The following is a 72089-nucleotide window of genomic DNA, read 5'->3' on the forward strand; positions in this document are numbered from 1 at the left end:
AAACATGAAATGTTGACAGCGCAAAGCGTCCAGGTTAGTCTGTCCTGGTGTGTGTGTTTATGAGAGGTGTTGTCAGATATTGTAAATGTAGATACAGTTTTAAGTGTGTCAAGTGTGTCTCACCATTGGAATGTTGGTTGCTCGAATGTAGGGATTTGATGTGTGAAACCTGGAACAGACAGCAGGATTCTTGCAACAAGAACTTTATTATTATGATACAGTTCTGCTGCTTGCTATGCCTTGGTATAAACCATTATAGACTGTAGGTTTAAACTGGAACTGTATCATTAGAGGGCAGAGCAACTGTGACAGACAGTGGTGATTCGAGTAAGATCCAATTGAGGTGAGATCTACTTGACAGCATAATGGTGAGGATGAGGAGTCTCTGCCATGCCTTTCGGCCTGTTCTCTATAATCACTTTCCGTGAGGGATCATATAACAAAAAATCTAGTTAATGGTTTAGTTTAGTACATTTAGAGTAGACTACATGTTTACATTGTGTTTATTTTGCACTTAATTGGATAAGAAATGTCACATGAATAAATCATAAAAGAAGTAAAAGAAAAGCAAACAGCAGCAGGGGTCACACACTCCTTAATCCGAAACACACAAGAAATACAAATTATATGCAAACACAATAGTAACATAGGCCATAAATGATTGTAATCACCACCAGGATAATGCAAATGAGACTAATAATATTCTGTGGGGATCTCAGTCACTATATACCTATGTCATTATTTAACAGTATACAATGGCACCACCTGCTGTTCAATATTTAAATAACTATCAACATGCTAGTGACAGTCAGTGGTTGGAAAAAGTATAATTTGAAGAGCATTATCGTTTTGGATTTATTTGGCGGGGATGTTTTATCCCTACTTCTGGTCCGACTGAATTAAATACATGGATTTCCTTTTAGGAAATGTAGACAAAAAATATCACAATTTAACAATACAATTGTACGTTAGGCGTTAGGCCTATATTTTTACAAATCGAACCCTGGTTGCAACTGCAGAATAAAACTTAAGATGGCTCCTGGGCCACTCAGCAAAATACAAAAAGTCCAAGGGCCAAAGATTACAGTCCTATTTTGGACGTTTAGACAATGATTTTCTAACACACTAGATGAGTAGTCTAAAAATTAAGGAAACACACAGAAAATAGACACATTTCCATCTATAAGATATAATATAACAATTCATGATGAAATGATGAGGTTTCTTCTTTTGGAACAAACAAAATAGTAAAACAATATTGTATAAAACAATACAAAAGTATTTTCCTAGTGGCTTTGGAGAGAAGCTGAAAAATGACATCAGAAATTATTTGTCCACACTAAAAGTAGACAAAATATATTTTGACCGTGACAGGTTGAATAGTGCTGCTATATTGATTTGGATAAGAACTACCGTAAGCAGTTGTCATGAGTTCTAAAATTCTGCCCAAACCCGACCCGACATTTAGGGTAGGGTAGGGCCTAAAATGTATGCTAATTAGTCGGGCCGGGTAGGGCCTCGGGCTCAATGAAAAAAGAAAATATGTTTTTTTCTATTATTATTTTATTTACTAAATTCTTTCCAAACCCGACCATACCCGACCCAATGTTTTCGGCCCGGATAGGGCCTAAAATGTATGCTAACTAGTCGGGCCGGGTAGGGTCTCGGGCCGGCCCAGTTAGGGCCGGGCCTTAATTTCCAGGCCCGTTGAGAATTCTGAAGTTCATAATGTCTAGCTCATACATTTGACCACTCACTCATATTTGAACTGCAGTATGATCCTTTCACTGACTTCATAGAAGGGCTTCATATGACGTCAGTGAAGGGATGCAGTTTGCACATGTATCTCTTCCTGTATCCTATCCGATGACATTTATTTATTTATTGCATTTTTTTTTTTTTTTTTTTTTTTTACATTAATGTAGTATCCCCCCCCCCCCCCCCCCCAGGCCACAGGTTGGGAACCACTGCATTGGATGACTTAAAGATCCTCAGCCAGGCCCGTGGAATTGTAGAGCTGGATGAGGTCCAGATCCAGGTACAACCGACACATGGAGCACACAACACCCAGACAGGAGGACCCTACCAAAGCCCACAGTACCTTGGCACTGAAATACAGGGGGGCTAGACTGCAGGGAGGGACAGACATTAGGCCTCGAATTATTGAATGCTTTAACCAGTGAAAAATAGCAGATATACAAGCTCACAGCGCGGCACCGAGTGCCGCGCTGCGAGCTTGTAGATCTGCTATTTTTGAAAAAGTCGTGAAAATGTGTGCAAATCTTTGAATATATGTATTTTCAAAGCAAACGTTTGTAACTAAAATTTTGCTTCTGGGTGGTCCCTGGAACTAAATATTTTGAGATAGGGGTCCGTGGCCAAATACATATCATTTTCCTTTTCTTTGACGATGGCTAGCCAGATTGCTGACATAGAAACATAGGTTTTTCAAAAAAAAAAAAACCTTAGAAGGATTCAAAAGACACTTATAGAATCGGGTCAAAATTCTAATTTTCACGATTTTTCAAAAATAGCAGATCTACAAGCTCGCTGTGAGCTTGTATATCTGCTATGTTTCACTGGTTAAAGCATTCAACAATTCTAGGCCTAAATGGGTTAAGAGAGAGAGAGTCAGATAGATAGATGTAGCAGATTAAATTGTGGTTTTATTGACGTGTATAATACGACAGCATGGTTGCACATGTATTTGGTGAGGTTTGGTGGTATTAAAGGTTATTTCAAGTCAGCAAGATATTTCCTGATATCATCTATGAGAAGAAATCAGTTTAAACTCATAAGCTATCTGCAAGATAACTGTGCACGTAAACAGCTTGCAGTGTTAGCAAACAGATTTACCAAAACTAGGAATGCTGTGGATATATATTGGTTTTCATTAGATTTGTCTTATACAATGCATACCAGATTACAATGCATACCATCTTTTATGATAATTATCTGCATGAAGAATTAGAGGAATGGAGTGAAAGCATGCAATCAAGGCTACTTTCAGAAATAAGGATTAATACCCTTTCCTTTCACAGAATATAGTGGAGTGAAAGTCTATGTATCTAAAAATACAATTACTCAAGTAAAGTACAGATACTCGAAAAATGTGCTTAAGTAGGGTACAGTACTTAAGTAAATGTACTTAGCTACTGTCCACCACTGGTTTTAATACGGTTAATAATTAGTAGAGGACGAATAGAGAATAGGCTAAGCAATCTCAGAGATTTTGGTAAGAATAAACAGTGCAAGGCTCATTTTCATCTCATGCTAGCATGATATGATATACAGTTCACGGCCACATCCTTCTTGGCAAGTCTAGTATCTATAACATGAAAACACACATGGATAGACCCCTACCGGCCATGTGCAGACTGAGAATAGCCATTGAAGTAAAGGAGCCGTCCATACAAATACAGAAGTCCAAAGAAGGAGGAGATGCCTGGAATTGAAGCAAACAACAGCATATTGATCAACTGTTATAAGAGTGATTCTGTGTGTACCATGCACATATTTTGTGTTGTGGTTGTTTTCTCTGCGGTCCTGTTATCACTTATCAGTCAATCAGATTCATATTCCACCTGTATCGGAATGAAGAAATCTTTCTCTTTACTGCTGTGAACATACTTAAAGGAGCACTTCACCCATTTTCAACCTTATCTTTGTATAATTGGTATGCACTAATGCTTATAATAAGATGGTACAATTTTCCTCTACTCACTCTGTATCTCATTGGTGGGCTATGACTATGACTGGGCTATGACTGAGAGAGAGTTCAGAAACCTGCCTGCCAGTGAATCATCAATGGGGATTCCAGGCTAATGGAAACAACAGCCTTTCTTTGTTGGCATGCTGAAATATAAGCTATTGTTCTTGCATTAATCCAAAATATATTTGAAATCTTGTTGCCCAGACTAGTCTTGTACACAGAAATGGTACCAATCTTATAGTGAATATTACTGAAGATCAGTTATATGAAGATAGGTTGAAAATGGGTGTAAGGTTGAGTATAGCCAGCAATATAGTCAGTAAATGGTCAGTGTTAAGTGTAAGGACTCAGTGAGACCTTACCTTGGTGGAAGAACAGACCAGACATCCACAGGACAGTGATGAAGATGGGGAAGTATTCAGAACAGTTAGCTCTGAACACAGACATAAAAGCATTAGTAAGGTGGACAAACACCTACTAAAAATAATAATAGGCAAATACAAATGTGTTTCTGTTAGGCTAGTGTTGTACAGTGAACTAACATTGAATAGTAGACTCAAGGTTAATGAGCCACGGTTAAGAACATTTCTTAATATTAATGCGGGAAATCCCTCTAATTGTTATGAATTTTCAGGAACATGTGTGACACTGGTGAAAAATGTTTCATGTATGAGGAAAATGTCCAATGAATCAATGTGATATGCAATGCCTAAACAAAAAAGCTATTCTTTCACACTCTAATATAAAAGAAAAGTTCAACATTGGACAGTTACATTACACAGTTAACATTGATTGTGTACATTGACTAGATGGCAGACTAGAATACTAACTGGGCTCTGAAGACCCTCTCAAATTCAGGACATCCTGAAGTGGAAGGTGGCGATACAGAATACTTTCTCCTGGCATAAATGACCTGCAAGGAAAAATAGGCTAAAAAAGCACACATCATACACGCAAGTTAGTTTACTTTGCCTAGTGCAGATGCGTATGATTAAGTAGCTACTACATAGTACACATACCAAATGTAGAGTCACACTCACACTTCAGCCAGTAAGACCATTCCAGAGAAAAACACTGGAGCACACAGATCTTCTTTTAAATCAAATCAGCAAGCATGACAAATGATCCAGCATCTTCAGAGTCAAAGCCAATCATTTACACATGATCCAGTGTCTTTCTCTGGATTAGTTAAGTGTGCCTGCCATGCAATGGCAAAACACTTATTGTAATCCGCCATACTTATATATATATATGTTCGGACAAAATTTCGGCACGTAATAAGTGCCGCACGATTTACGCCACCACCGCAATATATACATCAAAACGTGCGGCTCGGCCGGGAATGGGGTGCTATTACTTTTCTAAGAGAAAAGTTGTATCGTTTAATTGATATTAATTTATTAGTGAATTAATTTTACCCATTGACTTATAATGGGAATCGCAAAAACTCACATTCAATATTTTTTTTCTCGCAAACCATAGGGGCTACAGTTTCAAAACTTGGAGAGGAGATTTATAATGATATCAAGGATTAAATAAAAAATAATTTCGTCAGTTGGCCTCATGGTGGCGCTATAACAGTCCACTTTACCTTTCGGCCTGTAACTCTTGAACCGTGGGTCGGAAAATTAAAATTCATTTTTCCCTGGATTCCTTGGGTCATGACGCATCTCCTCATATAGGCCACGCCCATTTGCGTCAGGATAGATTTTCCGCCATTTTGAATTTTCTTCAAAACACACTTTTTGCTCCTTTTCCTACATATTTTCTCCAAATGTCACAAAAATCGATACACACGATCTATGGACTCATGCGATAAACATATTTAAACGATATTTTGATAGTCCATACCGTTCTTCCGTAACAGGGTTCCAAAGTTAGCGGGAGGAGCCCGTTTTGTAAGAAGTAGCCATAAATCACAAACGAAACATCCAGTCAACACCAAATTTTAACCACAAGTGGGGGGCGCTATACTGAACATATACCCAAAAGCATTTCCACTTCGACCCATAGGGGGCACCACAAACGCGCAAAACGTAACCGTTTCATGCCAAAACGTGTTTTTCAGGGGGAACGACCCTCTCAAAACGAAACACTAACACCAACCGCTACACAAGGTTGCACAGACTTAGCGAGCTGCAGGCACACTTAAAATTTCTTAGAAATTTTCTTTTCTAGTTCTAAATACTGTACTGTATATCAATGCATGACATTGAGGGATTTCTTTGACCACATTTACTGTAGTTATGCATGTTGTCTCTGTATCATCCAATACATTCCAAATAAAACAACAAACCAATTCAGTAACTTGCTTGAATAGTCATTAGTAAACAGTCTTACCTTGCTCCAAAACTCCCAAGACAGACACAGCTGCCAAACACACAGTGTGGTCAAGGTGCATCTCTCAAGGTGTTGTCTGTGCAACATCCAACACTCTTCTGGCAGTGCAGCGAGCTCTGTAACACAACACATACTTCCTGATACCTTCCTTTGGAATACATAATTTGTTTCCACTACGTGGAATCAGGCCCTGATGTAATGTCTTTACTTGACAGCAAGTTACTTTATGCCATGTCATTGTTCGACATGATGTACATCATGCTGGTTGTGGGCGAAAAATAACATTACAACAGTGAATGAGAAAGGCAAGGGGCAACAGTGAATATAGACAGCATTCCTGGCCACGGCCCCTACTTGCGATCTGAAGCCTTATTTGGGCTTTATTATGGATGATATTTCCTGTTTACATTCATCTGATCTGATTCTCGTCTTAACTGATCAGATGTACTTTGTAGCTGATAAATGACAGAGTTGTGACAATTACACACATCTACAGTACAAATATTGAGAAATGTATATTTCTACTTGGAATTGACTGCCATGGACGGTAATGGAAAGTAGCCGCAAAGTTCACCAGTTTCTCCACGCACGGCAACAACCAAAACCAGTTGGTTTTATACTAATATACAAACCTTGGGCGAGGTTGCTCAGGAAGGAATTCGCACAGGACGGAATTAATTTGCAAGTGTGATTCAAGTTGCGGTTGGTTGTTTAAGTTGGACAAAATGTGAAAAAAATATTTTCCCAAATATGGATATGACTGACGTTTGACATCATAGATGTCTTACTTATGTTATAGACCACATATATAGACACACTATGTCCATATATGGGCATTCCAAGCTATGGGCTTAATATTTATGACATCAGGGATCTCCATTTATGGGCATACAAGGGACAAGGATAGAATTCATTTGCAAGTGTGACTCGTGTCGCGGCAGCCACACTGGGTAGACTGACACAATATGTATATATATTGGCATTCCCAGATATGGGCTTAAAGGAGTAGTTCTGTCTGTTTTTCTATTGATTACTCATTAATAGAATCTGGAACTACAACTCCTGAACGACGAGTAATGGAAACTGGCATTTCCGTTCATTAAAATATATTTAAAATGTCATTTCTGATAAGCAGAGCTAAATATGCGAGAAACTGAAAACAACTTGACACTCTAGTCTAGACAGAGACAAATGGAGACAAAAACAGTTTCTACGGAACTATATTTACATAATACTCTTGTTTTACAGAGAACCATATCAAAAGTATAAAATACTTACAAAAATCCAATGCAATATATAAAAATAAGATCTATCTCCTCCACAACATTAGGAAAGGCATACATACAAAAAAATATATTTATATAAATTTACACAGATCCCCTATAACACATACTTAAAAAAAAAAAAAAGAAAAAGGCCCCAGTCTTCGAGTTTGGCTGTATGCTCGAAGCTATGGCAACAGAATGGTTATGGCAAACAGAATGGCAAAAATGGATTGCAAAACAAAAATATTTAAACCAACCCCAAACTGTCTTAGCAATAGCAGTTATGCATCATTACAAATTTGTAAAAACAAATGCATACATTATTGTTTGAACAAATTAAGGTACAGTAGACATAGTTTCTCTCTTCACCAGAGAATAATCTGGTTATAATCTTCACCTTTAAACGAGGAAACATAACGGGAGCAAACCGAACAGGAGCAGAGTACTGTGAACTACACATCCTGTGATTTCAAATTGGGACTTGATTACTGCTTGTGGTCTCAACAATAGCAGTTATGCATTATTCAAAGTTAGCCAAAACAAATGCATACATTATTGTTTGAACAAATTAAAGTACAGTAGACGATTTCTCTTTTCACCAGGGAAAAATCTGGTCATAATCTTCTACCTTTAAACAAGGAAACCTAACAGGAGCAGAGTACGGGCAGAAGCCGATTACTGCATTGCAATGTTCCCTGTGTGGCAAATACAATTAATGAAAACCTTAAAGAGTAGTTCACCACTTTTCAACCCATCTTCATATAATAGGTCCTCACTAATGTTCATGATAAAATATCAACATTTTTTTCTACTCAGTCCAAGTGTCCTAGGAGAGCTGTGGGAAGTTCAGAAATCCATCGTCTTGTGACATCATTTTCCCCAAAAAATTATAATCAATATTTTTGAAAAAAATATTTAGATTTGTATTATCGCGAGAACAATGGCTTCCACTTTAAAATTGCAACTTTTCAGGAATAGAAAGCCTGCAGTTTCTATAAGCTGGATTGGCAATCGATGATGTCACAAGATGATGGGTTTCTGAGCTGCCCACAGCCCTCCTGAGAAAAAAAAAAGAAAAAAGCTATTTTTGAGTGAGGACCAATTATATGAACATAGGTTGAAAAGTGGTGGAGTGCCCCTTTAACCATCTTGAACTCTTAAGGCTTATTATACCTTGATTGATGATTTGAGACCATGATTTGTAAAAGAAAATATGCCCAAAATAACACCACCCTGGCTTAACTGCTGGATGGACCCACACAACCCTAACCGTTAACAAAATAAAATAATAATTTAAAAACTGACATTATGCTGCCAGTGTTTTAAACTGTTTTACAGTGTCTATCATTAACATATGAACAGTAAACAGTGGCCATGTTTGAGGACAAGTTCCCCCCCTTTGTGTGTCTCTCTCTCACTGGCTTGTCGAGATGACCGTTTGTTTGGAGAGTGCTTACAATACCTTCATTGTGCTCCTACTGTATCACCACCCATTAGTAAAAGCAGCGGAATGCAGAGCCCTGCCACCTCGGTCAAATAACGCTGCTCAAGTTAGTCTTTAACGTCAGGCTGGGGAAGGTAACCATTTTACATGAACATCCCCCGTCTGTAGATGCTCCTGTCAAGTAGTAGTGTGTTACCCCCTTAATAAGATTGCGATAAAAAAAAACTGCCTGGGGAAATTGAGATATGCGACTTTGTAGTAATGTTTTAGTGGATTAACTGGGAGAAGGGTTCTTGGTGTCTACATGCCTGTTCTCTTCCACACCTATCTCTAGGGCAGGGTATCATCTTCTGACAGTTTTCTATTCTTATCAATGATTCAAATTTGATACCAGTTCCTGATCACTAAATGGTTGTGAAATGGTTATAAAAAAAAAAAAAAAAAAAAAAAACAGAAATGCCAGAAATCGGTGTGTTACTGTCACTGATAGGGGTGTAGGTTTGTGGTATCCAGCCCTGGGCAGGGTTGCAGAGCAGGAAACAGTGGTTTCGAACTGAGACACAGATTCAGTAGTAGTCTTAGTCTAGCTTCTGTCTCATCACACAGGCTTGTATATATACACTTCTATATAAAGCTCCAACAGTGACTGGACTGTCTTTGATTGGTGCCAGTGTGTCATCTCATCATGGCCCTCATTATTCCTTCATTGCATTGCAATGGATTGGCAATTGGTTTGGAGTATCTCATAATAAACTTTCATTTACACATTAGATGCTTCTCTAATGTTTCTACGTATGGTCACTTCTCTGTATTTTATAAACAATATTAACAGAGCTTAAACAGTGTCTGAATCCAAGGGTGTTCTGGGCTAAGACAAAGCCTAAATCCAAGTTTTCAATACCACTGCTTTTATAAACCATTTAGCGAGAGTGGAACATTTCCAACATCTCCAAATCTGAGATGCACCCTTCCACTCAAGCATGCATTCCCAACCCAATAGGGTTTAAACAGAGCAGGTAACAGTTACACCCAGCTGAGACCGTTCAGTGGTGGCTGGCTAGCAGCTCGTCCAGATCGTCCATCCATTCCTGAGTGCTCTGGCCCTTTAGTAAAGAGTCCAGGTCACTGTCTCCAGGGAAGCTAGTCAGAGCACCAGCCCCCGGTGGCGGGTTGTAGTTGAACGATAACTGCTGCTGCGGCTGCTGCTGCTGATTGGCAGTCCGATTGAGCTGGTAACCTTGGTTACACTGCAGCCCCTGGCGACTGTTGCCCTGTAGCTGTCCGAATGTCCCAAGGTCCGGTAGAACCGCCTGATTCTGGGCAGCTTGCTGCGGCTGGGCCTGTTGCTGCTGGTTAGGCAATGGCTGGCCGAGGGACTGTGGGTTGGGTGGCGCTCTCTGCTGGGCAGTAGCCATGTTGGCTTGCATCATCTGCTGGTTCATGGCAGCCATGGGACGGACATTGGGGTTGGCACCGAAGGGGGCACCACCTGGTGGAAGCTTGGGCATGCGGGTCTGTGACTGTTGCTGCATGTGGAAGGCATTGGGGTTGGCGAAGGCGTTGGGGGGCATGCCTCCATTACTGGAGGGGGGCTGGGCACCGAGGGCCTGCTGAATGCCTTGATGCTGCTGCTGCCAAGCTTGGCTCTGGGAGCTCTGCATGCTACCAGACATAGCGCTAGACATGGAGTTGGGCATGTTAGCTCCTATAGAGTTTGGCATGGAGCCAGGAAGCCGGGCAGCTGCAGCAAGCTGCTGCTGCTTCAAAAGAGCAGCATTGGGTTGGTTTTTGAGGTGCTGCTGTTGCTGAGCCAGTAGGTTCTGTCTGTAGTTGGCACTCATGGGGCCCACCGGCTGCCTCTGCATGCCACCCTGCTGGGAGGGATGCGAGGGGTGGTTTGGGTGAGAGGGGTGCATGTTCATATTACTGTAGAGGACCTGCTGAACGTCCATACCACCCCCACCTCCGCAGGGTGGAAGGCTCATATCGGATTGGCTGGCGGCTGGAGGTGGGGCAACGCCACTAGCTGGTCCCCCACTCTGGCCCATGTTCATTCCCATCATGCCTTGGTTCTGAGGGAACATACGCTGGGCTCCAGGGGCGGAGCCTCCCATGGAGCTGACATTACCCATTGCTTGAGAAGAGCCTGGGAAATTAAAGGGAAGATAAGGTAAATTGATATGCTATAAGACCATAATCAAAAAGTACTCGGCACCTGAGGTGCCAGCCAAAGGAATAAACACTACACAATAAAAGAGTATAGCCGCACACAAGACCAGATCTTCTGTGTTCTAATAAAACCTGCATCGGCATCTACAAGTGTGTGGAATGGATATACTCTTTTATTGTTTATTGCTACAAGACCTACATAACATTACTTTACACATTGACAGCAAAGACCAGTGTAGAGATGGTTAGAAAACAGCATATTTTCTTCCAACATGAACCATCTAAAATAGGAAAATTAAACTGAACATTTCCAAGACCCAGTTTACTTCATTCCAAATGGGAAGTTTAGTTTGGTGCAAGACATACAACACATACTACAAACAGAAGAAATATACTGAAAAGAAAAGTATATAGAAAGTGACAGTAAATAGTTGACAAACAAGTGAAAAGGGGCTGAATAGTCAATTAGAATTGTGTGTCAAACTAGATGACACATGGGGTAAATGAGAACTTCTGTTAAGTTTTGGCCATAGTTTTCAGAACCTACAACCTGAACTATGCACACAGCTATATTTCTCTCCAAAAGGGATAACTAGTCACGTCTAAAATGCTGTGCTTAACACATCGAGTGCCCGGATGTATGACGTGTGTGTGTTGCTGGTGCCCATGGCAACGCGTCATTCTACCTACCGGCGAGAGTACTGGCGAGAAAAGTAATCCGAGTAAATGTAATCGGAGTATGTCCTGTTTATTTCGCGAAAATCTTTTCTTTCAGTCAGGACCGTTTTTTATCATTTCTAAGCCACAGTGTTTGTGTTACGGCAGGTAGAAGAGGCTGCCGTTTTGAAATGAAAGTGATTTAAAAGCTAGATTAGGAGAAAACATCACTTTTGTGCAGCCGGTAAACAGGAAGTCAACGAGCCACACAGCACGTCCGGGTGACGTAATTGCGCGCTGCATGTTGGGAAATGGAGTTTGTTTCATCACCGCGGCAGCCAAGTGCAGTAGCTACAGTACAGTATAGTTTACTGTACAACGCGTCAAACGCGTCGTGGGCCTCCAGCGACATCAAAGAGATTGGCTTGTAGACACCACGTGGGCACCCGATGTGTTAAGAAAGGATTGGTCTTTCACGAAATAAAAATCAACACGACTTTCCTATGGTACAGTCGTGTTGCACTCGTGCACCAATTAGCAGGTTCACTGAAACCAGAGGCCCCTTTGAACATTAGCTAGTTTGCCATTCAAATTAGTGGTAAGCTAAATGTACACAGTAGTGTAGCAACGCTATATTTATTTAGACCAACAATGAAATGCTTGTCCTGAGCATCACAAGAACAACATAGTGGAAATAACAGATCTACAGGTTCACAACACATTGTGAGCTTGTAGATCTGCTTCATTTGAAATGCATTTTTAAATAACTTGTACAGTTGTTTATTGAAGTTATTTGTCATATCTGTGTCATCAACAGCTGCCATGTCCCGGCTATGTCATTCATTACTTGTCAACTGTGCTGTTAATGTACTGTTAATGTACTGTTAATAGTTTAATGTTGGCAAGTTCAGCAAACATGAACACACATTAAAAAAACTATTGCACCATAGTGTAATTTACACCAGTTTGTTTCCCTCTGGGATTAATAAGTGGTTTCTTACCAGTGAACTGGTTGACCTGTTGCTGTTGGAAGGGGTTCTGGTTGGCTGCCTGGCCCGCTTGGTCCTGGTATTGCGGAGGCGGTCGGGTCAGATGTCTCTGGAGTTGTTGCTCTTGCTGCTGTCGCTGCTTCTCCTGGACAGACAGAGATGGACACACAAAAGACTATGAGTCCACATTTATTTGCACATGAAAACGGATTAATTGATATGAAAATAGTAAATTGTGCAGATAAAAAATGCCTAGAAATCCTGTAGCTTAAAAGAACAAACACAATCAAGATGACAATAAAAGACAACCGAATTGGAGAACAAACTACATGATATCAAAGGGGGGGATGGGAGGGCAGTAAAGCCCCTATCAGAGTCGGTACCGCGGTGAAGAGCTATCCACCGCAGTGTAGTCTTTTTGAGTCATAAAACTACAACGTTACGTCATTCCTCGCGTTGAAGAGCTTTCCACCGCGAGTCCCGACACATCTCTCTGTTTTTACTATAAGACAGATCGGCTCTTCACCCCGTTCACTGATTGGTCGACCTGAACCAGTCAGTCACGGTGAATAGGACTTCACAGTGACTTACTATGATGGCCTCCACTTATTTTCTGACTTGAGGTGGAAAGCTTTCCACCTAAAATTTGCGGTGGATAGCTCTTCACCTTGGACTCTGATAGAGGCTTAACAAGCTGAATAAATGACTAATTAGTTAGGCAGTGTCCCTGCAGGCAGATAACACAAACTCATACGAGATGTACATAAAGAAGTGCCAACAACATAGACCAAAACAAACTATACATTTTATGATGAGCCACTGAGATTCATGATCAAATACAAATATGTGAAACTTGGTTCTATGCACAGGTGGCTCCCTCTAGTGTCCAGCTGAGTAGTGGCTGGGGTGGAACATGCTGAAAAATGAATGAATGAAACCACAAAATAGGGCACATGCAGGTTCAGACAGGCACGTACAACTGGAGTCAAACGAAGACAATCCAGTTAAGATGGATGACCTTGCAGTCAGGAGTGAGTGTCCCTGGTACAAAATAATCAAAAATGCTTGTAACGTCTTTAGTTCTACACTGCAGCTCACTATCGAGTTGAAACGACAATAAATCGCAAACTGACTGTATTTGTGTCCATTGCTTGCCTGTTATGTGTTTTTTCATGCACCAATTGTTTTAAAAAACAGAAGAGAGGTTTTGCCAAGAGAGAATTAACACTGGTTAACACTGGTTAAGTGGTTAACACTTAAATCCTTACTAAATTTGTGTTGGTCATGTCCGCTCTGTACTTGGTCGGCTCTTCCCCCCCCCCCCCCCCCCCTACACCAAATATGCTGAAAACAGCTGATCTACAAGCTCACATGTTGCACTGCGGTGGGAGCTTGTAGATCTGCTATTTACTGCAAATGGTATCCCCAGAATAGCAATGCTAGCGTACAAGTGATTTTGCGATGGGAGCAGTTTTTAGAGCAGTTGCAGTACCTGTTCTGCCATTAACTGCTGCTGCCTCTGTCCCATTATGTACTGCTTCTGCTGTTCCAACAGCTGCATCTGTTGCTGCTGATGCTGCTGTTGCTGTTGTTGATGTTGTTGTTGTTGCTGCTGTTGCTGCTGCTGTTTCAGCGCTGCTGCCAGGTAGGCTGCGTTGCCGTGGTTACCCGCCATGGTGTTGCCCCCTGTCTGGTTTGCCATGGCGTTGGCCGAGCCTGGCCCGTGTGGTCCGGTAGGGTACGTGCCCTGGTCCTGTTTACAAAAGAAATAAACAAATTAATATATTACTGTAATTCAGTGTTGTTCAGACGTGAGCCAAGAAGGAGTGCCATTGATCATTTGTGTACATTGCAGAGTGATTACAGGTATTAGAATGAACCAGATCATGTGAGCGAGGTGGAGCAGATTTTGACTGGAGCGAGTTTTCAAAAAGGTCATAACGCACGTCGGAGCAGGGACCGTTATCCACGCCAAGCCACTCTGGTGCAGCTCCTACCACATGTTTGAACATGCCCAGTTTCATGGTCATACACACAGTTAAATCCTTAGCACTGCAAAAAGAGGAGTGCACAATGCATGTCCCTGTTCTAGTAGATCCCATACTTAATTCTGAACTGGCTTCTGTCAGTGAAATCTCTCTACAATCCACAAAGTATGATCATAAAGTCCTTGTCTCAGTTATGTTTATCACCAGTCAATGGAAGGGTATGATTTGATAGGCAAGTGTCAGGTTTTACCTGCCCTACATTCGCTTTGCGAGAGAGCGCTCCAACTGGTTTTGGAAAACCCCAAACGGCCTTAAATGGGAGTTGTGTCATGACCTAAAGGTACGTCCAAAGATACGCCTTCTAAATTGTAGCCACTTGAATGACACACATAGTATAACATAACAATGGTCTTTTAAGTTGGCGCCGACTGACGGAAGAGCTCGCGAACGTCCTGCTAGATATCGCGAGTGTGTGTTGCTGGAACAAGGAAAGGTCGATAATAAAGTAGATGTTCTCCCTAATTGTCTCTCTGAAAACGTTTTAATGTCAACATGTTCAGAAACTTGTTGGTCTAACATTTAATTCGGTGACCATTGGAATGAATAGACTCTAACCTAATTACGGTCTCCTAAAAAGGCAACCAGCTATGTCACACAGATACAGGAAGTAAACCGGAGATGGCATGACTTCACGGCAATCTGTAGAGTAGTGCCGGAGATCACCTGCTCAGAGAGATACAGACGGACAGACATGCTTTTTGCTTTGGCTGTCCAGCCTAGCAGAGACAATCTTATTTTCTTCTGCCCTGCCACAAGCACAGTTGGTCAAGAAGTGGATGTTATATTGTTTAACACAATTTGAGTAATACATGTTTTTGTGGATACAAAATCTAATAAATAAGGAGGGGGGGGGGGGGTACATGAAAGCCATGGCAGCTTAACGAAAAAGACATACATGGACTTATGGCTACAGCAGAGCTGCTGCTGCTCTCGTTACGACGACTTTCAAAAACCTTTACTCAACACATGCACTATTCACCGCTCGTCTGGAGCACAGCATGCCAGCCGGGGCCTGCTAAAAAAAAAAAAAAAAAAACGCTCCACCATGGAAAGATCCGGAAAGTTGGCTAGAGTTGACAAGGCTGGCCCGAAAGGAGCACTGCACGGCTGCCATCCACACGCCTCACGGACAAGAGTTGAGTCAGGGAGAGGTAGGGAGGGATGGGAGTGCAGAAGAGGACAGTGGGGGATAGAGAATGACATAGGGGGTGGGGGTGGGCACAGAGGGAAAGAGAGAGCGACAGATAAGGGATGAGAGGATAGAGGACGAGGTAGAGGGAGGACGAGGTAGAGGGAGGAAGAGCGGTATGGGAGGAAGGAGGGAGAAAGTAAAGAGAATCTAAAAGTTTCTCCTATCGCACCAGGACATTTTTAATGGGTTAGCCAGCTAAGCCATACAGCGCAGCTATATTTAAATGGTGAACAGGGTTGGGGGGGGGGTCTGCACCGAAAATACACTGACCAGGACAGCTGAGAGGTGGTGGGGTGGGGGGTGAGTTCAGAGGCAGAGGAAGGAGAGGGACAGCTAGGGATGGACAGTGAAAAAGTTAAGAGACGGACAGAGTGAGAGAGAAAAGCTAGAGAGCAAGGGGAGGGAGACAGAGGGAGGACAGGACAGGCAGAGAGATATGGGAAAAGAGAAGGAGAGAGAGAAGAGAGAGGGGAAAGACATGGTTGAATGAAAGGCTGCTTTGTCACTTTTCCCCACACATACAACCCCCAACCCCCCGTGTTAGCCTGCACGCCAACTCCTTAGCAACCAGCTGCTTGACCTAGACACACACACACACACACACACACACACACACACACACACACACACACACACACACACACACACACACACACACACACACACACACACACACACACACACACACACACACACACACACACACACACACACACACACACACACACACACACACACACACACACACACACACACACACACACACACACACACACACAGAGTGTTCCCTCAAAGCATGGGGCCCGTGCCAGACATGTAGGACGGGGGGGAAAAAAAGCTTTAAAAAGACAGTCAACTGGCACACAAAAACACAAAAGGCCTCCATAAAGCAGCGCCTATCCCCTTCACAGTCACGTAATCCCCCTGAATTTAATAACTATTTGCATGTTGGGGAACCAGCAAGCCATGGTTTTAAGCCAAACGCCATATCTATCAGTTGGTTGGTCGAGTGACGCTTTGGACACAATGATAAATGGTTCACATTAGACAAATCTACATGACTTTTAGTCAGAGAGCATTTCGGAGTGCATGGTGTCTTCAGTCTGCTGCTCTTAGAAGGGTGTACTGTCTACCTAAGCAGCTAGGAATCTTAAAGGGGTGACTAATTTCAGTTCCCCCTCATGACTTCTTGAAAAAACTATAAAATCCAAACACCAGAATGCTTTTTTTTTTTGAGCTGAGAGATCCGGGGGACTCGAACTGGACAGGACTTTTAGTGACAACTTTTTTATTGGCTTCACCACGATTCCAACATCTCGTATTAAACCGTCAGGTGCCTCATTTTGGTAGCCAATCCACGTGAAGCACGCCGGAACAGGAAGTGGAGCACAAGTGATGTAAACAAAGAAGATGAAAGACAAGCAGCTAATTTCCTCCACTGTTGCCCTCATTTGAATTGGGGCGGGCCATCCCAAACAACTTGGAGCAGACAATGATTTCACATGGGTTCTTTAGCAAGAATTGGACTGTTGACTCATGGACACAGGGCTGATGAGAAAGGTATACCATTTGGTCTCAGTGTCAGTGCACTAATGCCTAGTTTATACTTAGTTACACACATGTGTACCGTGTAACCCACCAAAAATAGCAGATCTACAAGCTCACAACGCATTGTAGTGCCATAAGTTGAGACCTTTTAGATCCGCCATTTCCGGTGTGACACCAGCGCACGAATAAGTGTAACTCAGGCTTAATTCGCTTGGCGTATCAAACAAAAGGACTGGCACTCATGTTGGGAAAGAAAGAAATATCTGTGCCCTGGTAGATCAACAGGCTCAGGCATATATAATAAACATGTGATGTCCTGTGTTGAGTGTTCAAATTCAAACTAGAACTTGCATGATGTCCACTCTCCTTCTCATCTTTCTTGTATCCGTCCACTGTACTATTAAATTAAATAAATACATATTTTTTAAGGGTTAAATGTGTTCTCGCCAACACTAGCCTTCCAATCTTAAAAGTACAAGAAGAAAGCCACTCTTTCGAACTGGATATGCCAGCAGAACGACTATGGCTCATTTTTAACAAGCCCTTATTGTTCACTATTGTAGCACGGTCACCATACTCCATCATACACCAACAGTACACTGGAGGCGCTGTGTTTGTGTGTGCATTAGTGTGCGTGCGTGCGTGCGTGCGTGCGTGCGTGGACATAAAATGGCCATGGAATGTGCTGCAGGCCTAGTTATGAAAGCCGGGTTGTTTGCTGATGCCAGTGAAACTCCTTGGCTAGTCCTTAAATGTTTTATCCAGTGCCATGTTAGACTGAGAGATAGCTGTAATCCAACCTCTGTATAAGTATGCTGTTCCTTATATACTACTAACCTCCACATGTACATTCACAGCATTCATATTTAGCTGTAAATCAAGACTAAGTGCAACTTAGAATGAGTACATATTCGTAAAGCTCAGTTTATACTCCATGGCACGAAGGCGTGCCATCGTGTATAAATTCGGCAGATACGTCTTCATACTGAAATGCAAGTTGCATCTATGATCTTTGCTGGCACAAATAGGAGAGGAATGCAAGGCACATTGCATTACATCATTACTTGCACCTAGGTAGCTGTGTGTGTTTAAGCCCATAGCCCAATCAGGGACCATCATTTTTGGCAACGTCATCATTAACAGCCAATAAGGGACCAGCATTCCTGGTGATGCCAGTGGTGAGCGCACCTCATGGCGCGCTCTTCTGGCACACAAGTAGGCCATACATACAAGACACAAGTTGGCACCTCGACAGAGTGCAGTTCTAGTTGTCATTGCTATACAGGGGGGGGGGGGGGGGGGGGGGGCAGATAGGATGGGAAAGGGAAGATTGGGGGGATGGAGACAGGATGGGTTTTCAAATAGGATTAGAATAACACTAAAAACGTTCACAACGGCAGGGTTTGTTTGGGTGTGTATCTGTATGTATGTAGGTATGTACTGTATGCCCCGCCTCATCCCACATTGGCCAAGCTTTGTGGGACGCTTAATGAAATCAAATCATACATAAAACTGCTCACTTCACACTGGGTGTGATTTGCTTTAATATACTGAAGCAGGGTTTCCCAAAGTGGGTGCTAATTTTTTGTCTGTTCTCAAGGAAACAGATATTTCTCTGTGACATACCGCATCTCAGGTGGAAAGATGTGCACATTTACGTAGCGTAATATGATACAGTATAAGATTCAAATAATGAACAGGGGTGCCATGGATGAAAAGGTTATTTACAGGGGTGCCCTGGGGCAAAAAGATTTGAAAACCCCTGTACTAAAGCCTCACATCTTATAACAATTATTGTGGGCATGCACATGACTACATATTTAATGACAAAAGCAATGCAACAACAGAGGACGCAGAGTTGTGTGTGGGCAAGGCGTGTGTTCCTATTGGTAACAGTTACAACACACACACACACGTTGTGATTCACAGAGAGAAGTTGCGAATGTCTGAGTCATAGTGTTGGGGGCTGTCAGAATACCCGTTGTACCCAAATATGTCAATCTACCTGTGTCCCATATATGGAGATCCCAGGTGTATTGGAATGACCATATAAGGGCATATTGGTTGGATAAGTGGTTCTCTACAACTGGATATCACTTGAGTCCTTACTGCTGCATGCTTTTGAAGTAATTTGGTCCCATATACTGTATGTACATGTCCACTCCATATACTAATCTATACCATCTAATCTATTCTATCGTGAGGGTACAAACATTAGGACATGTTGAGCACTTATTTGCACGTATAAGTCACTCGGTTGCGTTAAAAATAAAAGGCTTTACAAAGAATTTACTGTTACACAAAAACACATAAGGGGTTAGAGAGGTATTTAGAGTTAGACATCAGACTCTTACCTGTGCATGGGGTAGGTGGGGTCTGAATGGCATGCCAGCCTTCTGCTTCATCTGTTGCTGCTGTCTGAGCAGCGACAGCAGCGCTGCCTTGGGTTGGTTCTGAGCATTGGGGGGGCCACGGGGCGGTCCAGGACCCGGGGCCCCCGTCTCGAAGTGGGACAGCGGCTTGGTATTGTTGTAGTTGAGCATAGAGGAAGGAGGCTGGCCTCCGGTCGGTGCTGGGTGGCTGAGAGGGGCCCCTGAGCCTGGGTGGCTGAGCATGTTAGGGTGGCCCCCAGGCCCCGGCATATAACCACCAGCACCAGCCTTGGGCGAGAGCTTGTTTGCTTGGCCAGGCATCAGAAGCTGTTTGGGGGCATTGGGGTTGAAGTCCTGTGGAAAAAGGGATGGACTACTCGGCTTCTCCATCCCAAAGTTCCCCCCAAGTGGGCTCTGAGACGGGTTGACAGTCTGGGGCCAAGATGGCGGATGGGGGTGGGCTCCCTGGGGGTGGAACTTGGCTGCTTGTTGCTGCTGCTGCTGCTGCTGCTTTTGGACCTGATGTTGTTTCTGCTGATGCTGGAGCTGGTTGTGCATCTGCTGGGCTCTCTGTTGGGCAGCAAGCTGCTGAAGCTGCTGGGCTGGGGACAGGTCTTTGGACACCTGGGGTCCAGACGGTAGCAGGTGGTTTGGAGGCTGGTGTTGCCTTGAGGGAGGTGCCTGCTGGGGCTGCTGTGGTTGGGACATAGCTGGGGAGGAGGCACTGGAGTTGGTGGCAGGAGAGTTGGTAGGGATTGCCGGAGGTCCGGACGAGGTGGGTCGGACCTGAGGAGACCCAGTGCGGTCCTGTTCAAAGGCAACCGAGGCTGGGGAATACTCTGCCTTGACGCAAACTAGATCTGGTGGCAGGAGCCCCTGAGAGGACTGGCCGGACGACACCTGGCTCCCTCCTCCAGCACCTCCTGCAGAGGCACCAGCTGCCCCGGCACCCACACCGCTGCCCGGGGTCGGTGCTAGGTCTGGTGGGTCCTTGCGGTCCTCAAAGCCGTCGTTGAGGATGTCCTGGATGTCCTCGTAGGCCACCGAGCGGTTCAGCTCCTCCATCAGCTCTGTCCACTCCTGCTCGTTCAGGTTGAGATCAGGGAACAGGCTGTTGTTGGCTCCACCCCCTGACGGCAGCATGCAGGGCAGGATGTCATCTGGCTCCTGCTTCATCTCCTTCAGCCGGAACTCCTGCTCTGCACTGCATATGTCCCCCGAGTCTCCACCCCGACCATGGTTCCCGTTAGACACCATTGTGTCCCTGATACCGCTGCAAATACCATGCTTAGTGTCCATTGGGGAGCGTGGCGGGAGGCCGCCGTTTGCTGTGCCATTGTCCAGACAGGTCTTTTTGGAGGGAGGGTAGCTGTCGCTGAAGCCATTGACCTGGTCTCTGCCCAGTGGGGAACTTGCACTCTCCAACTTCCTTTTTACGGTTTCCTGGAGCTGGAAGAACAAGACAAGCCAACCGTTAGAATATGTAAAAATAAATGTTTTGTTCACCAGCATGTAAATGAAAATAATGGAGAACATTTGAAATACAGTACATACAACAGACCAGAGCTATTATAAAAAAGAAAACAAAAGGCACTCCTCATGATCTCATCTCAGGTACATGGGCAAGCCATTATACATCAAGCACGTAATATTCATTCTCATATTCATTCTCAGCCGTTTGTTTGCAGAGGGAACGCTTTGAGCTTCAACTGTCACATATGTTTTATCAATTGACTCATTGGGCACAGAAACCTGAGTAGCCTGATATGCTGTGCCTTGTCATCACAGTGTTGGGCACATGCCCACTGCTTTACAGGTATGTTAAGGTCACCACAGGAGGGGGAGAAAGCACGGTGGCCTTGAGGATATAGACCCAGTGTGAACTGGAATATCATAGCTCTGGTCCCTGCAACACCGCCTTCTGCCCCTGACTGACACACGCATTTGTCATGACTGAAGTGTCCCTAGCAGGTCGTTTTTGTGATTGCCTGTAAGAGATAAGAGTATAGGCTAAAATGTCTAAATAACAGCAAGAGATACTTTCACACACAGTCCCAGGATACAAACACCTTTAGGGCATTTGTACTGATGCCTAAAACAGCCATTTGTCTGAGGCAGGGTTACACAGACAAAGAGCTTCCTGAGACAAGTCATCAGATCTGGACGACATCCTCCGGCTAGATCCTAGACTCCAGGTGGGGGCACACATTAGAATCTTGTGATGTCAGCAGATCATCTCAGCCAGAGCTAGTGCCTACCAACTCCCAACAGCTAGCTAATGGACACCTTATATCAGATCAGCTCTGAACACAAACAGCATCCAGAACACATCTCACCCCATAGAGAGCTAATCGAGGTGACCCAAGAACCCAACAACTGCACCTGATTCTCTTTTGACTGGATAGCACTCAACACTGAAGCAGAACTTCTAATGAGCTGAAGTTGTTTGGCTTCAGTTGATGTCAGATATAATACTCAGAGAGGGATCCTAACTTCCAACTTTTATTCCTCTGGGTAGGAACTGGAAGGCATTTCAGGCTGAACTCCTGCTCCATAATATGGACATATTATGTCCCCAGACACTTCGCTCCGATGCACTGAGGTGATCCATGCGTGGACCGTTTGATTGTGCTTGCCTGGTATGCGCGTATCTTCACAGAACAATGACACCACCGTACACATGCACTGAGCGCAGTTCGTTTGATCTGGGTTCTCTCACACATTAGGTGCGTCTGGCTGATACTAAATAATGCCAGCTTAGAGAAGAGAGTGTGAGACACAGAATAATAGAAAGACAGAGAGAAACAGAGAGCACAAGGAAGACAGAAAAGGAGTGAAATAAAAATAAAAAGAAAGCAAGGGGGCAACAGTGAGAGCAACAGAGAGAGATGCACTTAGGTGCAGGCTGTACATTCAGCTAGCTCCGATCAAGGGAAGAAATAGAGAAAGAAACAAAGAGAGATGAACATAGAGGAAAGAAAGAGAGCAGCAACCATGCAGTCTCTCTCTACTGGGTCGCTGTGTTAACCTCTGCTCTCCTCCTCGGGAAAAGAAAACTCTGTTGACTCACTCCACAACCTGAAAAACTGGTCTGAATCCTCCGACCCCCCCCCCCCCCCCCCCTCCAAGCCGCCTCCAACCACCAGTGCTACTCCTGACTACCACAGACTCTGGGCCACATGAATCTAATTACCATGTGTATAGTTCCAAGGGGGAGCGGTGGAGCACCCCACAACAAAAGACCAAGCACCAGGGCTGTGGATGGGGAGGGGGGAGCAGGGAGCGTGCCGAATTCCTTCCCGAGCCCCAAAGAAGGAAAAAAGTCAGCTCCTCTTTGAAGCTGCTTTAACGTCGGACAGCTTCACACAGCCTTGGGAGGATGAACGTACGTCCCGAAGCGCCAATCGATTGTACGATTATATGGCATGGGGCCGGTTAGGTGAGGGTTAATGCTGAAGGCAGCAAAGACAAGGAGGTGGGCTCGGCACTACCAACATCCCACAACACTGGACTGATAATGCCTTTAAGTGGCTTATTCACAAATGTTTCAACTTTCAACCTGTCGATACAAGAAAGGGAGGGAACAGACACTAAAGGCCTGAACAGATCAAGGTTGTCAGTCAGGCAATAATAACTGGCCATATTATGGGCAGTGTGTCCACAAATCAGGCATTAGTCGGGTCAGATCAATTGATTTAGTATTTTCATTCGGTGGCACATTTTCCCTTAAAATAGATACTGTATACACGTTTTCTCAACCCTCCCCCAGGGCGGCGCCATTGTACCTGCGTGCTGGTGTTTAACTTTTCTTTCCTCATGGACCTACCTGTGGATTATACTAGCAAAACACCCTTTTCTGGTCTATGTGGTTGAAATTGACACTCGCTGATACTCTGCACCTTAATCTCATGTGCAACCCACTGGTAAACTTCTTGCACTAATGCAGTAATGACATGAACAGTGTATACCAGCCGCTATGCTCATGCACCTTATTTATAAACATCATGTGCATAATGTTTTTGGATGGATATGCATATATGGATATGTAATGTAAATATAACTTATTTTTGTATTCCTTTTTTTCTCCTTCCCTTTCCCCTGCCTCCTCTAATTTAATTTCTCTTTCTGGAAACTATCAAATGATGGAGCTTGCACAACAATTATGTTCACCTACTGTTTTACACCTGTAAACCTGTGATGTGGCAATAACAATGTAATTGACCATATCACCACCAGTAGTGAGAACTGGGGTACTCGTTATGTTAACACTGAGGCATAAACAAGCAGCAGTCAACGCTCACATAAACAACAACAAGGCCATGTTCACCATCTGTCACAATGTCACTAGAGGGTGAGACTTTGTCAATAAACCTATTTTGAGGTTTTGGCTTCTGTTATCACTGCACTTGGCCAACTGAAAAGTATTTTCTATAGTACAGTTTGACAGGGTTTCAGTTTTTCCTTCGTATCACATCAACATACAAAGAACCACCTCAGGGCAGGATGCAGGCATGTTGACTAGTCTAACTAAACTATTTTGTTTACTCGCATCCTAACAAATCATTTCCATTCCAGCAGTGATCTTTATTAACACACAAGCATCAATCAGTGTTTTTATCCTGTTGGCTTATAACTGTGAGAGTGGAGTAGGTGTCCTTATTGCTTAAAGGCCTGAACAGATTTCTAGAGTAGAGGGTAGCACGGGTCCAAAAAATGGGAGCCGAGCCATAATGGAGCCGAGGAAATTTGGACCGAGCCAAATGGCCCCGAGAAAAAAATACAGATTTTCTAGCCCCTGCCCGAAATGGATCTGAGAGTGATTGGACCCCAAAATGGAACCGGTAGAAACGGACCCGATCTGGCCAAGTCTTTGGCCCGAACTGTGTCCGATGCTATAAATAATGCTTATTTTTTTACCATTACTTTTGAGACAAATAGCCTAGACACTAGCGCAGCAGCCCTCCGAGGACCGAGAGGTGAGAGCTATTATTGCGGAGGTTTGCGTGCGCCGTGCGTCATGCAGAACAGTTCGATTTTCAGCTCAGTCCCCAGCTGAACAATCACTGTGATACCACCAACCTGTCCAGTGAGAGTGTTACTGTCCAGTCAGTGTCCACGACACCACAGCTCGCATTACAAAACTTTCCTCCTCCTGCGCTCTCGGCTGCCCCATCATAGCTCCTTTCGGAACCACTCGCTCCACATCTCGGAGCGGCATAGCCGGGGAGCGAGTGGTTCCGAAAGGAGCTAGTGTAATCACAGCCATAGACGAGACTCAGCTGGCTCGCGTGCGTCGTTGCTTTTGTGTTGCAGATAGACAGATTTTCGCAGACTTTATGTCGCCCATCCCCGCAGATGATGTCCAGAAACATGTTCTATATAGGCTAAATGACATTCCAAACTGCTGCATCATCCACGTGGCCTCTGTTTGCATTTCACCTTGCAAAAAAAAAAGAACCTCCATGATTTTCACTTCAGCAGCAGCGCAACACTTGAGTTTGGATGTGCTGAACGGGACTCATTCAATAAGCGAGACGATAATATGGATTTGGGAGCGTGATTACAATGCATGTCTCATTAAAAACAATATATATTTTAAAGTTGAAGGGTATATACACAGTATATTTTTACATCTCGGGTCCTCTCGGATCCTTGTGGGTAAATGCATTTTGGACAGCCCCGAACGGACCCGAGGCAATTAGACCCTACCCTACCCTGACCTGAGGGACAAGTGAATATTTTAGACCCGAAACGACTCGGGTCTCGGGTTATCGGGTCCTGGAAGACTACGTACAGATTTTGTCAAACAGGGTTTTGATGTTCTATACCGTTTGCCTTTAACTGAATTCCAAAATGTGTGGCCCCTCAAAAAAGGTCCATTTGAACTCTTAAAGGTTAAAATAAAAGTTGCACTTGTTTTTCACGCTGAACAGTTTTGATTAATTTTCTCTGTTCAGCAGTTGCTCTGCCTCCGCACGCGTTCAGTTCTGTGAGTTCACACTGCTCCCAGTAGTTTCCACCTCTCCACTGCTCATTCACTGCAGGTGACGTCACAGCCTCACACACAGCCAGTGTTACAAAGCCTTGAGCCCCCCCCCCCCCCCCCCACAAGGCACCAGCATAACCTTTGAAATCAAGCTAAACCCCCCTCAAAAATGTCTCCTCGTATTTGCACGAATCCTGAGGATGACCTATTTTGGATTCAAAAAGGTTATTTAGCTAAAAAGCTACAAGTTTGAATAACTGATCATTATAACATTACTATTATGATGGGTTTCAATTTGCTACTGGTGCAAAGAGCCGACAGGATACTTACAAGGGCTTTCATAGGTTCTAAGAAAAGCATGATAAACAGTCTATGAAGCAATACATTTTTATTGTTCCCATTTTCCCTCATTATTGAGCTAAATTGCATTGTTTAACTTGTCTTGCCATCGTTTCAAAATGAATCCAAATATTGTTTAATAACTCAATGCTAACAAAGGTTTGCCATGTGTCACTTCAGCACCTCTATGCTATCCTCTGGATGCCAGTGAGCCTGTCCTTGTGTTACCAGCTTCCACAGCCACACATACAGAGTGAAAGATAATTAGTGGAGCGAGTACAAACAATAAAGGCCTGGTTATACTACACAGCTCTGTTTATACTACAATTTGGTGTATGCAGCAGATGCCCACGCGTTCAAGAGCAAGAGCACACAGCAGGCTTCACTCACTACGAGGCACAATCTAATGATCTTCTTCCAGACAACTGAAGGACTTGTGCCATGGCAGCAGGAGGACATTGTGAGATAAGATTTACTGACTTATAGTTTTCATACAATTTATCTTGCGTCCATTCCATTATTCTCTGAAGACCTCAGATGCTTAGAAATTGCTTCAGGAAAGTATGTTTTTATGTATTGATAAGCTTGCCAATGACTGCTTGCCAATGAATTAATGAAATATAATGGCGACAGATATGCGCTCAACCGCTCTTATCCCCACACCAAATGATCAGAACGATCATTATCATATTGTTATCTAGATATGAACATGCAAGATATTAACAACTCAAAAGGGAATGTTACGAAAGGTATAATTTATGTACAGCTTAAGCCAGTCAATCACAAACATCCCTTCACACTCCCGAGTGTGTTTAATTGCTTTTTTCTAATTCAGCTCATTAAAGTCCATTTCCCCTGCAGGTCAAATATAAAAAGGTTAAAGACTATTCAGCTTTGGCACAGGGGTGTGCATGAGACACGATCACATGCAACTGGTCATCTTTGCAACGCTGTAGAGGGAACAGATAGGAACAAACTGAAGAAGGGCTTATCCTCTTATTGTATGTATTTATTGTTGTTGCATGTTTTTAAGATCTCATTGTGTCTATTATGCATTTTAAGTAATAATTATGTCAAAAATGTCTGTCTTTGTGTGTTGATCACTGTAAAAATTAATGTAACTAATGAAAACGACATTTCTGGCCAAATTCTAAACATTGTCTGATCTCAGAATTCAATACTCTTGAGCAGTTTGTGGCCCCTAGTGGCAGAGGGGGGGATGCATGTAGCTTTTCATTCCTGCACAACCACATCACATTCACTGGTGGTCCGTCAGTGTAGCCTACTAGAACTAAGTTCACTGAGAGACTCAGCACCATATTACCACTGATAAAGGCATGGAGGGGAGGTTGAAAAACAGTGTATTCCTTTTTAAATGGCATTGTCTGTTTCTCTTCCTCAGAGAAAATAGAATTTAAAAAAAGAAAATGCACACCTCGAGTGAAACATTGCATTAAACCTAGACAGACATACATCAATCCAAAGCAAAAATAATGTAATCAATGGTTTAGATTATTAATTTCTTAGATGTGGGTCTACAACTAGTATAGTTTGCAGATTTTTGTAATATACAGCCCATTGTCAGGGAGAGGGAGAAAGAGAGCTAGACTCAGCTTGGTGGTGTCCGATAAGGGTAACCAGTGATGAGTCAGCTGTGTGGGCACTGGGCAGCCAGTCTCCGGGGGGTGGAGGTTTCTGCTAATACTCCTGAGTCATCCCACAGGGCTACAGTCATATTGTCCTGGCGCAACAGTGCCCAAACAGTGTGGGCTGTAGTTCTATAAGCCAACTGGATTCTATAGTTTACAGCAGCCTTTTTGCTTAAAATCCAAACAGAGATAGTCAAGTCTGGTCCTGACACTGCATAATGGCATGGTTCCTGTAAAAATAGCAAGCTAGGGAGGGACATGTCAGGGATATCGATTGGCATTTACCATATCCAATGAGACGAGGTTAGGATGAGTGACAGCCTGACAAACAATGTCAAAGTTTCTATCTGCAGAATGCTCAAGTAGAAATTTTTGAAAACAAACATTTTAACTAGCAGCTGCACGTGTGGCATTAAATATTGAGCAACTACTTTATCCATTTATTACCTCAAATAAAAAGGATGTTTACAAACAAGCTGTGAGAGATCCGCAACGGGTGCTCTATTTCTCCTTCGCTGCCTGTGTCAGCTCATGTCAGCAGAGCAGACAGCTGCATGACAGAGGAGCAACAGCATGAGTCTGTGACCCGGTCCCTGTTACAACACTAGCGATAGTTTATGCATGTTATTTAGTTGTCAGTCTGTCAACTTTGTCTGTCTACAACGGCTAGTGTAAAACTTTAACATTCACTATATTCACACAACAGTTTGTATCTGTCCGTTTCAAGTGGTGTTGCGTACAGCGAGAGCCAGGTGACGGCTGTGTCAAGCTCTTTGCCTGGCCAGAAAACAGCTGTCTAACTTGCTCAGCACTGAGCTGCAAAATGACATTAGCTAATTTTATAATCTTAATAGAGTATATAAGCATAAACAAAATGCTTCACAAGAACAATGTTGTTAATGGTGTAACTAAGATATTCGTTGAGAAACGCAGCATATTTTATATACAGCTAAAGAGTAAACCATGAAGTAAAGGTCTATAGCTGGGGGATGACAGGCCGGGAGAGAATTCTCTCTTTCTGGTGGATGAGGAGAAATAGAGAAGAGGGGGGTTTCCACAGATACAGAGTTTATATAAATGGGGGCGGGACATAAATATTGAACAAAAAATGGAATTAAGTTTTCAATGTGTCATCACATTCCCCCCACCTTTCGCTAGGGGAAAAAAAGAGAAATACAATGACAGCTACCTAGAAACAAAAGAGAAATACAATGACAGCTACCTAGAAAACAATGTCATTCTACCTTCCCTCTTAAACCCTCTATAATTAGTGTAACAGACCTGAGTTGACTGCACGCTGTGAAAATGAATGGGCAGTTTACTTCCGGCTCCTCACTGCGATGCCCTAAACTGTCAGAGGGTGATAGCTCTGTGATCAACTTTGGGACTAAAAAGTTTATGAAATGCTAGACTGCTAGTCAACACACAGAAGCTGACTTGAGACAGAAATCCTGAAAAAGGAGGAACAGGATCCAAATTTCACCTGGTAGCCAGGGGGACCCAAATGGATCATTCCCACTCAGGTTTCTAATGTTTATTGTAATAGCGCAAAACTATATCGTAGCATAAAAAAAAGAACAGTCACTGTTCATTACTCTGCACCTTTCTGTAGCTCCCTCTGAGAGAACATGGCAAGGCTATGAGGAGCATGATCAGCCAAAGCATAGCACCATGAGAGGAAATTGCCCGTTAACATTTAATATGGGTTTAATTAACACTCTAAATGATGGAATCTGGATGACCTAAAGCAGGCTGCATTAGAGATGTCTGAACGTAGTGGGATTTTTACCAGTTTTACTCAACACATTAACATCATTAAGAACAACGCAAAAGATGGAAAGCTACATCAACATCAACTATATGAACCGCAGTCGGAGTGTCCCTATTCTGGGAGCGAACATTTGGCAAAAATAGCCAATCTACATGCTCCCAGATACCTGTCAAACTACTTATCTAGACTCTAGAGTGAGTGCCAATGGGTATAACAGCAGAAGGAGCTCAACTGACCTCGTTCCTCCAAATTCGAGCTCAAACATGTGGAAAAATGCATTCTATATGCTGCCACCAAAATGTGGAATCAATAACCTACCAAAATACATTAGGGTTCCCAAATCCCTACACAGACACAAAGCTAACCTAAATAATGACCTTAAAATACAATTAGCAGTTTAACTCCTTGAACACCTAAATAGTAGAATCCTCTATCCCCGCATGTAGCTCGTTGGCATCCTTCAAAACTGCCTTGAAAACTCACCTTTCAGGAGGCCAGAGAAGGAGGTAGTTATCACTTCTCCCATAGACAGGCGAGAAGAGAGCACCATGAATTAAATACAGAGGGCTTCCAACATAAAAAAAAGACAGTTAAAGGTCTTATTTGGGATGTTACTTTTAGCAGGGTGTTCAACTGTACTTGTACTGTACTACATTTCAATTGTATTGACTAATGACTATACTTGCACTGTTCTCCATTTTCGTCTAATAAAATAATCAAAAAACCTGCCCCCCTCTCCTTTCTCTGTAAATATACCTTATTATGCGAAAGAGTTTTATTCCAATATGTGTTGTATTATATGTTACTAATGAATTGAGTGCAAATGGAAGTATTTGTGTTATCATTTTAGCATAACAAACGTTTTAATAATTTCAATTATTCAATCAATGAATCACAATGTGTTGCATTGATAGATCAGCTATTTTCTGCTAAGACATTTAGTGAAAACAGGAGCCGCCTAGTAAGGTCCCAGGTTCGATTCCCTGCCGCGGCAATGTGTCGAATGGTGCCTGAGCAAGACCCTTTACCCCGAACTGCCCTCTCAAGACTACTACTACCATCTCTAGTATATAATTCAGCATCTTTATTATCGCTAATTAGGTGGGCTTCAGAGTCATTGCTAAAAGAAGTGGAGTCACAGTGGAGATATTAGCTTTGACTCCAATCCACAGCTTCCAGGATGGTGTGGCAACACGTGACCGTGACTGGTCTGGCCCCACTGACTAATACATCTGTCTGTAAAAAGGTGCCAACAACACTGAAGACTTATATGGTGAATTAGTTGTTGACTTGATACAAGTGTCAAGTCACACATGAATAGGAAGGAAATAGAATCTCACGGTCACCCTCCACTTTTCCCCATAAACAAAATGACATGCTTGATAACAGCCAAGGAATACAAGACAGAAATACAGCATTTAAGTAATTTTCTTCTTGCACTTCATATTTCACTGTGAAATTGTGCTGAACAAATTTCTATGCCAACCTCTGGAGCAGTGTTTCTCAAAGTGGATTCAAGGGACTTTGTGGGTTCCTTTATGGGGGTCTAACTTGTCTGTAACAGCCTACAATTTGTATACTGTCAGAGTTAAGGGGAGACCTTGAAATGTAAAAGTTTGAGAAACACTGCTCTAAAGAGCCATGTGTTTTGAACTGGTAAGATGGAAGCTAAGCAGCAGGGCAACACCACACTTCCTCTGTAAACTATAGCTAACATAGTAAAGGACAACAATGAGATCATGTGACAGCGACCAGCCAGCATGGCCACAACTTTCCTACTTCAAATCATTGCAGCTGCACACTTCTCTTTGACTGTGGTTTCACTTACACCGTCCGGAGCAGGGACTAATCTGAACATGCTCCCTCATTCTGCTCATTGAAGAGAGACCACATCAATGGCACACATTTGGATGAAATCCCCCTTGAGCTGTCATGCTTAGTGATGTCTGTAGTGCTGAAGTATGTACACAGTGAAATTCTCAGTGTTGATTCATCCATTTGCAACTCTGGAAGTCTACATATGTAACCCCCTCTTCTTTTCTCTTTCTTGAAAAACAACAACAAATGATGGCGCTTGTACAAAAACGAATTCCACCCACTTCTTTACACCTGTGATGTAAAGCTGATTCTTTTGTAGACTCCCCCAGGGGTTCTTGAGGGAGTTCCAGGGTGTCCCCAGCTAAATGATAGTTAGCTGGGGACAATTCATTTGTACACTCTGTTAAATTAACGTTGATTCTTGAAATTAATATAGTTGAGAATCACTGATATAGCCGTATGAATCTTCTCATGAGGGTCACTGGCGTATCTTTTCAAATGGGGTCTGTCTGTGACTCCACAGGCTAATAAGTGTCAATTTCGGGGTCCTTGACATGAAAAAGTTCAAGAACCACTGCTCTAAGAGCTTAATGTTAAAGTGTATGACCCACTGACTGTGGGTTTAACATGCTGCCACCCTGCACCCTCCTATTCCAGCTGTGGTCACTGGTCACTTACCGCAGTGGTTCTCAAAGTGGATTCCTGGGACTGTGTGGGTTTCTTTAGGGGGGGTGTAAATTGACCCATACAAGTCTGTAACTCTGACAGTGTACAACCAAATGAACCCATGGTCAGAGTTAAGGGGAGACCTTGAGATTTCAAAGTTTGAGAAACATGTACTCACCGCGATCAGAGTGCTGTTCCTGCTCTGCTCCCCGGGCGCTCCACCACTGTCTCCCAGGTCCGTGTTGCTGCCCCCGGTCCCGGGGCCTCCTCCTCTCTGCACGCCGGCCTGCTGGTCACCACCGCCGCCGCTCTGAGGCTGCGGCTGCCGGTGCTTGTTGGACCTCTTGGCCTTGGTCTGCAGGCAGCGCTGGTGCAGCGCGAAGGTCTGCTGTCGCTCCAGGTCGAGCCGCTCCAGCGCCGTGTTGTCGTAGCGCTTCTCGCAGCCGTTGTGGTGCCTCCGGAACAGTTCGATCCGCCGGCGGAGCCTCTCCATCACCGCGCTGTGTCGCGGTACAACAAAATCCGCCATCATCAATCAATTCTTGTTTTTGCCTTTTCTTTTTTTAGTCAATCCGGACTCAGGTTTCGTCCAGAAAAACGCTGAATTTGCTTCTATTCAGTAAAGGGCGTGTATACACCCCCCTCCTGCCCCTTTACAAAGAATCCACTACTGGCTCCATAGAGTCAACCTTTGTCTTGCTAATGGCCTTTTAGTCACAGGAGCAGAAGATTTTTTAAAACGGAAAGGGCAGCAAAATGTCTCTCTAACCTCCCCGTTTGTCAATTAGAAATCAATTTAACGTTAGTGAACTGCATTTGGTCCCCCATTCTCTGCGTTAACATTTCACCATCACTCGTTATCAAACTGAAGCCAGAGACATCGTATGTCTTGTTTGACAAGTAACACAGAAAAACATAAAATAAAATAATACCCAACAACAACAAAACAGACATTCGTCCTGTTTTGGATGCAAACAAGGCACCACTTGCCAGTGGATGTGCAGATCAGATCTAAAGCTACATTTCCATCAATGAACTGTTGGCTTTAACTCTCACATTCCTACACTCAACAAATCAAAGTTGAGAGCCAAGCGTCGAGAAATCCTACAACTTAAACTAAAGAGAACTTTAGTTATTTATCATTTAAGTTTCCCTGTAAAGCAAACTTCCCCGGCTCCAGTCGTCACAGGCAAACACATCGTGCTGATGATACACATCATGTAAACATACAGATCACATCGCTTTACTTGTTCCAAAGTTTATTTTGCTAACGCGTTAGCTGGATTAGCTCGCCTGTGCGCTAGCTAACCGTAACGATACGAGAGCTCTGGTCCTCTCTCTCTCTCTCTCTCTCTTGCCTTCTTCTCCTCACAAACTTGACAAGTGTAAAATAAACCTACAAAAAAAAACATCCGTTAAACAAACAATTTCAACCTACGGTCACATTTCAAAACGCGACGAGGCTCAGCAGGAGCCAGTTCGCCTAAAAGACAAGCATAGGTTGCGAGTTGACTTACTTTAAATCAGATGTTTCTTTACTGCATCTGTCTAGCAAAACAGCTGATCCTCCACTCCTCGGTCTGGCTAAGCTATAGCCGCTAACCCTGCTAACAGCTACACTGCTGCTGCACTGAGGCTACGGATGTAGCTTAGCACGCTAGCCGGGCTAGCTAGCTAGCTTGACAGCGTTTAAACAAAGCATGATGATGCTCCTCCTCACACTTTGACCAAAATGATTAGTTCTCGTCCAAGAGTTCTCTCTGTGTGAAACAGACCGACCGAGCCGTGGTGTCCGAGTGAACAGGCGGTCTGTCCGTGTTCTCTTGGGTTGTAAAAATAAAAATGAGCCAGTCCGAAATAAACAGCCGAGGCTCGACTGTGTCCCCTTCTTTCTGCTGGTTCTATTGTTTTCCAGTGGACAACCAGCTCTTCATCGCCATTTTGGAGTGAGTTTTTTTTTCTCATCACCAACAGCACGGTTTCCCAAGCAGTGGGTCGGGACCCGTGTGGGTTCAAGTGTGGGTTGCGGATTTTTTTTTAAATGGGTATCTTAATCTATCTTTTTGTTTGTTTCCAACATTGTTTTTAATCATCATTATTTCAAAACATTTTCAAAAAACATTCCCAAGATTTTTTTTCAGTATTAAATTTCATGAAGAAATGAAAGGAAAATCTACGAAATTCCATAAATTAGAGAAAGGGGGGAAACATTTTTCAGAAGTAGTGAAAATAGCCACGTCGTGTTGTGAGCTTGTAGATCTGATATTTTTTACTAGTTTGGGACGGGTCCCGGGCAAACATCTAATTTCTATTTTGCGTCTCGACTCGAGCTAAAAAGTTAGAGAACCACTGACCAACCGGAATGAAGGATACCAGGCAAGGATACGATAGTGACGTCACGAACAAGCGGAAGTATGTGTTTCCTGGGGCGTTTTATATTTTCGTTATTAATACCCGAAACGTCTTTTTTCGTCAATCTAAAGGGTCGTGCAACGAAGTTTAAAAACGAGTTTAAACGACGCAGTTTTGTGTTTCACTTTCAGGTGCCCTGACATGAGTCTAGTAGTTGTGACATCACTGAAGACTCCTTAGAATAGCGTCATGGCACTGTCCTAGGGTGACCATATTTTCAGCCACTCAAACCGGGACGCAAAACACTGTTACCTAAAACTGGGACCCTAAAAGCAATGCGCACGTTACCGCGCACGCGCGTGCCCATTCTCTAACGTTCGTGCACGCGCATACACGCACCGCATGGTTGCAAACAGGCAGTGAGTGATTGACGAACAGCCTCCGCGTTGAATTCAGACACGCAATGAATTTGTTACTTTTTTCTGATTGGTTAGGTGAGCATGTTTTCATGAAAAGAACATGATGAATGTCTATGCAACGACTGAAAACAGCTAGTATTATTTTAATTCTGGCGAAAACCGGGACAATTTTGCAGTGAATGTTGAAAACCGGGACATATTAGTGTTTTAGAGATATTTGTCGGGACACCGGGACACGCAGCTTGAAAACGGGACTGTCCCGGGTAAAACGGGACGTCTGGTCACCCTACACTGTCCCCCTAACCTCGCAAACCCAGGCTTATTTTGCTGTCCCCCAGACCTCATCAAAGAATAACATAAGCAGGCGTGTGACAAAATGTTCCACACTTATCGTTTTGAATAAACTATAACGACACATTTCATTGTTTAAATGAGTATTTGTTTGTTTGTTTTTTAGCTGAATTTCAAGAGTGGTTATAAATATAAACAGAGTAGGCCTAACTAGGCCTACCTTTTTTAAATTATTTTTTAACAAATTGTAGGCTACTGAAATGTGTTCATTCCAGTGTTGTCCCTATCACTGGTTCTGTTCACTCAAACTTTTCATCATCTCACTTTATCCCTTAGGCTACTCTCTTCTGGGTCATTTATGCACACGCATACGCGCACGCACACACACACACACACACACACACACACAAGTTTTGTATAGTTTATTACTTTTGATGCAGTAATGGTCTTTTTTTAGAAGGTCTTAAAATTCCATAATTTGTCACTTCATCTGGGGACCACCCAAAATAGTGTGGGGACCCCCCTGGGGGTACCGACTCACTTGTTGAGAACCACCGTAATAGACTACTTTGAATGTGACTTATTGGAATGTCCATAATACAGTATGGGTCAGCATTGCCAATGGCTATAAAGTTTAACCAATTTCAGATTGAGACAGTGACAGTGACAAAGAGGGGAAAACAACTTGCAATTTCCATTGAGTTTCCATTAGGACTTTTTTATTCATCAAAAACAAAACAAATCGCATGTCCATTCATAGATTACTGTATAACAATACACATCCGTCACAGGAGCAGTGTCTTTTGATCCATTGTTGCAGAGAACTCCTCATGGTCATCACAGTATTTCCTCAAAAGCCACTATCAAATTAGGTATTTCCATGACATCAGAACTAGTTCTATAGTGTATGAGGTTAAAGCAAAATCCTATCTGTGTAAACTTTTTTTTTTTTTTTTTGTTAATAACAAACCCATAATGTAGTCATGCAATGTTCTGCCCTCTGATACAGTGCAGTGTTCAGTCTAGAAGTCTGTTATCTAGGCAGCTTTAGGCAGACAACTAAAACAAAACTAGTTTTTACAACAAAAAAAAAGAAAATATATTAAAAAGAACAAATGGGTGAAAAACAATCAGAATAATGATTGATAGTTTAGTCTTAAATCTTACATTCAATTAAGGGAACATTTTGAGAATTGTGGCTTGCTGTAGAAGGGGGGGGGGTTACAAAAGTATCCAAATTAAGAGAGAATATTCTAGTTACAAAGAAAATTAACAGCTTTTGTGGAAATGGTCACCTGAAATTGTTTTGTTTTTTTAAAGTCCTCCATTTTTCCTTAACACTTAAATCTGCACTCTCGCAAGGTTCAAAGACATTTATGGTCATGGCAAACCATGACACCAGTAGAGAAGAACACATCTCCAACTGACCATCTCTGGTCAAAATCTCTTTTATTTATTTATTTTTATAGATTTTCTTTTTTTCTTTTCTTAGTAACATTTCAAGTTCTTGCATTTTCCCCATTCAACCAGTTAATGAATTATCTACTACACCTCATCTGGACAGTTATCACCCAATCACCTCTTAGCTTCAGGCATCCTCTTGTGTATTACGAAGTCATCACAAATACAGTCAACAGCAGAAGTGTAGTAAAAAAGCAGGAGGGCAAAAAGGGAAAAAAATAAACTAGTCTGCACAGTAGTTGTAGATTCCTCCCACATTTCCCAGTGATATTCAACAGTTTGCATTGAAATGTCAGTACCAGAACAAAGTGGCTAACAGGGTAGACGTGCTGACCAGTTTGCGACGAGGCTTCACGAGTATTTGTCTTAACTTAACATCCCAACCAATTTCAAAACTTTTCATGTTAAATCAAGAGAAAAAGCTGTTCCCCACTCTGCACATAGAGCAGATGTGTTAAATTAAGAGCCTGAATTACCTTGACAAGTGCCAACTCTTTTTTTGGTCATACTTTTGTAATTGGCTCGTGATGTCACTTTTCTAGCCAATCACAATGTGAACAGGGTCACAAAAACAGGAGTTTAAAAAAGGGAATTTCAGACTCTTAAGTTGTAGATGGGTACAACAAGTTAAGCGCTAGCATTTCTCCCATAGTGCCATTCTTTCATTTTATATGGGGTTTTTTTTAGACTAGGAGAAAGTAGTGAGGATGCAAAGTTAGACATTTACAAGAGACAACCTGACACATTTCTGGACTGTACTGCACACTTCAGAGATATGACTGCAAGATATGCTTGCTCATCATATTTAGCAACAGGGAGACTGATTCTTCATCTGTGAGGAGGTGGAGCCTTGACAGTTTTTTTTTCCTCCCAAATTTTAAACTCATGAGTCAGCACGGACCAAGGACGCCGGTCTAACAACCTTGACTTTTCACCCATAAACCTGACAGCAATAACCGTCACTGTGCTTCAAGGATTGGACTGCCTGCCTGTCTGTCTGCCTCCCATTACAACCAGGAAATGCTTCTCTTATCTCCAATACTCACAAGTAGGGATGAAATGCAAATATAAGTTAATATATAGGCATTCAATTCAGTACATCAAAACCCGAGGCAAACTTAATATTAATGGAATCAAACATTTAGAAAACAAAACATGTAAATAGTATTAAAAAAAGAAATTTACAAACGAAAAAAAGTTAAAACCTTGCTTTCTAGGACCAAGTAAGGCAACATAAACTAATTTAGTGGAAAGCCTGCAGCTAGCTAGACTTTCTCCCCCCGTTCATATCCACATATTTTTGTGTGTAAAAGAACAGAAAGTACACAACTGTACACTGTAAATCTTGAGTGTCAATTAAACTCTAAATTAACACTGAGGAATTTACTCTGTACTATATGGCAACTGAGGGGTTGTGACTGCCCAATACCACCCAAAACATCATGACAAAAACTGTGGACAGTACTCATGAACAGGAAGACTATACAGTATCTTGAAAACCAACAAGAGTAGATTTTACACTGAAAATTATACATCATTTGTTATAGTCAATCTTCCTTAAAATGTCCTCCAGGTGACTATGCTATGCGTGGCTACAACCCCTCTGTCATATACCAGCACTGCAGAAGTGGAAACTGGAGGACAGAGAGACTCACACACAGAGACAGAAAGAGAGCATCTAAATGCATGTGGCTAAATCTACTAGCTGTAGTGTTGCCCTGCTAATTTTCTTGATGTTAAATACTGATTGGACCTGTGGAAGATGGGAGGTGGGCTTACCAGCAGGGCTGTCTGTGTAGTGGGAAAGTAACAGACTGGGTGTGGGTGGGTTGGTATGGATTGGAGCGGTTGGTTTTGGGTGGTGCAGGGGGCAGACAGGACAACAAGGTCGCTTACAGCCCGCTCACACTTGTTACGGAATGGTGCGGGAAGTTTAGTTAATATTTTGAGCCCTTTTACTACACTAAGTCAGTCTTCATCCAAATGGAATCATTATCATTCTCATCCAATGTCCATGTTGGAGGTCAGGATCATTTCTTTTTTTTTTTTACCCCCGTCAGTCCTGATGAGAGATGGCTTTACTGCTACGACATTAACTTTTTCTCTTTTCACTTCGTCACCTCGGGAGGAGGCTTTTGAGAAGAAGGAACATGGAGGGTGGGGCCAGGAGAGGGTGGGGCCAGGAGTGAGGTTTGGGAGGGAAGGAGAACGGGGAGGTGGGGCTGAGGTCAGGGCTGTTGGTTGTAGAACGCACTCAACGCAGACCTCAAGTGGCCTCAGTCCTTTCTCACTTTCCTGTTTCTGGGAGACCTTCTCAGCACGTCGTCTTCCAGGTTCTGGAAAGCAGTACACAGAGGTTGAGTTCAACACACCACATAGTGCGACTTATTTTCTAACCGACGACATCCCACACAACCAGATAAGATTAGTCTCAGACATTCCTTGACAGGGTGTGGACCTTCAGCCACCTCCAAGAGGCAGGTTGTATTTACATTTAGGCATTTAGCCAACTACCTTTAATCTCAGTACAATAAGCTCCTTTTCCCTGATTAGTGACATTAAGTACATTATGATGAGTGTAAGGATCAATGCTACAGTACCCAAACAGAAGCAACGAATATTCCTTTGTCCTTAAAAGTGAAACAGGCTTCAGCCAAGGTTTGAATTAAAAGAGTTTTGGTAGACTGGGATCAACTCTTTTTACAGTTTGTTGATCTGGTCTAGAGAGAATCAGTGGATACGAATATAAATAATTCCCCTCAGATCTTATGAATCCGGCAAGTACTTCTTGCCTGGTATATTTTGTTATGTCCATGTTTTATTCCAATGAAGAAAAAGGGGAATGTGCCATCCGGTCTTTATTTAACCAAAAATAATGGGCTTCAACCTGATGAAGCTCTACATGAGGGTAGGTTAGGGAAGGAGTGTAAGGAGTGTAAGCAAACACCTTTTACATGGGCATTTAAAATAGCACTGATTAAGGCTGTTTTGTACTAAAAGAGTGACTTTGTGAGCTGGTTCACAATAAAATGCAAGTCAATGAGCTAACTATTATGGAATAAACATTTCTAATCAACAGAGAAAAAAAAAGTTACATCATCTACCAAAGTACCATTTTGCTAGAGTTTGAATCATTTATGTACCTTTTAATTACCTATCAATTACAGTGTCAGCATACTGTAGCTTAAGTTAATATGATCCGTTTAATTACGTTTTTCTATCATAACAGAGGATAACTGATTCCAAACATTGCCACAGAAGCCAAATAACGTCACAAAAATCTAGTAACAAGGCATTTCTAATCCTTTTTCTAGACTCACCTCTTCAGTCTCATCGACCTCTTCATCCTTATCTCCCTCCTCTTCCTCTTCCTCCTTCTCTGCGGGACTTTCCTCCTCAGCTTCACTCTTCTTTTCTTCACTCTTCTTTTCTTCGGTAGCTACAATGACAGTTAACTCCATGAGACACACGTGTAGGCCTGTCACAATTATTAAATAACTGCCTAATCGCAATTATTTTAGATAATCACAATTAATTTGCATAATCTTTATACATGTTGACAAATGTTTTGCACATTTTCATACATTTTCAAAAAAGTAATTTCTTGTCATTATCTGCCCTGTGAAAGTTTTGTTTACAAAACCTAAAAGCTCAAGGAGGGAAGAATTCATACATGGAATGCTCTCCTCCTCCTGCTCAGCCTCCTGCTCAGCCTTCTCCTCCTTCTCTTCTTCTTCTTCCTCTTCCTTCTCCTCCTCTTCCTCCTCCTTCACGTCCGGCTGAGGCTCATCCGTCTTCTTGTACTCTGCAGCTGGCGTGGCAGGAGCCTTCTTCTGCAGGACAGAGAGAGGCGTTGGTCAGAGTCAGACAAACGAGTGTTTCATGTTGTTCACTGGCAGCAGGTTTTGCATTTCGGGATTATGCCAAACTTTAACGTAAATCGATACAGAATGCATAGTTGATATACAGGTGTAAAGTGTTACGTAGCTTCTCTTATCACATAAACCAATTGGGAATTGGCCAAGAATAGAATAGCTGACTTCATATCAGGTTTACTTTGCAGTTCATTACAAATAATTTCTGACACAAGGAACCCTGTGGTAAATCAAGTGTGTCAATCTGACTTCCAACTGTACATCCACATACCTACTGCTACACAGAGCTGACCACCAGAATGTTATCTACATCTGATGCCCTACACCACGGATTCTCAAATGGATAAACACACTACTTTTTACACTTTAGACTGGTACTCTAGACGAGTGCCACAGGAGAGTAAGCTCCAGTTCTGTCCAATTGTAGGGAGTATAAGGGACAGGATTCCAATGTCCAGACAATCTTGTGAATAAAGGTGTTCATGGTCCGTAATCATGCCAGGACATCAGATGATCGAACTTCTGGGCCCCTGAACCACTAGTTGAGAAACATTGGTTTACACTATCATTACATACTGCAGGGATGGAACCATAACTCACAACAGCACGATTAATAAAACAGAAAAGAATAGCTCCATTACTATTCTAACACATGGAAATTCAATGCAAGGAATCACCAGGCCAGTCCCAGCTGACAAAGTATTTTGTCTGCTTGGTTCGTTTAACTCTTCTTGAAAGCTTGTGAGGCTCAACCGAGATTGACTGTTTGCAGAGCACTGTGGAGAGTCAGCAAGACACCCCTGAGTTACACTTGGCAGCAACAGACAACACACAGCACCCATTAAGGGTTAATCTGAGTGTGTGTGTGAATGCATATGTAGGTGATAAAGAAAGTGTGTCTCGCTCTCTCTGACCTTGCCGGTGCAGCAGAAGACGATGATCAACACAAGGGGCAGGGCCACGGTCAGGACATACACCACCCACAGCCAGGGACGCTCCTCAGCCGCACTCATCATCTGGGTAGCCAGGCCGGGCTAGAAAGGAAACAGAGGCAGAGATAATCAACACAAGAATGAAACCTAAAGTCAAAACAAAAATACAAACTAAAAGGCTTTGGGGACTCAAAGTCCCACTTCTCATTCTTGTGGTCACAAGAATAATATGATTTGTGGACAGAGTGATAGTGTAGGGATATTATAGTGTAGGGATACTATAAGGCTCCAACATGACAAAAAGATAATTACAAAGTGCTTAATTAAAATAAAAACAGAAATACAGAAAAAAATAAACATTGGACATGCTGGGGATGGGAATACATGAGCATGTTACACACACAAAGCCTGGTTGGTAATTATGAGAGGCAGCCTGCTGACCATACGCAGGGGACCAAAAGACTGATGATGCATACAGTGTGTGAAAGCAGAGGAATGTAAGACGTGCTCTGGGACAGAGGGACAGAGAGAAAGAAAGAAACAAAAGACATGTGAACAGAGAATACAGTGAGAGTAAGGTGGGTAGAGGAAAGAAGTAAACTGAGTGAGAAGAACATTTTGACAATATCAGTGAACTACACGGACGGAGGGAATGTGAGTGAGTCACAGTGAAGAGAGAGAGAGAGAGAGAGAGAGAGAGAGAGAGAGAGAGAGAGAGAGAGAGAGGAAGCATTCTAAGTGAGCGTCCTGAGTGCAGGGAGCTTTGCGGCCAACATGTCAGGCATCCCAGGAATCCTCCTTTAGGAAAAAACTCCATCATGAGGGCAGCAGGAATTTTGATGAGCGATGGCTCAACTAACTGCTAATCCCTGGATACCAGCCAACCCCCTACAGCTCTCATGTAAACTACCCCCCATGCAATGCCCCTACAGCAACAGAGGAACACCACCACCTAGTGGCTGTGTGTGTTTATGCAGAGCATGTTACAGGTCTAGCTCAGAGCGAAAAGAACTGCACGGAAATGTTGTCACTCTATATCACAGAGAGATAGACCAGCTGTAATTGCTTGTTTAAGCAAGTGCTACTGCTAACTATAGCCTACTTGTTTTGTAGGCAGAGTGTTCTGCACATATTAGTTTGTGAGGTTGCTATTAGGCAACACATTGTTCTGGTCCGAGATGTATTTGCCAGCAAAGTGAACCTGTTTTTTGTTAACCTTTGCACAACAGAAAAGCGAAGCTTTTGGTCACACTTCTCACACATGACATCACCATATATGATAAACGGTAAGACGGAATTCAGTTCCCAGTGGATTCCTCGCATCAGTGCAACCACACTTGCAATTTCCCAGAATTGCACCTTTCTAGTTGCAATTGTATTTAGAATTATACGTTTTCTTTCACACTTGCATCTCACGTATTGACACACAATGTGCAAAGCCTTTTAGGTACCAAAACATTTCATCACTCATGTTTGCTCATTTTGGGTCTTCTGTTCATTTTTGTCGCCCTGCCCTGTTTACAGTACATCGCATAAGGCTTTGGCTTGCATGATGTTTTCATGTCCAAGAGGAACATACTGGAGTACACTCAACTTCATTGAATGATTGCATCTTCTTCGCTGCCTGAACCTGGCTGGTGTTAGGTTTCAAAGCCCCTGATAACAATGTACATTTTTCACCAAGTCTGTGAATGTATTAAACAGACCTTCAAAAGTTTTAATCAGTTCAAAAGGGTTCCAACCCATTTATAGCAGTATTAAATTAACTCAAAATATCTAAAAAAAAACAGCTCTTTATAACAACAGTTCCAGTCAATGGTTAGAACAGCTAATTTTGCTATGAGACAGTGCTAACCACAGCGTTGTCTCTGGACACATCTATTTCTGTCCTCCTACGTGGAATGATCCCAAGGCCTGATGGAGTTTTGCATCATTAGCTCATTGGGTCGCTGCATGCTCCCTGGGCTGATCGTTTTAACAACAACAAATAGTACAAAACAAACACTGTCTGCAGGAAACAAATCCCATCAGCAGCCTGCAACAGGATCTTTATGGATCACTAGACAAATCCAGTGGAGTAGAGCTGTTTGTATTGCTTAATATATAAAACATGTGATCCTTTGTTTTAAACTCTGCAATTCTTGATATTCAAATATTCTAACAATTATTCTACAAATTAACACCTGGGACTGGGAGCTTCCCATTACAACCACATATTTCAATGTAGGTACACAAGTGACCTCAAGAGACTTTTATTCTTTAGTATCAGTCGGTCAGATCCTGCTAAATGTAACGCACAGCACCTTTAGGACCAAACTACTTCTCCATACTAATCAAATAGCCAATAGTACTCTCACCCTCCATTAAAGGCACGGTAGCTGTCCAACAACTGGTCTCATTAGGTTTATTACTCCAGTTTTCTATACAGAGGGATTTAAATCATATTAGAAGAGCCATTAATCTTGGCTCTGACATGATGAACAACCCTCTGTATAGAAAACTACGGGATAACTAGAAATTGGTCTCAATAGAGCACAGTCCTCCACCAACGTGGCAGTTTGTCTATGTGACCACTTACTGAGTTCTTCGTGGGCCCTTCCTTGAGAACCTTTTTTTTTACATTTTCTTAATTATTGTGGTGTGGGCCATGCCCACTTTTGGCCACAGCTCTTCCTCGGTCCAGGACAAACCTTTACACAAAGGTCAGTGAAATTCCATTCAGAACGGCTCAAGGTATCTTGCCAACAGACCGATGGACCAATATTTGGGGTTCAATACCTTGGCTCAAGGCATTTGCTTGGGGTGTGGCATGTGTGTGGGACGGGTGTCAAGTCAAATTACCTCTGCAGCTCCCTCTGCAGCCTTCTTCAATCCAAAGCCATCATTGGTCCAGCGCTCGGCCGTGTTGCGGTCGTTGGTGATGAAGAAGTTGTCAAAGAAAATATCAGAAGACATGGACCACAGCTCCAGTCCTACGGCGCTGAATGCACTCATCCTGAATGGGTGAAGATCCTCGAAGAAGTCTGGGTTTTGGACCTTCCTGGGTTTCCACACTCCCTGGGGGGGAACATTTGAACATTTTTGAATTGGCTACTTTGGAAAACAGTAAAATATTTAGAAAGTTTTTAAATGGTACATTTTCACTTATCAAGAATCAAAATTCACTTTTATGTCACACCCCTTGTTTTCAGATAACACCAAAATTGTTGAATTTATATAAAGTTTAATTAAAATGGCAAAAAATAAACAATATATAACAACACAGCCTGAGGGAGATGAGAGGATCAAATGCAATATTTTCAGAGAACATTTGTCTCTATACACAGCCAAGTGCACACTGTGGAGGGAAGCAGCTACTGCAGTAGTAAAGAGACATTTATGTTCTATCGGTGAATGTTGAAAAAAAGTCAAATCAAATCGATTTTGACTTTAATTACGGTAGTTCTTGAATGCATCTCACTCATTAGAGCCTTGCACAGGGCAAAAAGTCTACAGCCCAGTCCTCCTAAAGCACGACAAGGTCCGACATGTAATTTCTCTCTGATGTGCCCCTACTTTGATGCGCGCAGCACACAGCTCACAACTATGACGTGCGCTCACTCGTGCTGATACAAACACAGAACAAATGCTGAGCTGGTAAACTTGTTGTTGTAGTTTGATTAAACGGGCCACTGAATTAATGCTGTGTTACCCACCTACTGTCCCTATGTCACTGTGTTTATTTTGTGTCGGGAGTGATGTGAGCTCGAGCTTTACAGGCCTTTCAGTCTGCGTGTAACAATAAAGCACCCAGGTTAAGGCCAGCGCGCCTCCGTCTACACCATAACCGCGGTGCGATTTTGATACATGGGACTGAAAGACCTGCAAAAAAGGGACTCCCCTACAACTCCGAAGTAAGAATGTAAATTCACCAGACAATCACCAAGTTCATTCATAAAATCTGGTGCATGTCTGATCCTACTGATCCAGAATGTTGCATTCATAAGTATATACATCCGTTTAAACACTGGAATTTTTTTTTATTTTACTATATTTTATTCCATCTAAGATCATTCTAAGCATTGAGCGAAAAACTAAAATTTCAACATTTCTTATGTACTGAAACATTGTTATCCAACAGCTGCGAGGGACTTGCATCACTACCTGATAGTTAGGGTTGTCAATCATGGGTGCCTTCCACTTGCCCTTGTAGTTGGGATTGTCAATCACTGGTCGCTGCCAGGCACCGCAGCCTGGGGCTGACTCACAGAGAGGGTTAGGGACCTGGGGGGCCTCCCATTCACCATCCATATCTTGATCCCTGGACAGGTACAAAAAGAGGGAGGATGGACAACATTTAGACAACCAGAGATGAGACGGGATTGAACAAAACATTTTATTTGGACAGAGATCTTTGACTGTTTTTACCACAACTGCCATATTTTGTTATTTTTTTCTGTGTTTCTGTATGTATATGAATATGTGTCTGTGTTTCTCTGTATGTGTATCTGTGTCAAGGGCCATATTTTCTGCAGCTGTGCCAAGTATGTCTGTTGAGGTTTGTGTATTCGAGTGTGCCTATGTTTACCAGTCCTCAGGTTTGACAGCATCAGGGTCACCGGTGTACTCAGGCTCATCGTCCAACCAGCCGTCAGGCTTCACTGCATCTTCATCAGGGACCTGAGCTGGGGCGTCCTCATCCCTGAACACACAGTCACAAATCCTTTAGACCTCTTATAACAACCACCATTATAGTTGCAGATTGTTTTGTACTCTCCAATTATATTTTAGTTGCTAATAACAATGGATTGGCTGAGGCCAGTTTGAGTGGGAACCCGTTTTTAGAGAAAAAACGTCTGAATTAAAACAAGCAACAAAAGCTATTATAACTTGTTGTGGAAACCGTAAACAGATGCAAGGCTACTTCCTGAAATTAGGCATACTGGTATGGCAGAACACAGACAGATTGTGAATCCACATGTCAGTGGACAGTTACATTTGCTGATTGAGAGGACCATTGAGAAGAACAGACTGACCAATCCTCAGGCTTGACAGCATCTGGGTCCTGGATCTTGGGCCTCTCATCCCAGTCCTCTGGCTTGTGGTCATCGGGGTCTTCGATCTCTGCTGTGGGGTTGACTGGGGGCGTCATGTCTGTCAGCAGGTTACCACTGTTCACCACCGTTTGGTCCACCAAGATCTCAAAACTGTTGTCTGGGTTCACCACTAGGGGCAGCACAGAGGCGATACAACAACAATTAAACGTTTTGTCCTCTACAGCAGACATAGGCATAGGTCTTACCAAGTACGTTCAAGTGGGATTCAGTGTTAGAATGTGCGTTTGTCTTACCCAGTGTGTACAAGTGGGTCTTTTTATCTGTATAGTATGAGCGGAGGTCGGCATCAGGTTTCTTGGCGTGTTTCTCCTCAAACTCTCCCGTCTTTGGATTCTTGTGTCTGAAGATGAAATGTAGCTTGTAGTCCTCTCCACACTTATCTGGTCCAAACATGATGGTGTAGGCAGTCTTGTCCCCGAACTGGTCCTGGTGGACAGGCACAACATTTTAATCTCTACACTTCCCACGCAGCCTACCCGCTCTCTCAAGTTATAAGTATAACATGTTTCTTTAACAGGGAAACCAAATGCTTCACCGGAAATGCTTACATGAATGCAGGCAAAATATGAACAAAAAAACACTCTCCTGGCGGAGACAATAAAATAAATCCACCAATCTCTCCATAAACCCCAACTTTGGGGCAGAAAGTACAGTCTGGATTTTGTTACCAAGAACCATAGTCCTTACATGTATCTTTGCGTCTGACCACTTCCTGTTAAAAAGGTCATAACTGGCAGATCCAAAAATCACAAACAGCTAACAAAATCCCCTTCTGTGTATCTGTGGGTCAGATGCCTTTTGTCATCTAAAATGGAATCCTGTAGGTTTTCTTACCAGGTCAAGGTCAGGGGTCTGAGTCAGCAGTTTGACATATCCACCACCACAGTCAATACCGGTCTGGAAGTTCACCTCATACCTAAAAGCAAAACAAAGGGATGCAGAAATTATAAGGGCACCAAAATGTATCGACTGTATTACTATGGCACTATACAATAAAACGAGTAACAACATAACTATATTCACAACAAATATAATTTAATGGAGTGGTTCTCAAGGTGGGGTCTACTCCGGCCAGGGGACCCCAAGGGTCCTTAAGGGCAGGTTCCTCAACCTCTTTTGCCTAATGGAGCCCTTCCAATATAATAAAATAAAATAAAATAAAATAAAATATTTTATTAATTTTTAAGATTCTTTAGGTTTGGGAAGATTGCTTTAGTATATTTGGCAATTTGCAAGTGTGTCTCGTGATGACATCAGCGATCTCCATATATGGGAATAAAAGGGACATCAACCCAGAGCGTGATGTCAGAGCAGCAAACCCATTCTGTTAAGAGCGGTTCCCCTGACATCAGAGCATGATGTCAGAGTGACAAACCCATAGAACCACAGTCAAACCCATAGAACCACAGTGACAGGCGTGACGTACAGACAGGTACGCGGACAAGATGTGCCGGTTTTCATAGTTAACTTGCAACCTATGGTCGCAACAAGCTCACAACACGTTGCATGGCAAAATGTTGTGAGCTGATGATTAAGAACACAAATCGTCTCACAAACTCTTTTCAGATGGGGGACCATGGCAAAATACATCAATATATAGTATATAAGTGTGTGTAGCTGGGTGTGTTCACATGTGGGTTGTAATTACGGTGTATATCAGGGGTGCCCAACCAGTCGATCGCGGTCGACCGGTAGATCGCGGGCTGGTTACCAGTGGACCGCGAGATGATTTCAAAGAAATAATTTATTAATTCGGGGGGGGAGGACATACATCGGGCGTTTCAGTGAAACGACTCCGAGCGAGTGGATGATGTTGACTGAACTCAACTCAACGTGTAGCAGAGCATGTGAGCGGAGTGGAGCGGCAACTAAAGCCGCTCCGCGCTCCAGAGGGCTCTTGTCCCGCTCGCTCATCGCTCTGGTCGGCCACCGCACCGCTCCGCTCCCCGCCGCTCCGTCGCTCACGTTGATTTTCGCATTTCTCGCTCCGCGCTCGCTCCACGCTCCGCTCAGGGTCGTCAATCAGAGTCACCAGCCAAAATAAAAAAAGGATTTTGCTACCATATGCGAAACACTTTCTCCTTTGCTTTGCACAACAAGTGTTCCCAACACAAATGCCTGCGGTAACGTTACGTGAGCCTCGGCTTGATGGAGACCTGCGTTCACTGTTACAAAAGACGCCATCTAATCTAAGGCATTGTATTTTTTAATAAGACGGGCAATATTAAATCCAGCTGGTTATTGATTAATCACCACAACCGAGAGACGGAGGCGAGTCGTGGCGTGTGTTTTTCAATCAGTCTCACTTGAATTCGTATCCGTTGACTGGCTGGTGATATATAACTTAACTGACACAAGGTAGGCTATGTATTATAAACATAGCCTACGTGTGTGGATGAGTGAAATCGTGATAAAGGGAATTCTCTGTCTGTTCTCCTCTCCATCTCCGCGGTGCCAACAAGGCTTCACTGCACTAGTAGGCTACTGCGCACGGCTCTGTTTTGTTGGAAACATGCGGCGCGCGGCCCCAATAGGGTCGGCTTGGAGCGGAGCGGAGCGGAGGAATGGAGCGGAGGAAATTCCTCGCTCCAAAGCCGCTCAGACCCATTTGAATTTGGATCAACCTACCTGTGTGAGTCTGCTTTTTCTCACATGAAGTTCATCAAGTCAAAGTACAGAGCCACAATGACAGATGAGCACCTTGTGGCCTGCATGCCTAAAACTTGCAACCAGCTCATACAACCCTGACTTTGACAAGCTAGCCTCCTCTTCCCAGTGCCAGGTTTCCCACTAAGGTAGAGAGACTGACATGGAATAAAGGACAAAAAAAAAACTATAAAAAAACTATAAAAAAAACTATAAAAAAAGAAAGAAAAAAAACTAAACTGTGTTGTCAGTGCATAATATGCAGAGTGTGCAATAAATGGTCATGCTGTCTGTATGCCCAATGTGAGAAGTTGCAATCGTTTCATTCAATTACAATTCCTACTATACAGTATGATTACAGTACAGTACAGTGAGTACAATGTTATAATATCTATTAATATTTTCTGTTTTTTACATTACGGTACATTTTGGGCTGGTAGCCCTCAGCTAGGTGGCACATTTTCAAAGTAGACCTTGGGTCAAAAAAGGTTGGGCACCCCTGGTGTATATGTTACAGTATGTTCAAGAAACCAGTAAAAGTTGTCAAGGAGCACTCGTTTTGACGTTCACCACACACTAATCACCACCAGATGGCGACGTCAGCCACTGGATAAGAGAGTTACGTCACGCTTTGAACTCGCCGCAGACCGGAAGTGTTTACTCTTTATTTACTAGCCTAGCCTAGCCTAGCCTAGCCATTAGCTCCATTGTAGTCACTTGGACAGGGCGTTTAACGTGCGCTTGCCCAGGCCTTACGGCCTGGGCATAAATATAACGATTGCATTCACCACGGCTTCGTAACTCGCGCGGCGCTCCGCCGGCCGCGCGGCCCTGGCCCGCTCTTCGCGGCCACTCGCGCCTGCGGCGCTCGGGGGCGAAGAGCAGGACCAAGGTCCGCTGGCCTTCGCACCGCTTGGGGCTTCGTGGACCCAGGGGGGCCTCGTAACTCGTTTGGGCTTCGTGGATACAGGGGGGCTTCGGTAGCCGCTCGCAGTGTCGTGGACAATAGAGCGGCGCACCGCCTGGAGTACGTTGGTGTGGCGACCGCTTGCTCCGCCCCGTGCCGCACCACGAGTGCTCCGCGTCTCGAATGTGCTGTTTCTCTAATATACTATGACATATATACTCACTGGAGAATGAGGGGCTGGGTGTCAAAGACAAAGGGTCTAAGGAGCTGGGCAGAGATGGCGTGGTGTTTGGCCCGAGACTTGAGGACCAGGCCTTTGTCTCCTGGAAGCTTACTGTCCTTCATCTCCTCAACTTCCCATTTACCTAGAAAAAGACACAGGTTTACTTGCAACAGCCAACCAGGGAAACAAACCCATTTATTTGCCAAATAAACCAATTATTCATCTGCTCTTCATCTGGCCTAGTTGTACAGTATCTTCAATCCATCTGGTAGGGTCTAGTACAGACTATCTCAAACTATGGGTCCCGACCCAAAGTGGGGTAGCGGGCAGGTGACAGTGGGGTCACGTATTGGCAACAAAAATAATGTTATAACATTTTTTTTAAAGAGTTAAAGCGACCAACATGAAGGGCGGCAGCCACTTGACTACACTGTCACACTCCGCCTCCAACAACACAGACGGAGAAGTGACACACAAGCCCCTGCACTGTCGCAGAGGCTGAGGATTTACCAATATGCTCAATATGAGGAGCGCGTCGCTTGTGGGTGTTTTGTTACTCCGAGAGCGAGGGGGTAGTCAAAAAAGTTTGCCAATAATATGGGGTTGTGAGATCAAAATGTTTGAGAACCTCTGGTCTAGTATAAAGGTAATTTCGCCACAGACCTACATAACCATTATTCGATCTATAGGATGTGACGTTAACAGATAACACAGGCACAAGGGACCATTACATCACATCCTGTGTGTTGCTAAACTAGGGGTTAGAGTGTGGTGCAGTAGTCTAATTCTATAGATAAGATAAGTATTTCCATTGGCTATTTGACCAAAAGAAGATTGCTGTAAGCACTTATTCACCTGAAGACATAAAATATTGACATCAGTATGACAAAAAAACAGATAACCAATGACATCATAATGTTAAGTGGCATATATAAATAGCAGATCCACAAGCAGCTCACAATGTGTTATATCATAACACACTGTATGCTTGTAGATTTATATTTGTACTATTCTCAAACCTTTTGACAATGACACGCCCAAAATAGGGAAGCCAGGTTGTGAGTGTTTGAATGGGCATACATCTACGTGGATCTAAATGTTGGATCCGTACCATCATACTTGGCGATGTCCTCATCAGCACCTTCCTTCTTGGCACTGGAGAGCACCCAGCTACATGGCAAAAACAATGAAAAAGAAAAACAAATACTGAGATATAATGAAAAGAGTCTGGGACACCAAGAGAAAGACATGCTGGTATCCACATGACTAAAATGAGTTGAGATGACTGAGAACTTAAATCCATGAGTAGGTAATATTAGCTACGTATATTAGTTAATGGTGCAGCAGGCACATCAGTGCATTTTGTGCGCACAACTGTGTCTTGGACGGTTGAATATCTATTTATTTACATATTTATTTTTACAGTTTATATGGGCTACCTACTACAAATAACTGCTCACCTGTCCAATGTCCCTCGGTCAAATGAATCGGCAAAGAAATGTTCCCCCATAGGCTCTGGTGCTTTGTAAGTTACCTAGACAGTGGAAGAGAGAGAGAGAAGGCAAAGTTGAAAGACTGAATTGATTAATCTAGTGCAAGTAATGATTTTGTTGGCTTTCTTCCAGCAAGTGGGTGTCTCTCTCACTCACTTGCCTCTCTTCAAACATACTACGACAGGTCTCTCGTGAAGCACAGTAAAACAACAAAGTTACAGAACAAAGCGGCTGTATGCTCTGCTGGCGATGGCCATTGTTGAGTTTATTGGGAAGGGTATTCTATTCATAGAGAGCCTAACAAAGCCCACAGAAAAAGTATATGTACACACGCCACACACATTTATATTTGTATAATCTATGTTTTGAACCCCACAGACCATATTTTAATTTGTAGAAAAGCAGCGATAAGAGTTCAAGAGCTGGGCATGTGCAAGCCCTCAGAGCCTCTTTCCCCTGTTATAGAACTATGCTCTTAATAACTGAGCCTTTGTCACATGGGATCAATACATCTAATACATCTTTTATTGAAACTAATTAACAAATTAAATGCATTCATCAAGATATATATATATATACAGTATATATATATATTGTCATTGTTATCCTTTGAAAGCAACAGTAGAGAGGAAATTACATAAATAGGGGGATGGCAGCCATAGGTAACATTTAGTTTAACTGTTACAACTAATTAATAGCTCATGCATAGTTAATGAGTTATCAGTATTCAGTAGTCACAGACACTCATTTTAACAAAACGATGCAATTGTATCCACTAGGTGAGAAATTAGTAAATGATTAGTCAATCAGAAAATTCATTGAACATAATTTTTTTGATTTGATTGAGGCGTTCACACCACCAAACTGGCTTTTTTCTAGTTAGCCATTCTCGTCATTTTATACCATTATAATTACTATTATTGCTACTACAATGTTTGAGGAACCAGAACTAAATATTTGTACTTATGAACCTATACACAAGATGCAACAATAAAGAAACCTTAAAGGTGATACACCATGCATTTAAAAAGTAGTTTATGTCCCAAAAACGTTTTTCAAAAGGTTTGAGGCTAAATTACCACTCCTAAATAGAGAGCCTCTCTCATTTTTGAATGGCTCTCAGAGCATTTTCAGCTGCAGTACCACCTTGGCCTGAACTGCACCCCCCCCCCCCCCCCCCCCCCCCCCCGCCTCTTTTTGAAAAAAAAAATTTTTTTGAAAGAAAAACCTTTTTTGAAAAAAACTTTTTTTGATTTTTTTTTTGTGATGACGTCACAATCGGCAGATGACGTCACAATCGGCAGCAAATCTGGACAGCCTGTTTTGAGAATCCGTGGGATACTTTTAACCTTCGCCTTCTCAAAACCAGAGAAAGACACGGTCAGAAATGGGACTTTGTGAGGATAGAAGGTGCTAGTGGGACCCCAAAAAAAGGTTTTAAAATAGTAAAAGTGAAATTTCATGGTGTATCACCTTTAAAGCCTGGTCTTAAAGTGGCCTCAGACTTACTTTGGGTGCCGCTGGTGTTTTAGGAGTGGCGGGGGGCTCGTCGTCCACCTCCCCCTCTGGCAACTCCAACTCTTCCTCCTCGCCGACATCCAGATACCTCTCATCTTCTATGTCCAGGTCGTCACCAAGGTCTTCAACCAGGTCCTCCTCGGTCTGGGCCAGGGCCAGAGGAGCCAGGCTGAGGCAGCACAGGCTCGTGGCGAGGAGAAGGGCAACACATAACCTCACCTTCTGCTCCATAGTCTGTGGAAGCAGATAAGGAGACCCGTTATTCAGCTGCTCTTCAACTGGCCTGGTTATATATCATCATCTGGTAAGGTCTAGTATAAAAGGCTATTTGGCCATCATGGACCCAACCATTGCATTTACGCCACATCTATGGGATGTGGCGTTTTAACAGATAACACAGGCACAAGGGACCATTACGTCACATTGCTAAATTAGGGGTTACAGTGTGATCCACTCAAGCCTATAGATAAGAAAATTGCTCCACAGTATTTCCATCTGCCATTTGACCAAAAGAAGTTTGCGGTAAGCTCTTATTAGACTGAAGACATAAAATATTGTATATCAGTATAACAAAAGCATGCAGATAACAACTAATGAACGTTCAAAATACACTATGAAAGCATGCAGATAACAACTAATGAACGTTCAAAATACACTATGCATTAGGGCACCACTAACTAAACTAAAGACACAGTAGATTCTGAAAATATGTATCTGTTCCAGACAAATGTACCATAGAGACTATTGACTTTTACAGGTTAAATGTCTGGGGGAGGTGGTGGCGGGAGGAAAGATCAATACAGTACACCATGGTGTACTGATTTGTTTATTTTACCGTTCAAGGCGAATAGGCGATACAAGGAGACCCTTTTTTAAACAAAAAGCACCTGGCCTGCATCCGGACTCCAATGCAGTTCAAATAAAAATCTCAAGGGAATACAAATATAAGGGACAAGGAAAGGAACATTTAGCTTGTACCTAAAGTGAGTTACTGGGGAAAGCAGCAATCTATTGATGTGCATGTGTGTGAACCATTGCCGCCCCGGGCACACAGTCGCCTGTTACCCAGGGTCTCCCTGGCACCGATTGCCATGGCAACGAATGACCACCCAAGGGACATGCACCCTCAGCCCCTTTATCCTTAATGAGATTAGGTCCAAAGAGATTACACTAGTGCAACGCTGGAACACACAACATCCACAGACAATTTACTCATCACCTTAACGATTTTTAATTTGTGAAGATTACTGCATGCTTACTCATCACACCTCAACAACAAACACACATGTGTATAGAAACAACTAGGGATGGTGAACATGTTATAAGTGCTTAGCCAAAAGTAAAATAAAAACCTGAATATGCTTGATGGCGTATTGGTTAATTCATTTGTGTCACGTTTGTTTTTTTGGTTTCAATAATGGGGGAGATGCCACCATTTTAAACATACTCAGGGAGGCGCAAATAGAGTCGTTTTACGCACTGGTAGCAGGTCTACTACAAATACAGTCAAATTATCATCGTATTAGTGTACAAATGGCCATGTATGGTTCCATTTGTACACAGACTGCTAAGAAGAAAGTCCAAGGAAAATGGGCCAATGAACAAAGTGATTGAGCTACTTAAGAGGTTTCCCCACATCATTCCCTCAACACGCCTTTTTTTTAACACTTTGTTTTGGGTTGGGTATGTGGGTCATAACTGTATTTCAGCTTTAGGCTAGTAACCGTTAATTTTAATTAAATAAAAAATGCTGTCGGCTAACCAGTTACAAAACGACCCATTATAGACATCCCTATTACAAATACAGAAAACCATATGAAAACATGGCCAGGCCTGCCGTAAAAAAAATGTTTTACATAATGCACTTTATATAATAATAATTTGTGTTATTGGAACCCAGTGACTTCAATCCTTCCCAGGACCTCCCACTGGTTTAATGTGACACACTAAAGACAGTAGTGGCTATAGTTCAGTCAAAATCTAGCCTATATAACATGCCACACTAAGCAATGTATCCATTCTTCTGGCAAATTAAATTAGCTGTTGGGTCAAACAGCCAGCTAATTTGCAGGTGCACCACTGAACAAAGAGTTTAACAAGCAACCATTACCATACCATACATGTATTAACTTGGTGCAGATATCATGCCCCAAAAAATGCACGCTGTCGTTCACCTAATAAACTGAACCAAAATAGGATTAGCAAGGCAGGCTAGACCAAAGGGCTAATGTTTAGTATTGCAATGCAGAGTAACGGTGACTAGCACTAACTGTCATCTTAGCATGAATCAGCTTGACCAGCAACTACTAGCGTCTGCATTTAAATGAATTAGTCCTACCTACATCATGCCAAGATCACAGCAGGACCTAGGACACAATATCTGTATAAATTACCCAAATTATGCCAATCCATGGAGCCAATGGGTTGGGTTGGCCAATCTAGGAAGCTGATGCCTACACCATCCCCCATACACACATTCAGTGCACCCTCACAGACAGACAGATACAGACATTCTTGGTTTTTGACCTACCACTCAGAACAATCCATCCCTGGGTCATCGGCGACAAACCCCAAGTTTGACGTCAATTGTTTGGACTGTGCCCGAGTTAAGCCCAAGAGTTAAGCCCAAGAATTTATAGATATTAACTATTTCAACAATTTGAATGATACCAGGCACAGAAAATTACAACCAGTCAGTCAACATGCTCCAACCTTTGGCTGTAGCCAATAAAGCTTGTCTACTCTCAGCCTTACTTCACAAATAACCAACCAAAGGGTCTTCCTTTGGCAGAGTCACGGACTGGTAGTGAATTATAGAACTAAAGGTTAAATTAAATAAAAATATTAAATCAGAGGATGCTGCTGTAGCATGTGGAAGATACCACTGCTTGAAAAATACATACAGTATATGCATCTCTTGTATCTCTCAATGGGTTTTTTACCAAAGGTCATAATGTTCAGGGGAGTCAATTAGGGATGTAAACTGGTACATGCATGCATTCATAATTCGGTACAGGGCGTTCTGTTCCGTACAGATGTGTACTGATCAGAGTGCAAAAAGAAAAAGCCTAGTTTTACCTGCTGAACTACAAATCTGAGTTCCCACATGAAAAAAGGAGAACACCATGTACACAGCATGTTATACGCTACACAGACAGCACCCATGGCCCAAAGAGCCTGTCATGTTCACAGACTCGATTTACCACTGAGCGATCAGATTTATTACAGGAGCTCAATATGATACTCATCACTGTGAACTTTATGGTATGGTTGGTTGGTCCTCTGACTCCTCTCTTGCAACAAACATTGGTAGTTCTTTTTAAAACCCTCATTGGGGAAACTACATTTTATCTGTCCGAGATGTTGTCTTGTAAAAATGAGAGCTGTACAAGATCTAATTACATAATATCCTAAACACCCCCCCTCCCACACACACCATTTTTAAAGCTTGTTTATGCCATCATTTTCAAAGTTGAAATCCATAATCAGGCTCCATTGTGTTTGTTTGATCTACTTCAATATTTTATTATCTAGTATATAATTACTATGGCAAAACTGACATCAATATGACAGATCCACAGGGAAGCCAAGCTGTTATTAGACTACTTGTTTTTTTTTTTTTTCGTTCTTTACTGTTACTTCTCTCTCCTGTGTTTCGATCTTGCCGTTTGTCTCACAGTACACAGTTTGTCCTGATGACGGTTCAAAATATTGTGTGTGGGATCTCTTTTTTACGCTTGGATAGGATTTTGCCATCATCCCACTCACCTGTCATTTAAGTTCTTAAGGTGTGCATCAGCCTTCAGTCAAGCCTGCTATTATGACACCTGAATTTCCCTCTGGGGATCAATGAAGGGTTATCTCATTCTATCTTAACCAATGCCACAACAAACGCCTGAAGGAAATAAGGCCGCTCAATCTTATCTCTGCTGTCTTGGCAATAAAACCCCATAGTTGTTGCTTCAGTGAGCCATGTGGAGCAGATACCGTGCATAAGCCTTGGTTACAGGCTGAGCCTTTGTTAGACATCTGTTGCTTTTCCACAGTTTGCCTCGTTTTCTAGCCTGGCAGCGCCAAGAGATGAGACAAGAAATCAGAACAGGGTGTTGATAAAAAGGAAGTGAAGTCACCTATGATGATGATAAGTAGGGACCAACTGACCACAGCAAGCCTGAGACTGCAGAGACATAATATGGGTGTGGGCTTTAGGGGGGCAGTGCAACTGCAAACTGGCTTAGCCTGTGTTCTTGGGAGTGGATGGGCTGCCTGAGGGTTTTGGTCTTCAGCAGCCCTCTGGTCTGTGCATGAGGTGGGCTGAAGAGAAGGAAGGGAGCGGTCTGGGGATCTCACACGGGTGCTTTATTTGTGTTTACTTGCACCCATGCACGTATACACACCCACCTCCCCCAATTCCTTGCCTCAGTGGGTCAATATATTGAAGTGACAGATGGGTCACAAATGTCAATGCAAGAATAAAGGGGGATGGAAGGGCAGTACACAAACCAGTCACTATTCAGTCAACACACAGGACTAATGCAAGACAGCTAAACCATGTATACATACTGCTTCAACAACAATAACACTATATTTCAGCTAGTGCACTGCAGGGGGCACAGAATCAGATAGCCCTGCACTAGTACATTCATGTCTGTTGAAGAATGAAGCAGATGTTCTGTCAAAACATGTCCCCTCCCTACAGGTCAGAAGTCAGAACCTATGCATTCTTAGTCCTTCAATTACATCTTTCTTTCAAGAAAACGACCATCATACTAGGGTGACTCTATAAGCAAAAGGCCAAAACACTGCCCTTGACTGTCCTACAGTACAATGTGCTATGGAAACAACTTAAGGTCTAAACTGTCCTGTTGCATTTAAATGGACTCGTTGGCCTATGATATAAACAGCTTCTTTCTTATTTGTCAGCAGCAGTCATAGAAAAAAGCGGGTTTTCCATGACACACGTGTGGTCCTGTGCTCGAGTCGAGGCCCACAATTCAAGTTACAGGAAAGGTAGACGGGTTACTATTTAAAAGTTGGCAAACAATCATTACCCTGCTTCCTTGAAAATAAAACACTAGTTTACCACAACCTGTTGTTTTTGTATAATCTTCACTGTAAATGTGTCACTCGTGAGGTTTTTTAACGCATTAACTGGCAGACACATTTCATTTAAATCAATTCAAATGTCAATAGCAAACAGTGGTGCTATGGTTGGATGGTGGAGTAGGTCTGCAGACGAAACTGGTCAGACTACTACATGTCTTACCTGTTATACGCAATGCCTAATGAAGACTAAGAGCACAGTAAGTAATGATTGTGTTTATAGAAGATTCAGATAAAGCTTACACTAGGGCTGGGTGATAAAATAAATCAAATATCACAATATTCTTTACCAAGTGTCGCAATATTGATATTGTTGAGGATATTTATTTTTATTCTTTAAAAAATATTGTGGGCTTTAAGATTTGCTATGAACATCTATAAGAGAGTATAAAAGATCTTAAGTGGTTGAAACCAGGAAAACAACACTTGCTATATCACAATATCCCAAACGAATGAGACAATTATCTATGTCTATATTTCTATACACACACAGCTCACACGATGTACACTTGGCTACCCTGTGAGTCTCATGAGGAAGCCAAGTATTATGCTGTGTTTAATCATGTCACCCGGGTAGAGCATCATAAACATCCAGGCAGTGACACAAGGATACTTGTGTGGTAAATGTTGTTTTAGCAGACGAATCACTCGAAACACTTACAGTATATATTTATTTTACATTTGCAGCTTGAAATGTGGTAAGACGTGATATGTATGTGTAATGTGAGACTTCCATTTTTTTCACATTTTCAAGCAACATTAAGTTGCTTCAAAATATTAACACACACATTGGACAGACATTAATAGCGTAGTCTGCAACTTAATTACCCTATCCAATTGGATAAACAATTGCTGAATAGATAAATCTGATTACTAGATGAACTTTCTGCGAGATCACCACTAAGTATTTGGCTTAAGCCGAGACTCTTCAATGTAAAACACATTAGCTGAGTATTGGACAAGGGCAGTGGTTCTCAAAGACAAGTGGATTCCATGGACTCTGTGTGGGTTCCTTTATTTTATGGGGGTCAAAAATTACCCATACATTAAGTCTGTAATTCTGACAGTGTACAAATGGACCAAATGGGCCCTGACGGGCCCATTTGGTTCCATTTGTACACTGTCAAGAGTTAAGGGGAGGGGAGGCCTTGAAATGTAAAAGTTTAATGTGCCAAGGGCTATATCAGCACTCCATAGTGACATAGGGATTACATTAGGATAAATTAGCCACCTAGCAACCTAGCTAGCTTACTTGGCCTATGCTTAACAGCTAGCATGACATTCAGTGCTAACACCATTCAACTGGACACGCATGCATCGAGATGAGGCAAACAGAATTACGTATATTCTGCGTGGGGGAAGAAACGGCGTCTATTTCAACAACAAGAGATCACATAGAGCATTAGAAGTGACATTTGTTCGTCATTACTCACCTCCTGCTTGGCGACGTGACTGGGATGTGTGACCACCTGAAACTACACAGAGGGGGATCACGTGTGAGACTGGGGAAGCGACCCCGGAGCTGTGAGGCCCGCCTTCCCGCTCCGTCGATTGGCCGACGAAGCCAGACGTCTGACGTTTTCGGTGGACTGGCAGGAGCCTATTGGCTGCGCGACGGGCTCGTCAAACTTAACAGTCTCCGCCCCTGATCTGAACCTCGTGGACGGCGATGATTTGTCCAGCTGGAAGAGGAAGCGGCCGCCCATTGGCTGTAGTGTGAGAGACTGAAAACGCAGTGATGGAAAAAGTACTCAAATGTTATACTACTTTAATAACTAATTTATAGTTTACACCATCATCACTGCTGAAAATGACAGAAGAGGGGATGATGCTTGAAACCCCCCCTGGCTGAGATTGATCCTGATTAATCAGGTTCATTAAAAAACCCAACAAGAAATGAATGAACCGGTTAATAAGCTCAGTGTAATCATCTCGATCTCATAACAATCCACTGTGATTTCAATTAAGATCTTAAATTGAAATCGCTGTGTACGCTACATATATATTTATGCAAGTTCAGTTTAGATACATATGAGATCATCCCAACATTTAGAGATCACCCCATCAGGCAGGCAGCTCACCCCATCAGGGATATTCATGTATTGAAGAAAAATGTAAGCCTGGCCTATTCCGTTTATTTTAGTAAGTTATTATTACATGATTCCAGAAGATTTAATTTAAGAACTGGAATAATGAGAGGTCGGCCCCGACAAACAACCAATTATAGCCTATAGCCTACAATAATCACCTATAGGCTATGCCTATAATGTTGTTTTACAGGTTAAAGTACTAGGCACTATATAGGGACATCTGAGCACCTCTATAAAATTGGTTATTTGAGAAATTGTCTTAATTAAAAGAAAGTATTCATGATGTGAACATGCACAGTAGGCTACATCATTATCAGACTTAATTTTATCCTTCAACTTCTTATTGATGCCCCAAATGATGGATATACAGGTTTGTATTAATTTGTAGCAAATATTAGACCTTAATTGTCGAATGTTTAAGCATGATCATACTTTCTTTTACTTAAAGGAGTAGTTCACCCCCAAAATGACTATTTTCTATTGATTAGTCAAGTCATGGAGACTTAATATGTTTTTGTATATTCGTTGTATTAGGCCTTTAGTAAATTTACCCTGGATGGGTAAATTTGGGGGTACATTTAGGGTCAAGGGTCATGTAAATTTACCCCCATTGATTCTCACCCAATGCATTTGGGTCCCCATCCAGGCCCATGCATTTGGGTCTCCATTCATTTATATATATATATGGGGGGTACATTTATATATAGTGCCCACCTGACCTGTTATCCATGTCCGAGGCCCCCCCCCACCCCCCACCCCATCTCTTCAGCTCTTTAATAAACAGAAATAAATACATTGGGTTCACTGGGTTGCAAATTGTCAGCCTATCAGGAGAGCTTCATTTTTATAGTGTTCCAGACTGGTACAGACAGACAAAATAGCAAGCAGACAAAATTGGAACTGGAACTTCCAGTTTCAATTTTGTCTGCTCATATCTTTGTGTCATGACTCCCAATTTCACGTTTATCCTGTATTGACTTCTCTCTCCTGATTGGACAAAATTGGTATCCGGACCTGAAAATGCGTTTTCTGTTTATTAAAGAGATGGAGAGACAGGGAGACGTGTTAAAACACTAATTAGCAATGATTAGCCTACTATCAGTATAGCCTCAGTGGCGTCAGTTCAGAAAAAGGTAAAACTTGGCATAATACAGTAAACGTGCCAAATTGCACCTGTGCAGCTGACCTGCGGAACCTGGGAATATACTATTCTGTCAAGATGGGGAGAATAAAAGTGTGGACAATATAATCATAATACCTTGTTAAATTTTGCATTTTAATGTAATTTAACAACATAACCAGTACAGATAGACAAAGAGACATTCATGGATTTATATTTTAAAGTAACTTGTATTCTCCCCCCTGGACCCAGGCTATGGCAGCTGAGCTGCATACCCCTGCCATACCCAATTGACGCCCCTGAGTAGCCTACTGCCTGGTAGTAGGCCTAACGCTTATTTTAACAAAGGAATATCACTGACCCTACCTCTCAAAATATTGCACTTAGAGGACATTTTGTTACTTAAAATGTTAAAATATATATAAATATTTGTGCTGTTATTGCAAGTTGTGAAACACCTGACCTGCCTGCCATGCACTCTCACCATCAATAAAAGTAGGCTGTAATAAGCATATTCTTCAGGTGAGGGTTTTCTATTTGAACAATATCTGAGTGGGACTGTCAGATTGTATTAATTTACAGGATAATTTGCTGGTCCGCCTGTTATCTGCCCCTGCTGTACATGATTCCAATAGAGTCTGACAACAGCATGAGATGTATGAAATGTGAACACGAATCAATTTTATAATAGTGCAGCATGCATGAAGGCAGTGGTGTAAAGTAACAGTGTATGGTATTTTTACTTTATTCAGTATTTACAATTTGTTATACCTTTACTTCTACTCCACTACATCTCAGTGGAAAGGCTTTTTTTAGGCTTTTACTCCACTACAATTATGAACACTTTAGTTACAGTAGTTATTTTGTAGATTTTGATTATTAAATACACTAACCACTTCAGCCCAATATATATTTTGGCCATTTGAAAAAAGCAGATCGCAGATAGATTTTGAAATAGTGAAATGGGACATTCTGCATAATAAGTACTTATACTTTTGGTCATGTTGATGCCAATACGTTTGTACTTTTACTCAAGTGCATTTTTGAATACCGAACTTGCAGCCTACTTGTAGTAACTTCTAACTTGATACTTTTACCTAAGTAAAAAAAAGTTCTTGCATCACTGCTTGAAGATTTTTGTAGCACCCCACAGAGTGCTGTGTAAGGTTCATTAGTCCGAAGGTTCATTAGTCCGAATTTGTTAAGAATACTATGCCTAACTCTAACCCTAACCCTAATCTTAACCTCAGTAACCCTCACTAAATTCGGACTAATGAACCTTCGGACTTATGGTCAGTCCCCATGTAGCCACCAGTCAGTAAGTCATAGCAAAGCAATCACACACCCATTTGTGCATAGTGGACTAGAGGAATGCGGACCCACATGTGACCCACATGTGACAGAGAGCCTCCAGACAAATTGGCCGACACATTTGTCAGTTATATGCGGCTTAATCTGCCCATTAGGATTTTACAAAAGCTTCATTAAACAACACTTATGTACAAAAGCTGTATTCTGATTCTGTAATCTATGGCAGTGGTTTTCAACCTTTTCAGGCCATGCCCCCATTTGAACTGGGGACCCCCTTACCCTGATACTAAGCACTTGGAATTGTAGGAGTTGAGGCAGTACATTTAGTTTGACTCGGTTCCACAGATAAATATTGTGAAAATAAAATAGCTGATCTACAAGCTCACAACGTCTCGCATTCGGCTATTTTCACAATTTCCAAAATTATTTACAATTTGGACGTTTTTACGGTATAGTTTCTTGATTCCTTGTGATGCAGTAATGGTCTTTTTTCTTTCAAAAGACACTTCACTGGTGTGTCCGCTAGCCTACCGGTCCAGGCGCAGACCACATGCTGTAGGCTCTGATGCCTGACAGCATGTCATGGGTTCGAGTCCCGATTGCTGCGCACCTTTGCTGCGTGTCACTCCCCATCTCTCTCCCCATTTCCTCTCAGTCTACTGTCCTATGAATAAAGGCATAAAAGCCCCAACAAATCTTAAAAAAATGAGGGGGAAAGGAAATAAAGTAATGTCACTGTCATCTGGGGACCCCTGATCTGTAGGAAGTTGCAAGTACAGTAGCCTATACTAGCATCAGCACTTCATGCACAGTACAGAGCAGTTGCATACCAAATGAGCACAATGTGAGCATAAAGGATGAGGATGCTACTTCAGAGTACTTTACAGGTAGCTAGGCTAACAGTATGTATTGATTTAAAGGGGGGAAACTGCACAATAAAGCTATTATTTATTTATGAATGAAATGTACATGTCAGGAGCAACTTACTGTAGGCCTATTGTGTTTTTTTCAATATAAATAGAGCGTATGCGCATGCATAAAGTGAGTGGCAAATCGAGTGGCAAACCAAATGGCAAAGTGAGTTTAACATTGTTTAACGTTGTTTAATGCAATCAGATAGGACTTTTCTGTTTGGATGTATGGGCTGTTGAGGCCACTCAGTAGGTGTTCCCTCATAACTTCTGGGTATGATGATGTCACGCACATTCCTTCTATACCAGTGGTAGGCACTAGGCAACAGGCGGCCTGTGGCCCAGAACTGGCCCGCCGGCGATAATATTTGGTCCGACCAATTATTTTGTAAATCATTTACAATAGCTGACTGACAGTCCAGGTAGGATATGGACAACAATATCTTTGAATTGATAACCGGGTAGGATGAGTAAATAGTTCCATTTCTATTCTTTGAATGTTATGTTTTCACTGTCAACTTTTCCTCTTGAGACTTTTGGATGAAAAACCAAAGCTGGGTTTCACATGCCTTAAATAATGGGGCTGTTAAGTCTGACATCATTTTGTAGGCAGAGGAGAACTTTTGCCCCCCAAAAAAGCGAATCTTTTTACTATTTTTACTATTTACTAATTTTTCTTCTCTTTTTTGTTGAAAGGAAAGTGGTAGAATTATACTTTAGTCGTTATTTTGTCTCGGATCTGTTGAAATAGCGAGGGACAGATATTGACAATAAATCTGCTTGGAGGTCTGACTACAAAATGATGTCACAGCTTAAAAGCCCCATACATTGTTTTTCTCCGTTCTATGAGACCCTGGACCATGAAAGAGCTCCTGTTCGAAATGGACTATTAATCTCCAGATAAAATATTATTTTGAAACTTTTTAATTAAAGTGCCACATTCAAGGATGCACAAAAAAGATTACATTAGCATTTCTGTGTACACCTGTAACATTTGATTCCACATGCTTTTCTATTCACTGTTATACCACACACTTTTATAACAAAATACTGTAGTTAATTGTTATTATTTTATATGGTTGATCGATGCAAGTTCCAGGTCCTAAATTAGCCATTGATTGTATTCTGGCCCATCATCTAATGTCTAAAACGTTTGGCCCAAGACCAAACTTACTTGCTGACCCCTGCTCTAAAAGCTGTATTTTGTTCTTTGATCCAAAACCCTTTTCAGAAGCAAGGTTTTCCTATAGGTCTTTATGGCTAATATATCATTCATTCATTCATTCAACAATACTCAATTATCAAATGTCCATTTCAAATTCTGTCTTTATTACAATTCACAGATTGGATAGAAGGTAACATCATTAAATATAGTTTATCTAAATGATACAAAATACAACACAAGATAATAGCAATGCATTCCAGTGCATCTTACAAGAAAAAACCTCTGTATTTTTCTTGGTATAGGCAGGTTAGAGAATCATGGGGTAGGCCCACAGTTCATTTGATTAACCAATTGTTGCACTATTGCCCATACTCCTCCAGTCCATGTACCTACTATACGTTGTACAAGCACACTGACCACCTCAAATGAGTGTCTGGAGACAAAGTATGTTTGGCACAGCCCCCAGTTTTGGCTAGCGTTAAGTAAAACGCTAGCATACTAGGTAAAACTCTCTGCTTAACCAATGTGTGCTCACAACTCAACGGAAGCTATTGTTTTCCACATTGCACAGTAAAATTCTCAGTGTTCATCTATCCATTTGTAACTCAGAGTTTACAAATGTTCTTTTTAAATTTGTACACTCTCAGTGAGTTAAACGAACACCCAAGATTTTACAGTATGAATTCAATAACAGGCGCTGAGGTTCTTGCTGCCATACTAACCAGTCCCACCGACAACACAGTAAGCCAAACACTACATTGTAATTGGGAGGGGCAGCTATATTGGGTGGAGGTGGTGCACAGTGTGTGTCTGAAAACAATGGCATTTGAAATCATATTAACCAAGTGTGTGGAAGAGATTGAAGAGGAAAAATAAAAATGGAATGAAACATTCCATAGAAAATTGAGTGCCGTGTCATCGCCGTGTTAGAGTGGAACACTCCACTGCAACCAGTCAGTGTAGAGTGTTGCTCCAGCTCCAATAGCCACAAGTGGGTGTATAGGTGGCCACCACCAGGGGACAACAAATTACCTTCACTGATTTGTTCAACAAAAATAAAGAATTTAAATAATAATAAAAATAAAACAAAACACCAGTTATCAGTAGTTTCAAGCTACGGTGATAGATGAGTAACTCTTTGAGCAGGTCAGAGGTATGGGTATGGGAATATGATTCTGAGTTTTGGTTACTGCTACATCTTTCAGTTTGATTAAATCTGTTCAGGGTACTGTCCATTCAGTGGAGCAGGTTTACATTTGCTGTGCCCAGACAGAAAACAGATCGAGAAATTTGTGAGATTGATGTTTCCTGTTCCTCTATCGAGATGCCAATCTTTCGGTCTGTCTCCTTAATGCAATCACAACTGTTGCATCTGTTCTTTGCACACATTGATTTATCCCGCAAAATGGGCTCGCTCATGTCACATTAAGGCAAATTGATAACCAACAAATGGCGGGTGGGGCAATGTTAGCAAAGATGATCCATCATATCTCAAACCAAAACAGATGCATTTTGTTCTTACTACATGGGCTCCAGCTTTCTCCTGTCTGTAAGACTTATAGTGGATACACACAACTTGTTTTGTGCACATTCTTGGCTATACGGTCTATTTCCCAAGACTACAAGCCTACTGCAGCTTCCTGACTGTTTGGTATAAAAACTGCATTTATATATACATATCAACACACTTAGAGAGATCATTCATATGATTGTGTGTACATTTATATGCATATATCCACATACAGGGTTATTTCTAGAGTATATTTGTGGGACAGCCTTGAGTAAAATGACCCAGACAGTGAACTGTTCCAGTATGAATATCAGCCCGGGGAGAAATCTGTGTCTGACAAAAACAAACAAAAAAAGGCAAAGTCTTTGATTTGAAAGCAGCTATTTCATTGTCAGAACCTCATCAAAGGGAGCAAGGCAATCTCGCCATAGCTGTTTGACAATTACCAGTGTTTTCAACATAACGCCTTATGTACATATAAATACAGATTTCTTTTTCACTCGATACAGCGTCAACTGTGAATCAATTTTTGCGTGTCATGTCGTGCATTCCAGGCCCTTCTGTGAAGAAGTTTTCGACCAGTCAATGAATCATCCAAGAGCAGGCTGTCTCCTCCATCTAGTTCTTCATTTCTTTTCAACCCTGCAGTAGCAAGATCTAGCCCGTGAGTGGCGCCCTTGAGCCACACTGGGGGAAAAACTCATTAGCAGGAAGCCACTATGCCAGGGAGGGTCTGGAGGGCTGCTGCCAAGGCCCCGTTCTGCTCTGCTGAACGGTTGGTTGGTGTCTGAGGTATTGCTACGAGGGATGAGGTGGGGGTGGGGCTCACGTTCACTCTGCTTTCTTGATGAATATCTATGAGTAAAAAGGATGAAAGGGAGAGCGAATGAAGATCAGAAGAATGGTGTTGGAACTTGACAGTGAAAAAATCAAAACACATTTTGTAACATATGGGGGGAGAGATGTGATAAAGAAGGAAACAAATCTTCTTGGAGAACAGAAGATCCTTTAGAATCTATGCACAGATTCTACTTTATCCAAGTAAGTAGAAAGACACATGAACAACATGGCATTACAAAAGTCTAGTTTAGATGTTGTGTCCTAACTAAAGCAATGAAGAGGGCTTTCAAGGCAGGGATATTGGAGGAGGAACTGAAGAAGGAGCTATGGGCGGCAAGGGACAGAATAGAGGGTAGGCTACAGGCAGTGTTACCAGATCAGATAGACAGTTTGCAGCCCAATCAATCACTCTATCTCAACTTAAAAAACGCCCAATTCAATAAAAACAGCCCGAAGCTCAGGAGGGGCGGTGGGACTCCAACGTGCAAACAAGCTGAGCCTGTTTTTTCAACAAGTTTGATCACCACCGAACCCCAATTCGTTCTCGCTGCTGTTGCTGCTATGACACCTGCATTTCCCTCCGAGGATCAACAGAGGTTTATGTTATGTTATCTTATTTTAAATGTGTAGCTGAAGCCTTCAGATGGCATGAAAGACAAATCAGTGGTCAACCTGTTCAACCAGTGGCTGCAATTTGTTAGAAGCCACTGGTTAACCATCTAGCCTGGGGGTCTCACCTCACTAAGGATGACCCAAACTGGGGAGTCAGTCATGACAGAGAGACGAAGGGCTTCCAAGGGGCCAAAGGTGGGGTCCACCTCCCCCTCCGCAATCCCATTCTGGAATATTCCTGGAAGAGAGAGGGATGCAGATGTCAAATCAATAGGATCAATAGCCTGTGAAAATCTATCGACACGCCCAGTAAACAATAGGCAAACATGATCATCAAGTCAAATGGGTACCTGTCGCTGTGCATGAAAACCCACCAGTATAGAGGTCTTCATTCAACTATACAAAGCTTATTTGTAATTAAGACTCAACAGTTCTTAGGGTGTAGCACATGAAACTAAGAATCAATAATAGACAGCAGACTACACCCACTCATTGGGTTGTCATGGTAGAGCTTAAAAAAATACTCCCAACATTTTCCTAGTCCCTCTGTGTGTGTTTCTGTTCAGAAATACACCGGGACAACACGGTTGTAGCTGGTTGTAATCTTGTTTTGCAATGTTTGGAGAGAAGGAGAGAGTTCTGTGGTTTAAGTTACAGAAAACGAATATGCAACGACGCAGGACAGAGAACAGTGCCCGGGCCAACATTTGAAAGCGATACAGTGAAATTAATAGATTGCCTCCCAATCTGAAGCTGTGCCAGATTGCTATTGATTCCACTGGGATGTCCTGAAAAATTTATGAACAGGATAAAACGCTTGTCGGAATTTATGATGTCAGGCCAAGTTTCTTTTTCAAGGGGATAAGCGGGAGAGCGAGGAGAGTGATTCTTCCCGCAACAGCAAGGAGACATCAATGACACATTAAATGTCTCGGCTCACATTTTGAAAACAACTTCCATTCTTTCCTTCCTTCCCTTGTTTGTGCGTTCCATCCTTCTGTGTACTTTAACTGGCTATGGCTGGCCGCACTATTCTCCCTTATTCTTTGGCTACTGCTGACCCCTTAAAACCTACATCCATGTTAAAACTCTGCTTCAGAATGCCAACGCCGCAGTCAATTACTCTGCCCATCCATTCATTCGCTGCCTAAGTGGCCATTACCAGTGGAGGTGGAGGTGCATATTATGTTACAGTGACCAGACGTCGCGGTTCGGCTGGGATTGTCCCCATTTCAAGCTGGGTGTCCCACGTCCAGACAAATGTCTGTAAAAATCTAAATTTCACTACCAAATTGTCCCGGTTTCTACCACAATTAAGATAATAATACTTGTTTTGAGCGCTTACACAGATGTTTACCATGTTCTGTTCTGTTGACAGGTTTGTGCTAAGCACTCAAATAATTATCCCCATTCTGATGAAAATAATAAATCCTATCTACAAGCTCACAATGTGTCTAATGGTGTTTACCACTTCAGTTGGTAAAGGGACCCGGTTTGGGTGTTAAAAAATATGGTCACCCAATTATATGTTTATGTGCATGTACTTACTGTACACACATCTATGCATGTGTGCTGACTGTGTGCCTGCGCAGTGCGAATTCACGCATGTCTGTGCTTGCGTGTCACTTCATTTGCATGCGTGTGCGAGGACTGTGTCCTCATTAAGTTGTAACGGTAGGTTCCGTACGGAACCATTGTTTACTTAGATATGGAAGGATGACCTCCCACTTGGGTAATGACGCCCCCTGGCGATCATTCAGAGAAACTACTTCAGCTCCCGTACTAACGTAGGTAGGAAGGGCCTGTCACTCAAACCGGAGTGACCCGCCTCCAGGCTATATAAACCCCCGGAGGCGGAAGTAACATCCTCTTAATACCACTCTCTGCCACATTCAGTGAAACAGAGGGGCATTACGTGGGAGGTCATCCTTCCATATCTAAGTAAACAATGGTTCCGTACGGAACCTACCGTTTACTGTCAATATTCCAGGATGACCTCCCACTTGGGATTCTTAAACTCCCCTCTAAGCCACAACCTACTCTCATACCCCCACACACCCCTCATACGGGTGAGCACAGCCCAAACGGGCGTGACCCATCACCCAGAAGGTCCCAGGCCCACCGGACCTGGGTGTGAAGGCATGAGAAAATAAAGAGAGACCCTGACAGACCGAAGTCCGCCTCATTCAACTAAATGAAAAGGACAAGTCCACCTTATAAGTAAGACACACTATATAAGGAAAACACAGGGTCCCCCCAAAGTACCCCAGGTGGCTACATGCCCACCTGTGGGAGGGGAAGATCCGACTCCTCTATGACGTAGAGGAGGCAACTGCACCCAGAACCGAATGCGCTAGCGAAGAGGATTCGATATCCAGGTGATAGTAGGCTGCAAAGGTAGAAGGCGAAGACCAATTCGCCGAAACACAAATCTCCTGAACGGAGACTCCCTTTGCCAGTGCCCACGAAGTAGCCACACCTCTAGTGCTATGGGCTTTAAGTGCCGCCGGCACTTCCACACCCGCACTAGAGTAAGCCAGCCTAATAGCATCCACAATCCACCTCGAAAGAGTGGGTCTAGACACCGGCTTTCTGACAAGAACATTGCCCATTTCTACAAAGAGCTGAGAAGAAGCTCTAGAACCAGCAGTCCTGTCACAGTAGGCCTTCAATGCCCTGACAGGACAAAGGCAATTCAGCCGTTCATCCTCCACCGAGACAAACGGAGGAGGATGAAAAGCCAGAAGAACAACAGGCTCCTTAGGAACCACCATGTTCTTAGGAACAAACTTAAGATGAGGCTTGAGCAACACCTTGAGATCATTGTTCATAAACTGCATGCACTCCGCAGACACCGAGAGAGCTTGCAGGTCACCAACTCTTTTAGCCGTGGCCAAAGCCAGCAAAAGAGCCGTCTTGAAACTCAAAAGTTTCAAAGGCATCCCTACAAGCGGCTCAAAGGGAGCCCGACATAGGCCCCCTAGAACCACCTGCAGATCCCAAACTGGGAACAAAGACCTAGTCACCGGCCTCAAACGTTCAACTCCTTGCATGAACTTGATGACCTCCGGGACTTTAGAAGGTGCCTTGCCCGCCACCCCCAGGTGACAGGCATTAATAGCCGCCAAATACCCCCTAAGGGTAGAAAATGCTAGACCACTTCTCAAGCGGTTCTGCATAAATTCCAGAATTTCCTGGGCTGACGCCACATGAGCCACCACAGGTGGAACACGCGACTCACACCAGTCCTCAAAGGCATTCCACCTTCCATCATAAGACGCCCTCGTAGAGGGCGCCTTAGCACTCTGAATGGTATAAACCACTTCAGAAGAAAAACCGGCTGCCAGCAGGTTTAACCTTTCACGTGCCAAACCCACAGGTCTAGGACCTGCAGGTCTTGGTGGAAGATCTCCCCCCTGGCCTGACTCAACAGGTCCCTGCACCGAGGCAGCTGCCAACCCGGTTCGCAAAGGAGAGGGGCGATCGCCGATCTCCACGTGCCCTTGTAGGGGGCCACCAGGAGCATCTCCAGACCGAACCTCCTGACTCTCTCCAGAGTGGGTCGGATTAAGTCGAAGGGAGGAAACGCGTACAGTAGACCTCTCGGCCACGTGTGCGCTAAGGCGTCCAACCCCAAGGGAGGACTGCCCTTCACCGCGAAGAACAACGGACACTTCGTATTCTCCGCTGACGCAAACAGGTCCGCCACTGGCTGACCAAACTTGCGAAAAATCTGGCTCACCACCCTGGGGTGGAGAGACCAATCCTCGTAGCGAGGACCTCCCCTGGACAGGAGATCTGCTCCGCTGTTGAGGAGACCTGGGACGTGTGAGGCCCTGATCGACTTGAGGCGCGACAAGCACCAAACCGTCAATTCTCGAGCCAGACGGTCCAGTGGCAACGACGACAGGCCCCCCTGTTTGTTGACATAAAACATGGCCGTCGTATTGTCTGTCCTGACCAGGACGTGACAATGCAAAATCCAAGGCTCGAAATGCTTGAGCGCCAGGAGTATAGCCATCAACTCCAAATAGTTGATGTGACGACCCCTCATCTCCAGAGGCCAAAGCCCCTGCGCTGTGCGCCCCTCGAAAGTGGCTCCCCATCCACTGAGACTGGCGTCTGTCGTGATCGACTTGTGGGAAACCACCTCGCCAATCGAGACTCCGCTGGTGAGGAATCCCTCCACCAGCCACGGAGACAGGGCGATCGCGCAGGAAGGGGAAACCGTAACCTTCTTGTACTTCAA

The 72089-nt window shown here is 42.9% G+C and overlaps 4 protein-coding genes across 4 annotated transcripts in view; all 4 read right to left on the reverse strand.

Annotated features, from left to right (window-relative positions):
- Nucleotides 1-1981: 1981 nt before the first annotated feature.
- On the reverse strand, nt 1982-6113 carry ltc4s (leukotriene C4 synthase; the record flags this gene model as incomplete). Its single annotated transcript, XM_080746657.1, has 5 exons — nt 1982-2129; nt 3364-3445; nt 4075-4145; nt 4543-4642; nt 6053-6113. 5 exons carry the CDS (start codon nt 6111-6113, stop codon nt 1982-1984), a joined length of 462 nt encoding a protein of 153 aa, XP_080602783.1.
- A 3691-nt stretch (nt 6114-9804) lies between these two features.
- Nucleotides 9805-32497, reverse strand: maml1 (mastermind-like transcriptional coactivator 1; the record flags this gene model as incomplete). The annotated part of the gene is made up of 5 exons (XM_080746152.1): nt 9805-10907; nt 12589-12721; nt 14069-14329; nt 19719-21185; nt 32144-32497. 5 exons carry the CDS (start codon nt 32495-32497, stop codon nt 9805-9807), a joined length of 3318 nt encoding a protein of 1105 aa, XP_080602278.1.
- A 3221-nt stretch (nt 32498-35718) lies between these two features.
- Nucleotides 35719-59797, reverse strand: canx (calnexin). The gene is made up of 15 exons (XM_080745542.1): nt 59715-59797; nt 53170-53412; nt 51628-51701; nt 51279-51337; nt 50168-50309; nt 47226-47307; nt 46625-46817; nt 46311-46500; nt 45863-45976; nt 45439-45595; nt 44137-44352; nt 41278-41397; nt 40162-40321; nt 39809-39927; nt 35719-38824 (listed from the first exon to the last, which is right to left on the reverse strand). The coding sequence occupies exons 2-15, from the start codon at nt 53407-53409 to the stop codon at nt 38765-38767; spliced, it is 1926 nt and encodes a 641-aa protein (XP_080601668.1). The 5' UTR covers nt 53410-53412; nt 59715-59797; the 3' UTR covers nt 35719-38764.
- Nucleotides 59798-65021: 5224 nt separating this feature from the next.
- Nucleotides 65022-72089, reverse strand: part of mgat4b (alpha-1,3-mannosyl-glycoprotein 4-beta-N-acetylglucosaminyltransferase B) — a 196919-nt gene continuing 189851 nt past the window's right edge. Inside the window, exons 14-15 of the mRNA XM_080745815.1 lie at nt 67966-68078; nt 65022-67243 (exon numbers count right to left, since the gene is read on the reverse strand). Coding sequence (XP_080601941.1) covers nt 67220-67243; nt 67966-68078 — 137 coding nt within the window. The 3' untranslated portion in view covers nt 65022-67219. The remainder of the gene's footprint in view (nt 67244-67965; nt 68079-72089) is intronic.

Source organism: Nannobrachium achirus (assembly GCF_963921795.1).
Source record: "Nannobrachium achirus genome assembly, chromosome: 17".
In the NCBI taxonomy this organism is placed as follows: Eukaryota; Metazoa; Chordata; class Actinopteri; order Myctophiformes; family Myctophidae; genus Nannobrachium; species Nannobrachium achirus.

Bases quoted from the DNA above. Each gene is read 5' to 3' on its own strand.
- canx (XM_080745542.1), bottom strand. From the start codon at position 53,409: ATGGAGCAGAAGGTGAGGTTATGTGTTGCCCTTCTCCTCGCCACGAGC. The intron at 50,310-51,278 runs GTACGGATCCAA...GTCTTTTTCTAG, and splicing joins GGACATCGCCAAGTATGATG to GTAAATGGGAAGTTGAGGAG. The intron at 45,977-46,310 runs GTCAGTCTGTTC...CTGTGTGTTCAG, and splicing joins GCTGTCAAGCCTGAGGATTG to GGATGAGGACGCCCCAGCTC.